Source organism: Uloborus diversus, chromosome 1 (genome assembly GCF_026930045.1).
Source record: "Uloborus diversus isolate 005 chromosome 1, Udiv.v.3.1, whole genome shotgun sequence".
Classification (NCBI taxonomy): Eukaryota; Metazoa; Arthropoda; class Arachnida; order Araneae; family Uloboridae; genus Uloborus; species Uloborus diversus.
In genome coordinates, this window is record NC_072731.1 from 152,917,922 (window position 1) to 152,990,010 (window position 72,089).

At 33.2% G+C, this 72,089-nt stretch overlaps 2 protein-coding genes across 2 annotated transcripts; both read left to right on the forward strand.

The window, feature by feature from the left end:
- Nucleotides 1-11,502: 11,502 nt before the first annotated feature.
- Nucleotides 11,503-44,668, forward strand: LOC129222180 (uncharacterized). Its single transcript, XM_054856649.1, has 4 exons — nt 11,503-11,587; nt 21,937-22,058; nt 31,383-32,570; nt 44,388-44,668. Exons 1-4 carry the CDS (start codon nt 11,553-11,555, stop codon nt 44,558-44,560), a joined length of 1,518 nt encoding a protein of 505 aa, XP_054712624.1. The 5' UTR covers nt 11,503-11,552; the 3' UTR covers nt 44,561-44,668.
- A 21,438-nt stretch (nt 44,669-66,106) lies between these two features.
- On the forward strand, nt 66,107-71,490 carry LOC129216383 (major facilitator superfamily domain-containing protein 6-A-like). The gene is made up of 2 exons (XM_054850601.1): nt 66,107-67,147; nt 71,315-71,490. Exons 1-2 carry the CDS (start codon nt 66,202-66,204, stop codon nt 71,488-71,490), a joined length of 1,122 nt encoding a protein of 373 aa, XP_054706576.1. The 5' UTR covers nt 66,107-66,201.
- Nucleotides 71,491-72,089: the final 599 nt, after the last annotated feature.

Here is a 72,089-nt window from a genome sequence, read left to right on the forward strand (position 1 = left end):
GGTGGGAGTATGTTGAAACTCGTTTGATATTTTGGCAACACTGTTTTTACTATAGTTATGCTTAGTGAACCTGGCAACGGAAAATGTTTAGAATTCCTTTTTCTTCTAAATTGTCTTTATTATACGTCCTACGGTTCTAAGCTGATTATATACGATTATTATACGTTTAAGTTGCTCAATATGTTTAAGAATTATATCCTGTGTATGTCAAGTCATCTACAATAAATTGTATACCCGGGATTTACGAAGTTTCATTTGAGTAACAACACGTAGACCTGTGTGTATGCACGTAGGCGTGTGTGTATGTGTGTAATGGTGTGTGTTTGTGTGAGTGTGTATGTGTGTAAAGACGTGTTTGTGTAAGTGTGTATGTGTGTGAGCATGCATGCGTGAAGGACATGGACGTCACCGCTCTGGAGAAGCAGATTCCGGGGGACAGCGCGCATGCAGAGGCCGATGGGCTGTGGTGCTGCTGAGGCCCCTTGTCCAAGTTGAAAAAGGAACCAAACATCAAAGCCGGTCAAATGAGAACAATAAGGAATCGTGATTGCTCAAAAAAAAAAAAAAGTAATTCATTCATTGAAAAAATATTAAAGAGATGATATAAAAATGCAGTACTCACAGGCTTGAAGAAAAATCATGGACACAGAAGCAACAGGCACAGAGGAGTCACGAATGAAGCTCTTTTTGTCTTTCTTCTTTCGAGTGTTACCGGCGCGTTCCGGAGTCGGAGCCGTGGAGTCGGGGTAGGACTGATTTTTTATTTAGAGACATAACAGTCGAAGTCGGGGTTCAAATGCAACAAATTTAAGAGTCGGAGCCGGTTATTTTGTCCGACATGGAATAAGAGTCGGAGTCGTAGAGTCGGATTAATTCTGGAGTAAGATCAGTTGAGTCAAAGTCGAAATGAAGGGTCGATTTCGGAAATCAAAGGTTTCAAATTCAAGAGTCAGAGTCGGTCATTTGCTGCAGGGGTATCCATTCCCCTAAGTTCAAGTCCCAAATCTCAACCCTCTTTCCCTTTTTTGATTTTTTAGCTTTAAAAAATATATATTTTTCATGTTTATTCATAATTGTTATTATTATTTTATTAGAAAAGTTCTTTACTATGCCAATGCATACACACTAGTGATGTTCCGGATATCCGTATCCGTATCCGTGGATATCCGAGGGAAAACAAAGATCTGTTTCCTTATCCGTATCCGTTACTTTTTTGACGGATCTTAAACGGATCATTTCTATTCTAAAAATTTTTAAATGTTTGAATTAAAGATTCTTAAATTCCGTTTAAATTAGGTTTTATTCCCTATTTAAATTATAAGGTATCATTTCAGAAGCCAATTTGTATCCCCTTCCCTCCCTGTTGCAAAAAAAGGAAGGGGAAATAAGTTTTAAAAGTGTGTATCAGTCTTTTTGTGGCATCGTAGCTCCAAAACAGATGATTACCGGAGATATTAATTAAAAACCGACTTAAGGTTTTTCACAAATATGGTAGTAAAAATGTACCCGTACGTTAAAAATGTTGGCCCTTATTGAAAGAACGAAGTTTTCTGCGTTTGATATTTATTTGAAACTTTCAACTTATATACAGTAGGAGCTATAATCTTGTTAAGTAAATTTTAAATGCAATATCCTAAGCCTTTATATGCGTGATTAGTAGCGATTTCATAGTCGGAAGATAAGGAGACAAAGCTCAATGATATTTAGAATTTTTACCTGGTGTCAGTTCATATTTGTTAACAACTGTGTGTTCTGACCCGCGAAATTCATCTAAATATGAGGTCGGCTGTCTGGGACATTTTTTGTTTTTTTAATTTTTAATTTAATATTAGTTTTTGTTATTGAATTGGGGTTTCTGTTATTCATTTTTGTTTCTCTCGGCATCCTTCAAAAAAAAGTGAAACTAAATTCTCTATTTACTGTTTAGAAAGGTGTTCCCGGCTCTATATTTTGTCGGGCGGTGTAAGTTTGATGGAATGGATCAGCGCTGCATTTACGCTGAAATAAAATGGGAAAAATTATTTCTAGCCTGTTCAGTAGCAGCTTTACACTCTTGCTCCTGTATCCTACATCTACCGAGTAAGCTAGAAATAATTTTTCACATTCCATCTAAGTATTAATGCAGCACTGGCTCATTCCTTTCAAGTCTCCCTCAGTTTTAACGGAGTTTTCTTTAAAAAGTAAATCATAGCCTTGATTTTCCTTGATTTTTTTGAAGAAATTGCCATTATTTTGACGGGAATACCTTCCGTAACAAATTTTACACTTGGATAGTTGAATTGGGTAAAAAAAAGTTTGAGATCCGTATCCGTATCCGCGGATCTTGACACTAATGATCCGGATCCATATCCGTATCCGCGGATCTACTTTTTTAACGATCCGGCACATCACTAATACACACCCACAAACAAAAAAAATAAATGAAATAGAATATATACAGAATAAAATAAAATAAAAAATCAATAGTTGAAAAAAAAAATTTAATCCCCCCCCCAAAAAAAAAAATTAGATGGCTCAACTTGCCTCCCCGCCTGTGGTCACCCCTTATTCACTTCGCAAGAGTTGAAGCGACCGCTATTATCAGATTCGGCGACGAATGAAATATATCTCAGTTTCATAGTTTTCCGATATCGACTCGTTTTATAATTTCGATGACTTTTCGATTGGCAAATTTTCATCAGCAGATCGTAACGATATAGTTTCCCGATGAAAAGTAGCCCGGCAAATTTTCATCGGGGGATTTGATCGTAACGATATCACTGCCCGATGAAAAGTAGCTCATCAAAAATCTGTTCTCGGATACTGATCGATGCGATATGAGCGTGCGTTACGGGATCAGTTTACGAGGAGTTCGATGAAAGGCCAGGCAAAATGTGATGAGTCGATGCTGCTTGGGTGTTGTGAAGCAAAAACTCGATGATTGTTCGTTCATCAGTGCAGATCTCTCTTTGAGGGAGAATCCAAAACTGTTTTGTAGTGGACTCCTTCCCAATGCGGGATTTCTGGAAATGAAAAAGCAGGTGAGCTCGTGAAAAGGGGATGCTTGTCAACCAGACCCCATTGAATTTGTGAACTCTAAATGTGTCACATCTATAATGACTCCCAAAAATGTTCTTACACCAACGACTTTCAATGAAATAGGACCCTATATATCGGTTAAAATTAATATTTCGGAATAGGTATTTAATTATAAAATCTGTGATCAATTTTCAACAGAACTACATGAATGTTTTTTAAAGAATGTTGAAACTTAATTTGTTTTTAAATCAAGAATTAAAAAGTATCGGAAATTTGATCTCACAAAAGTCTTCGTACACTTTAAAACGTGTCTATATATCATTGAATAATCTAACATTTTATTAAGTTATGAAATTAAAGCCAAATGACTTTTAAGGGTCGACACAATGAAAAAAAAATAATAAAACGACATATGATAATTTTAATCATGAATTTATTCGAAAATATTTGAGTGTATGATGACTTTTGTGGCATACTATTTCTATGTCTCTTTGTTTTGTGATCCATTTCAAAAAGAAAATTCGTCAATATTTTGAAAAAACTGCAGGGTTTTATTTTGAATGACATAGGAATGATGTGAAAAAATATTGGACTTCATATTCGAATTCATTTCCGCGTTATTTTGGTTTTACTAAAAACATTTCAAAGTGTACGAACACTTTTCGGAAGCACTGTATGTAAATAAAACATAGAATATATTATGTGTGTGTATGTTCCCGAAACAAACCCACAGTTTTCGTCGGATCTCAACTTCTCAACCAAATTAGGCAGCTAGGTACTTGGGCACCCGAGAAGGAACGTGTGGGGGGGGGGGGATGAACGCAAAAAAAGTACCGAACCGTTGAAATTTTGATTTTAGGTTCCGAAGTTTCATTAAATGTCTCTTTCTACCCAAAATAATTATCCGATCAGTTTGAATTTAGCGCCATTCGAAAGCCCGCGAAAAATACCCCTAAAATTGACTGTATTCTTTCAAATTTCAAAAAATACCAAGGCTGTAAAATCACTGGGGAAAAATTTAAAGGCATTTTTAAGCCTAATGGAAAAGAATTTCATATCGGGTCTTTATCGTTTGCGAGAAGATAATTAGGAAGATTGCGTTTTTTATTCGGGAAGTTTTAATTTTCCATTTTCTTTTCTTAAGAATGATTATTATGGGGGAAAATTTTACAGTCCTTTTTTTTCTCTAATTAATGCCCGATTGTTGAACATGCATCACTTAACAAAACTTTTATTTTCGAGGTAGGCCGTGCAAAGTCGGAGGACGCAGCTATTTAAAAATAAAGCAAGCTAGAAGGGACACACATGAGCAGGGGCGTATAACAGACCACCTTTTTAGGGAGGGGAATCATGTTCTGGAGAGTCGAACGAGGTACCGATCGATTCGAACTTTTTTACAGAAAACAGTAAGAACAATCTCGTTATTTGAACGACTTTAATTGCTGGAGATTTCAATTAAAACATCAATTAACATCTAGATCTTAGGAACTTTTATTCCTTTCCTGTTGCCATTTAGCATACGAATTATTTCTAATAATTGTTTTAAAAGCGGAGTTTTTTGGCTGCTGTCCAAATCTTAAAACTACTTTTTCGTCTAGAATTTTATTTTAAATTCGCAACTCCAGAGCTCGAATACGCTACCTTGCGGTGATTAACAATACTAAAGAAAAAGGTAAAACATTCCATTCCACATGTTTTCTTTGGGGTAAATTACAGGCTTCAGACAGTTTATGTTGTAATGTAATTTCAGAAGAATAGAAGAGAAAGCTTCGCACAAACACGATGAAAGATTACTGTCATTCACTAAGCGTCAAAGCAAGTTATAAGTTACGGCATTTGTTTTACCTTTTTCATCCGCCATTAGACAGTGGCTGCAGCAGTCCCTATAGTTCATTGGAGTTGCGAATTAGCATAATTTCTCTTTTATTATGATAATATAAATCCTAAAAATACTTTTTAAATTCAATTTTTTCGTTTAGAATTCCAGTTTCAAAATTAGCTTCGTTTTGCTTTTATTCTAAGCAATAATTTTTATTTCTTTCTGTTACCATTTTACATAATTATGTGTTAACAAATAACATTTTACTAATTCGCAACTCCAGAGCTTGAATACGCTACCTTGCGGTGATAAACAATACTAAAAAAAAGGTAAAACATTCCATTCCACGTGTTTTCTTTGGGGTAAAGTACAGGCTTCTGACAGTTTGCGGTGTAATGTAATTTCAGAAAAATAGAAAATAAAAAGCTTCCCACAAACACGATGATAAATTACTGCCATTCACTAAGCGTCAAAGCAAGTTATAAGTAACGGCATTTGTTTGTTCACCTTTTTCATCTGCCATTAGACAGTGACTGCAGCGCCGCCTATAGTTTATTGGAGTTGCGAATTGTTTCAGTAGGACTGTCGTCATCAAAACAACGAATCAGGTTAACCGGTTGCTTTATTCAAGTGTAACCTTATTTATTTATCGTCCGCCTTTTTTTTTAAATTTTTTTATTCGCAACTCCAACGAACTATAGGGGGCACTGTAGCCACTTTCTAATGGCAGACGAGAAAGGTAAAACAAACGCACGTGGTAACGAAGAAAATGCTAATAAGCCCAGTAAATTTTGTTCGTATGCATGATTTTTTCACTTTATTCCTTTTAAATTAATTTTCAAAGTCTTGTTTATATTCATTCCCACGTAGAAAGAAATGAGAATTCAAGAAGCATTACTAAACGTCAAATATTAATGCAAACTACGTAGTTCGTAGTTCTAAGCAGCCATTTCTACGATGTTGAATTCGATATTTTTCAATTCTTGATAAAATTAAATAATAATTGTGGCCTGACAAGAACAACAATTAATGCTAGAAAATATAATTATATGACATTACGAATTATTATCAAAAGAAGATGATGCTTCTTTGCCTTGCTTGGCTAGCGCTAATTCTTTTGCATTTGCAGCTGAGTTATTTTTTCAAATTCCCAAATCTGTTAAGTCAAAATTTTTCTGTTTCGAATGTTTCTAATTTGAGTTATGATTTAATTATGTCATGCTATGCAAATCATCAACAAAATTCTCACGGATATAGGGTGGTAGTTTTCTTTTCAATTGATCTACCATTATTTCTTTTTACTTATCGAATTCTGTAATCTTTCTACTATTTTATTCCACTCATGATAAAAAATAAAAATGGTTTAACTAACATGGGCGGAATCTCGCGAAGATTACTTAGCTCGCACAATACTAAAACTACAACCCTAAACAAATTTGGCGAAAATTTTTCAGCTGACGACCAAACGGCACGACCTTGAGGGTCACGGATTTGGACAAAATTCTAGCTATAGGTCCATTCGCACTATACATGAGGGTAGGTAAAGCGGTTTGACTGCATAGGCCCTAGTTTCTCTGCAACGAGGGTCCAAATTTGCTAGTTTGGCCCCAGAAATGCTATGGCGTTTCCATTGGAATTTCAGAATTCGACACTATGTTCGATCTCCCAACACCTTTGGCATTTTTTGTTAGTAAATTGAGTATGAGGGAGAATACGGATTTATTTATGGGCATAATCTAAGTTATTTGAAAAGTCAAAACGATCTTGAATTTTTGTACTTAAGTGTGCCATGTGCAATAAATCAGAGCTTTTTCTCTTCTCCCATTTTTTGCTTATCAATGTGGGATACCTTTGATAGCAGACGATAAATATCCAGTTCAAGTAATTGTTTTTATTAGCAAACGATAAATACTTTTTACTAGCAGACGATTAATATAAAACGAAATTAATTAGTTCCATTTGCAAACGATAAATATCCTGTAACTATGTTATTTTGGTATTCAAGTTAGTGAAATTAAAAGTAGTTGCCAATTTGAATTTGAGAATCGTTTATTAAAAATTAGTATTCAAAGTAATTAATTTAAAGTTAAGCATGCAAATAGCTCATACTGAAGTACAATAGTAGAAAAATCGATAAAAATGGTAATTTTAATGGTAACTCCTTTGCATTTCTGAGTCAAAATTATCAACTTTGGACCCCCGTTGCAGCCGAACTAGGGCCTATGCAGTCAAACCGCTTTACCTGGGCTCATACCTAGTGGGAATTGACCTATATCTAGGATTTTGTCCAAATCCGTGACCCTCAAGGTCGTGCCGTTTGGTCGTGAGAATAAAAGCAATAAAATAAATTCTTTCTCGGTCAAACATTTTTCATTTCGTTCTGCGATAATATAGGGTAGACCGACCAGTGAGTGAACACCACCCAGTGAATGAACAGCGCGTCATTTTTTTTTTAAATAAGCATCCAAAAAAAATTTTCTGAATAAATTCACTACAAAAGCGTTCTTTATTGATATTCTAAGCTATCTGACACCTGATTGGTTACTTTGAATACGTATTTTTTTTCTGGGAAAAATTTGAAATTTTTACTGCCGTGAATCGTTCTTTCTCTCTTTCAAAATGATAAGGCTGGTTTCATGCTAGCAATTATTTTGATACATATTATTTTGATCGATAAATTTTATTTTTTAACTCCGCGAAAGAAAAATTAAGACTATGGATAGACATATTTAGACTATGGATTTAATTTGTTTCAGTCAATGCAGAATGCGTAGATTTTCAGGTAGAGGGGTGTTCAGTCACTGGGTACGAAAAATTGCGAAAACCCAGTGAATGAACAATGGCAAAATTTATTTTGATTTTAAAAAAAATTTGAAGTTTCTTTGAGATATTTTCATTTTCGTACTTTTTTGTAGTGCAGCTAGTTTTATATGCTTATTTATTTATGTATTTCATTATATATTTTATAATTTCTTCATTGTTGTCTTTGTAAACAATGCACGTTTTATTGAGTTTTATCTTTTATCTATCTATATCTCCTATCTGTATATTAACCTACCTACCTAAATCTATCTTTCTACATCTTTATCTTTCTTGATAGATAGACAGGTAGATAGAGAGATAGAGAAATAGAAATATACACTGGTGTCCAAAAGTTAAGCATAATTGTTATTTATGTGAGTAATGTGAGAAATATACATCGAAATAGGAGGAAACGTGGTATGCGAGTGCAACACGGTTACAAAATAAGGAAACTACTCAAAAAACGGTAATATTTACTTTTATCATCCCCAAAAATAGTTTAAATGAAAATTAAGCATATGAGGAGTTTACTCTTTGTGCAAAAATTTTTCTTTAAAAGATGATGCTGAAGTTCAATAGTGTGTATGGCCATCTCTGACTGCCAGGCACGCTGCACAACGATTACTCATACTTTCTATGAGATGGTGGATGAGTTGCGGGCTTAAACAGTTCCAAGCATGCTGGAGAGCTCTTTTTAGCTCCGAAGCGGAGCTTGGCGGGGGGCGAACGGGCTGCAAGTTGTCTCCCGAGCATATCCCAGACATGCTCGATAGGGTTCAGATCAGGGGAGTTCGCAGGCCACGTCATTCGCTGGATATTTTCTGATTCGAGGAAGTCATCGACCACAGCTGTTCGGTGACATGGCGCGTTATCGTCCATGAATATGAACTCAAGACAAACAGCACCTCGAAACAAGCGAACATAAGGCTCAAGAATATCGTCTCTGTATCTTTGACCAGTGACTGAGCCTGTCTCAAAAATATGGAGGTCGATGCGGCCATCCAACATAATGCCCGCCCACAACATTACTCCTGCTGACGCAAAGTGATGTCTTTCTCTTATGTTTTGCGGTTGGAAACGAGTCCCCTTTTCTCTCCAGATTGTTACCTGACGAGAACCACACTGTAGAGTAAAGCGGGACTCATCACTGAGCATCACTTTAGCCCACTGTCCCAGACTCCAATGCCGATGTTTCAAGCTCCAGTTTAAACGAGCGCGTTTATGCGCTGATGTGAGAGGAATGCAAACTGCTGGTCTTCTGCCATACATACCGAAATGATTGAGTCTCCTGTAAACAGTTTGCCTCGAAATTGTTATGCCTGTGACAGCACTGAGCGCCGAACCCAGTTCTCTGGTACAGCTGTCCCTATGACGTTGTGCAGAAATTGCCAGAAAACGATCTTGACTTGCGGTTGTGACTCTTGGTCGACCTGGTACTGGTCGGCGGGTAACATCTCCCGTATTTGAAAACCTCTGCCACAGTCTCGAGATTACACACTGAGGCACATTAAGAATACGAGACACTTCAGTTTGTGATCGTCCAGATTCTAGCATTTCAACGATTTTTCCTTTCGCAAACATGTCCAATTGGCGTCTTTGTGCCATTATTAGTTCTGTTTCACCAGATCCAATGTTTCTTGGTACAGCAATTGCATGAAACGCTCCTGAACTCTCTAAAGCGTGCGAGCTGTTTTATCCACATTCCGAAACGCGCACCTAATTCGCGCATGACACCATCGACAATACTATTTTGCATAAACATATTGCTTCTTTTTCAACCAATGAATCTCCATAAGTAACTTTATATAACTTTACGAAAATTTACAGATTTTTCTCGCATTTTATGAATTATGCTTAACTTTTGGACACCAGTGTATATACAAAGAGAGAGAATAGATAGGTAGATATACATGTATGTTTGTATATAGATAGATAGATAAATAGATAGAGGAAGATATATAGATAGATATATAAAAAATAAGAGGTAAATAAAGGGTGTCCCAAAATTAACGCAAGATTTTAATTTGCCACCATTTTTGCAATAAATGGTTGGCAACCCTGAAAAAAGAACAATTTGACAGCTGAAAGTTTAGGGTAATCAAAAATGGAGTGTTATACGATACAATAACGCGCTTTCATTATTGAACAATTGTTTCAAAAATAATGAAAGTTGAGGCTGGTCAAGCAGTTACTGTTATTGGCGCTCTGTATCGCAACACGGAAATGCACGGGTGGTTGTGGGCTTGTTGACATAGACCTTTGAATTCAAATAACCCCATAAGAAGAAATTTAAAAATGTTAAATCACACGATCTAGGGTGCCAATTCTAATCACCGAAATGAGAGAGTACGCGACTAGGAAATGCCTTATGCAGTAATTGAAATGTTTCGCTCTCTCTAGCTGTATGGTACAATAACACCCCATTTTTACTAACCCTAAACTCTCAACCGTCAAATTGTTCTTTTTTCATGGCTGCCAACAATTTATGGAAAAAATGGTGGCAAATTCAAATCTTGCGTTAATTTTGGGACACCCTTTAGATATATAGGTAGATAAATATAGAGATAGAATAGGTAGGTAGATATATAGACAGGTAGATAGACCGATAGATATAGATAGACAGGTAGATAGATAAGTAGATAAGTATATAGATTTGTAGATAGATAGATAGATAAGTAGATAAATTTGACAGATAAGTAGATATATGTATAGATAAGTATTTAGATAGATAGAAAAATAGATAAGTTGTACATTGATAAATATGTAAATAGACATAGAGATAGATACGATATATAAATAGATAGATAGATAAATATATAGATAGCTAGATACAGATAAGTAGATAGATAGACAGAAAAAAAGATAGAAAGGTATATTGATAGATGAATAGAGATATAAAAAGATCGATATAGATATATAGATAGATATTGATAGTTATATAAATAGATAGATAGATAAATAGATATAGATAGTTATATAGATAGATAGTGTATAGATATAGATAGTTATGTAGATAGATAGATAGGTCTCAAAGAAACTTAGTTTCTTTTTGAATCAAAATTTATCATGTTCATTCACTGGATCAATTTGTGTTCATTTACTGGTTCGAGGTGTTCATTCACTGGGTCGTTGTGCCATTTTTTCTTTAAACACATAAAAAAAGTCGGAAGAGGTACCATTTAAGTTCCCGTGATTTTTTAGAGATATTTGCATAAATCAATTAAAATGTTTTAGCTATCACGATCTGTATAGTACAGAATTTAAAATTACTAGGATTTTTAAAAAATTAAATTGTGCTTAACTGTTCATTTACTGGTCGGTCTACCCTATTCAAGAAAATATTTTGCATACTGTCTATTCCAACTTAATGCTGCTGTAAAATGTGGTTAGTTAAATTAATTTTAAGATTAAAAAAAAACATCTTCTTACAAATTAACACAAAACAATAAATTTTTTTACCTGGTATAACGTTATCCAAGTCTGTTAATCCAGAGTTTTCTTCTGTTTACTTTCGCAATTAACAACAATCAACTCACTTTTTAGATGGTAATAAGGAAAACTAACATTATTTTGAGAAGCTCGACAATACCAAGCCCGACAAGGGACGAAACAATATCTGTAGCTGCAAGCAACCTAAGACACATCGATTGCGTTAATAAATACTCAGAACAAACTGCCTGTCTGCCTGTATTTACGTCAACATACACACATGGAAAGCAATGTGGCAATGTTTTAGTTTTTTCAGCAGTTTTGTAAATCACCTCAAGGTAGCGTATTCGAGCGCTGGAGTTGCGAATAGCCAACGTTCTTAATTCTTTTCAGTTATAAAAGTTCTTTTGTTATGTTTATTTATTGTAGTGTAAGTTGACTATGGCCAGCCTCATGTTTATTAATTTAGAATGTGCGACTAATTATGTTTATTTTGTTATACTTTTCCCCTTCACACGGGTGAGTTTTTTAATTATAATAACTCTCTTTTTCCCTCCTGTTTTTACCCTGTTGTATAGTTAAAAGAACACGTTAAATTAAGACTTTTTAGATTTCTTAAAATGAAACAGAAGTTCCAGAACAAAAATGCTTGTTTTTAGAGATTTTAGCTAAAGTTTAGTAGGAAGCTGCTGAGTTGGTTTTATAAGGGAATGTAATTATTGGTACTTAATAAGTCCTGATGCTTTAATGTCACTTCTTTACTGTGAGAACTTCTTCCCCAAAAAGGGTCATTTTATGCGTAAACATTTCGAAGAGCAATGTTGTTTTCCCAGCAATACTGCTGGTTCCGGGACCTCCCGTGTTGCTACTCTCTTTGATTTACAAAGGAGCTTCTGCTTGATTAATCAAGCCATTATGGTAAACCAGTTCTCGATAGTTTACTAAAGAGTGGGATGGGAAGCTTTCCCTGAAGGGTAGGTTGACGATGGCATTTGCAATGTATTCACTTGGCTTTCTCTCCTCTTATTAGGGTTGTACTGGGAACCTTTTTTCAAATAGGGAAGTTTTTCGATTTTTTAATTTTATTTTTATATGATAGAGTAACATGTATGAACATCATAGGTGAAAAATTTTTTGCGATACGATAAGTAGTTTTTTTTTTAATTAATTTTTAAAGTTCAAGCGCTTGTGACGTCAAATGGCATAGGAAGTGACGCCATGCGCTCTTCCGATACGGGAGAAGCCGAAGGACATGCAGTTGGCTTCGAAGTCGAGACGTAAAAGGCTTATCTCCTCGCATTTAACTCCTCGCGTTTCTGGAATATTAAATCTCTCATCCTCTCGGAAATATTCGAATATCATCATTGATGTTACTTGAGGAAGATCATTTAGATTGTGCTTTAACGAATCCGACCTCCATAGTGTGTTCAAAAGGATTATTTAATTTCTAAAAAATAAAAATATCAGCGCGCTCAAAATGTCCGTACGAAAACAAGGGATCTTCGGCGGAAGGCTGCTCATTAGTGCACTGTGACGTAAGCTCGTGACGTTTCAGAAGAGCGCACTTTTGCGCGTGGATTTTTAAAAATTCATTAAAAATCAATCACGGTGTTTTAAAATTCGGCGGTGGTGAATTTTTTAGTTTTGAGGGTCAATTAACAATATCTAATAGCCAAAATATAAACATTTAATAGGTTGCAACTTCCCTAGCATTTTACTACGAAATCTTGAGTATGATTTTTACATTTGTTCAGACATCGTACATTTTGTAAGTGCTAGTTGCCTAGTTTAGTTATTGAAATTCACTATTCAACTTTTGAAATTGCAGCAATCCAATTAATTAAATTAAAAAAAAATTTAAAGAAATAAAAATTGATTGAAGTTGAAATTACTTTACTTTACCACAAAAGTGCAACATTAAATTATTTATATCATACGCATTATTGAATTGCTTATTAAAACTGCGAAGTTAGTATTTGCGAAATGATTTTACAATGATAAAGCAAAGTTATTTTTTTTTTACAAACGCATGCGTAAAAATAAAACTATTACAATAACGCTGTCTTAATTATTAAATGGTTTATAGTTTTGTTGCATAAATTTTTTTATGGTACCCAAACGCTGGGATTAACTTGGATCACATGTGGCTTGGGGCAAACCGATCAAATAGTTGGGTGTGCTATTGTTTCCTATGTTACAACCAATTTAAAACCTAGATTTTCAAACAATGAAATTCAGACTGGAACATTTATAACTTATCCTGTCTTATATTAATAATTTGAAGCCGGAAAAAAATGCATTAGCAATTGTATTGAAAAAAAAAAACCTTGAATGTATCGTATATGTTGTATGTATTATCATTCGAAACCGACGTCTACGAACTCATAATTGAAGAATCTGTTTGCAAAATGTAACTACAGATGGGGCAAACCTAACCTGGCAGCATTTTGAAGGCTAGCAGGTCCTAATGACAACATCATGAAGCTGTCAGGTTAGGTTTACATCAACTATATCTTAAATCAAAATCGTATGCAGGATCCGACTAAAATATGGGGATGGGGAGGCATAAGCAGACTTTGTTGCCCCTCCCAAGAATTTTTTAAAATTTCCGCATAGTGCCATATTTTTCAGAGCGTGCGCCCTCATAACTTTTGCGCACCCCAAGAATTTCAAAGGCAGTAGCGTAGGCTACGTGCCAGTTCTCAGAAAGTACATAATTCTGACTACGTCAGCTACTGCTATATACATAAGCAGCAAATTGATTTTTCTCCTACACCAGCATTTCTCAACCATTCTTAACCCGCAAACCTTCAAAACCGGTCAGGTGTTTTATTAGTATTTTTTTATTATAAAAAAATCGACTCGCAGAGCCTAAAAAATTTGTTAAAAAAACAAACCGGTGAAAGTCCCCCTCCCCCCCGACCCTTTCTTCTTTTTGTTTCTTTCTCAAAAAAAAAAGTTAGCAGGAACATCAGAATAAATATTGTAATCAAAGTTGTCGTTGCTCCTTGCACGAATAATCTGTGCCTGACATTATGAAGCATATAAATATTCTTTAAGACAAAAATGGGTCATTCCATACGAAATGATTAAAATTCGGAAAAAAGTGGTGTCCGCATGGTAACAGATTTTTATGAAACTTGGTATACAGGTTCCTTTTATGCCTATATAAAAATATCTAAAATATTTTTGCTTAAATTTTTTTATTTGAATAGTTACAAGCGATTGAAAATTGATCAAATTGAACAACATTACAACATTCTCACAAATGCTAAATGTTGCATTTTTGAAGGCTTGTATCTCATTAACTATTTAATGAAAACATAAAAGTTATATGTTTTTGCAATCTATGGAGAATGGAATTTAATCTGATGTCAGTAAAATTTTCAAAGTTATTATAGTTAACTTATAGCCAAGTTTCAAAAACTGAAAATATTTCAATTTTCTCATAATTAAGCATTTTATATTTTAATCTCAGTCTTTGAGGAATGCATTAGCTTTGATGAAATTAATACCCAATAATGTGCTAAGTATAATAGAAATACCTTACTTTTGAAGTTGTATTTTTACTCCTTTGTCTTAAAAATTAGTTATAAACTTCGTGACATTTTGAAAAATGATGATTTTCCCCTTCAAATAGACACAAAAATTCAAATGAGGGAAAATTCAGAACTCTTTAAAAATTTACAAGAATATAGAGCTGTTTTTCTACTATTTGCTTGAAGAAACTCGAAATTGGTTTTTGATTTCCAAACGTAAAATAAAATTCAGAAAAATAGCATTTTCTTTGTGTTTTATGGGTCAATCCATACAGGTTCGACGGATGGGTGCGCTCAAACATTTTTAATTTTTTTGAAATTCATATCCCTAAAAGCTAGATATGAAAGATGTTTAAAACCACTTTTATTTTTTCTCTCAACTGGATCTTTGATTTTTTAGAGGTCATCAAAAGTGATTTTCATAGTCAAAAATGGGACTTTTAGTTCTTCGCATTTTGGTCAAAATCTCTTTGAATTACTTTTATGGCAATTAATTTAACGTTTTGATTTTAAAGTGCATAAATCGATAGTCTTACATGCGGAGTTACGTAGCTGTAATTTAATAATTAAAATAACGGCAACAGGTTAAAGTTCAGAATCAAATGTAAAAATTTTACTCATTTCAAAGGGGGATAACTCGCGTAGGGGACGGAAACACAAAAAGAAATGCAGCAAAAACTAATCACTGGAACCATACTAAAAAGAATATGTAACTGTTGCTGTGTGTTTGTGCACCCTTTATACTTTACAGCCCCTCAAAAATCGGAAAAATATCAAAAATGACATTTTTAGACTCCTGTAAACCAAAAGGGGATGAAATTAAAAATGAAATTTCTTAGCCAATTGAATATTCCATTCCAGTACTATAGATGTTATGCATATTGTTTTTTATATTTGGTTTGTAAAAAAGATACAGGTCTTTGAAATTGAACTATTTTGCTAGTCAATTAACACACTAACAGAAATAAAAAGTGTGAAAAATTCATTGCACCTTCTTAAATTACGTATATTGATCCCTATATAATACATAATACTGAAAAAACATTCTATAATTTTGAAAATAATTATTTTAATTTTATAACTTAGAAATATTTGAACATGAATGAGTAGTTTATACTGTATGGAACCTGTATGGATTGATCCTTATGTGAAATTACGAGAATTTAAAAAACTAGATAAAAGACTCAATGATGCTAAAGCAAGTATATCTAAACATTTATTTCGATTTTTAAAAAATGTACATTTTATCAAGTACTTCATAAACATGCTTTTGAGAAAATGAAACACGAAAGAAATGGTTAGTTTTGCTAAACTTACAATAAAAAGAACTAACTAATGAAATTTTGCCTTAGTTCAAGTTACTCTAGAAACAAAAATACGCTGATTCTAATGATTAAAATTTAGTAGCATCTGAAATACACTTCAATATGTTACGTAAAAAAACTTTAGTAAATTTAAGGCATTGCCTCATCTTCAAAAAAACACCTGAAATAGAGGAAAAAATGAAATTTTCGGAAGTTTTCGATTCTTTAAAGTACGATTTCGTGAAATTAAAAATTGGAAAGTAGGGTATTGAGATGGGGGAAAATGTCTGTCGGTCTGTCTGTCTGGCCCCCCTAATAACTTTTGAATGAATAGTTCGATTCGAACAAACTTCGAAAGATTTCGTCGTGGTTACCTCATTCCTATATTTCATTTTTTGATTTGAACTATTTTTGTTCAATTTTGAACAGTTCAAAAAAACTTAACATTAGCGCCTACGGTGAAATGCAAGGCAATTCCGAACTGTGAGGCGAATTTGCTTCAAACAAACTTTGTAGAAAAAAGCTTTTGATAAAAAACTGGTACATAAAATATCTTTTTGATTTGAACAATTTTCCGTTCAATTTTGAACAGTTCAAATCCCTTAACATTAGCGCTTACGGGAAAACTGAAAGTCAATGTAGATTCCGTACTTGAAGGACGATTTATATCAAACAGATTTTGTTGTAAATAGCTCTCGACGCCAAACTCCGAGAATTTAGGGGCACCTGACTCCGACTCCGACTCCTGTGCCTGATAATTAATCGGACTCTGACTCCCCGACTTCGACTCTGACTTCGTAGCTTTGTCAAAAATTTATACACGGACGACAAATGACTGACTCCGATTCTTGGATATTCGTCTCCGGCTCCTTTATCCCAAAATGAGATTGACTCCGACTCCGACTCCGCAGCTATGGTTTTAACTGTGAAATAATTATTGCTGATATGATGTGTTTTTATTTTCACGCTAAAGTTTTAATTTAGGTATTCAGTTTTCGGTGAATAAACTCGAAGTCATTTATGTTTCTACATAAAGATATGCGCAGACGATTTTTTTTTACAATAAAAAGTATTTTTTTAAGTTGACATTTTATTGTTTTTATTTATTTAGGTAAGTGCATTAATTCATTTAAAAAATTATTTTTGGCAACTGGGGAAAAAGAAACGATTTTTTTTTTTTTTTTGATATGATGTATTTATTTTAACTAGTGTTTGCTCAGTGATCGAAATTCGACCATATTCATAAATGAATATTTGAGAAAACTTGTATGAATTTAACTATTTCCAACATTTTTATTTCTACTCTTACTCATGTTTAGTGCGTATCTGAAAACATACAATTTTTATACGGACACACAATACCACAGTCATAATTTATTCCAATTTTGCTTTTATCTGTTAATCTCAAAATAAATGAATGAAAGGGGATATTTCGGTAATGAGGTCGTTTCCGAAATTTTCACAGTATTTTTCTACTGAAAGAGGATGTTTAAAAACAAAGGTTTTAACCATTTTTTAAATAATTTGAAAAAAAAAAATAAATAATTTTTTTAACAATTTTTTTAATTGGTGCTCAGATTGAAATTAATTTTTTTGGCATCAAATGCGATAAAATGCCACTCATTGATGCCATTAGCGCACATCGCAATTGATCATAACCCTAAAACGCGGTTGAGAGCAAACAGTAAATATTTAGCGCGGCAATAGAGTCGCGCGCTAAAGTATATCGCTTATAACGTCATAAAGATCACGCCTTATTTTCAAAATCGGACATTCAAAAAAGTTTTAAAAAAACAACTGTTGGGAAAATAAAAGTTTTTTCTGGGTAAACATTTTTTTTTTCTTATTCTATCTATTTCAGTGACTACAAGTAGTACTTTTGATTGAAGGTAACAACCCCATTGAGAAATTGGTGTGGTCGACGAATTGTTGGCTTGAATAGATTTATTTTGGATATCATGTTGTTTTGTGCTAATCCTATGCAAATAAATGTTTCCCTACTCTTTGTTTACGTATGCAAAGGAAAAACATTTTTCGCGCTGGCATTGGAAACGAAAAAATCGACGCCAATGGATAAAATCACCAATTATCCAATTTTCGAAATCTTAACGCTTCCCGTATGAAATGAAGCATCAAAACTCTATTTTATACGTAAAACTTATATGTGAACAATGTTACTCATAAAACGTCTACTATTATTGAGTAAGTTGCTTCTTCGTCATTAAAAATATAAATTTCTTAGTATCAAATGAACGAACTCTACTCGTGTCAACATATAACTGTCCATTCAAAAACAATGGGCGTCGTAATAATAGTGCAATTTTTCAAAAAGGTCAAATTTGTGATTTGTTTATGGTTAAAGGCGGTGCATAACTGATGTCACGCTTTTCAGCATTTTCTACCCTCTCCCCTCCCCCTTTGTCACAATGTTTTGCTCGTCACTATGCCCCCTCTTCCCTTTGACAGATGTCACGCTGTTTTTAATAAACGTTCCTATTTAAAAAAGGCTTGTTGTCACGTTCTCCCCATTGTATGCTCCTCTTGTCATGTCTTTCCTCTCCCTTGTCACAAACTGTTACTATTTCGTGAACCCCAACTTAAAGCGGGACTTCATTCATGGACAGCCTCTTTGTTTTCGTATGCAAAGTAAAAACATTTCTCGAGCTGCAATTGCTGCCAAAAATTTGACGCCAATAGATGAAGAGCGCCCGCCAATTTAACAATTATCGAAATCTTCCCGAATGAAATGATCCTGCAAAACTGAGATTATACGTAAAACTTCTGCATGAACAATGCTTCTTTTAATAAATTTAATATTATTGATTAAGTTGCCTTGACCTCTGCTGTTAGAATTATTAAATTCCAAAGAGTCTTACTTGATACACGAATCTTACTTGTAACATCAAAAATTTGTACAATAATAGTGTTTTTTTTTTTAAATCGTGTTTGTGCTTTGTTTACGGTTTAGGGGGAAACTGAAAAATGCACTTTTCAAAAATTTTGATCTTTCCCCTTTGTTGCAAAGTTTCTCACTTCACCGTAACCCCTCTTCCCTTTGCCACATATCAGACGGGTTTTTCATAAACGTTCTTATCAAAAAAAAAAAAAAAGCTTGGTGTACCATTCTCCCCATTGTATGTTCCTCTTGTCATTTATTTCCTCCGCCTTGTCATGAACGGTTACAATTTAATGAACACCACCTTAAAGAGGAACTTCATTCGTAGTCAGTTGCTTGCACATAGACATTCATGTACTCGTTTTTTACGAATGCAAAAGAAAAATATTCCTCGTCCTGAGATTAGTGCCAGAATGGATAAAGTTTGCCAATTTTACAATTATGGAAATCGTTCAGAATGAAATGATGCTGCAAAACTCCCGTAATACGTAAAACTTACGTACAAACAATATTTTTGGTAAAAGTAGGCATGATCTTGCCGGTAAATATAACATTTCCAACAGTCAAATGAACGAACTCTACTCGCGGCAACGTATAATTGTCCATGCGAAAGCACTGGAAGTTGTAAAAATAAGCCAATTTTATCAAAAGTTTCACCTTGAGATTTGTTTGTGGTGATAGCAAATGCAGGTATTATTGGTAGCTGGAATTGAAAGTCCTTCTTTACTCCGGAAAATGATTTATTTAAATATTAAAATCGCGAAAACATAATCAGAATGAAAATATTTTAAATTCCCGTAATTACCCAAAAAGCCTCGATAATAAAAACAAATGCAAGTAGAAACCTGTGTAAGTTGACCACTTGCGGTGCAGTACTTTGGTGGTCAACTTAGACAGGTGGTCAACTTATAAAGGGGGTAATGTTTTTTTTTTTTTTTTTTTGTCATTTCTTGCACCATGTATTCATTTTTTGACTAATTGACACTTACTCTTTCCGTTCAACTCACTTTCATTGTTTAACATTGCTTTGAAACAATAATTTAAAATATTATTCAAATATTTTTTGAGGGGTTTTTCTCAGAATGACGAGTAATGTGTCATGTAAATTTAAAATTTCAGTAAATTGATCAAAAAAAAGAAAAAATCATTATTTATAAAAATTTATTTGATATTAATAGTTCCTAAAAATTCATAGCTAATCAAAAATAACAAATTTTCCGCTTATTTTTTTTTCTCATATACATTTAATACATTTATAACCATGATGATTTACTTTGCAACAAAATAACTCCTTATTGAAGTTTGGCACACTTATTAGGCACTAGTTTTGGAAATTCCGTATGTGTCAGCTAATTTTCTCTGGATTTCTCCCTTTTCAATTAATTTTAGTAAAACTATAACACAAAGAGCAACAAACTGGACTCTCATAGTTCTAAAAGGCAGTTGAAAATGAAAATGTCCTATTTCTTAATCCCTTGCACCAGAAATACTGCATTGCAAGTAATTTTTACTATAGCACAATTCCAGTGTTGCCACAAAATATTGCAACTGAAAAAAATACTTTGTACTTTTCTACTGACACATATTTTCATTGAACAGAGGGTGCAAAATGTAATATCAAATAGAACAACAAAAGAAAAACAAGTTTGGAGAATAAAAGAGTTCTTAGTAGTTTTCCAATGTGGTTAAACTGAGGGCCCGACCAACTCAAAGGGAGGCCCAAGGCCCACAATAATTTGGAGGCCCCTTGAAGGCTAGAAAGCGGAATACAGTGGTTGACTTACAGGTTTACGACCAGTTGGAATGCATTTTTAAGGTCATTTGTGTCTCTTTTTCGAATAGTTATAATGCTATGCATCAAGTAATTTGGGGCCCCTTTGGAAAATAGGGGCCCAGGCCTAGGCGACCTGTGTGATAATCAGGCCCTGGTTAAACTTACAAGGAGGTTTAGTTATGCTGCTGTTTTATTTAGTTGGTAAAATGCTGGTCTGGCATGAAAAATATTCTTGGAAAGCTATTAAAAAAAAACAATAATAATATAAAATAATTTGATGAATTAAGTTTTAAAAAATAAACCAAATGGACAACTTACAAAGGGTTTTTACAATACTTCAAACCAAATTTGGGGTACTTTAGTGGTCAAGATAGACAGGTGGTCAAGATAGAAAGGTGGTCAAGTTACAGAGGTTTTCCTTCATTATACAAGATAGGACTAATTCCGTTCCTGACAAAAGCGGTCAACATAGAGAGGTGGTCAACTTACAAAGGTGGTCAACTTTACAGGTTTTACTGTATTTCATTTCTTTACTCTCAAGCGAGAAATGGCAACACCACAACATTATCCAGCAATTTCTTCACGCTAACTATGTCGCGTGAAAAAGCAAATAAAAATGATTTTTCACTAACTTTTAATTTCTTAGTACTGTTTCTAGCTAACATAGCGGGTTTCGATTTTCGCGCGGAAAAGCGGGAAAAACGTCTTTTAAAGCAATTTTTCGCGAGCTTTCCAACCATACCAAGTTCGAAGCATTAAAATGCATTTTTCGTGTAGAAAAAGCGGTTTAAAAAATGAATTAAAACTTAATGTTTCACGCTTCAAAAAATGAAATGAATTTCAACAATGGAAAAGAGATAAAATTAAAAATTTTGAGTTTGGCTAACTAAAAAACGCTTATAACTTTTTTTTTAGTGAATTTTGGTTATTGGACTTTGGGCGCCCTGACAATTTTTTCGTTAGGAGAGTTTTTTAAAGACCCTTCGAACCATATCAAAATCGAAAAATTTTACCATCCGTTCGTATAGAAAGAGCCATTTAGAATGAAAATGTGTTTTTTATAAATATCTCTGTTAAATAGCGTTCGATTTCTATATATCGATATATATACATATATATATATATATATATATATATATATATATATATATATATATATATATATATATATATATATATATATATATATATATATATATATATATATATATATATATATATATATATATATATATATATATATATATATATATATATGCTGTCGTTGCCGCCAAAGTTACTTAGAAAATAATCATCAAATGTTTATCTGTTTATTTTGCAAACAGTATTTTTTTTTTTTTTTTTTTTTGCTTTAGGATGGACGTTGAAAGAAAAACAAAGAAGAGTGAGGCATTTAAAAATGAAAATACTACCCCATTTTGGATTATTGACAAACAAATGCTACCGTTCAAGATTCATTACGTATTGTTCTTTGGTGGTAAGTATGCATTGTTTTAGGGCCATTTTTCAAAAAGTGTAACTTTTCTGTCACACGCCTTTTACAGTAAAAACTTTGAAGAACAATTCATTTAAAAATGCTTTTCAATTTCTTAAAAAATATATTAATTTAAACCTGCCAGCATTTTTTTAATAATAATTTTTATTTTAGTATATTTTTGGTTCACAACATGTGAATTCTCACCTCCTTGGCATGTCACACACATGGTGTGACTGTTTATGTTGCTAAATAACTTGTTTAATTAAAAGTATATACTTATTTATTTATTATTCCTTTCACAAGTGACTCAAATACTAATTGTTTAAGTATATATTTTTTTTAATTTTGTGTTTTAGTTCGTTTTAGTAGGATAAGGAGCCATGTCACACGGTAAATTCTCACCTCCGTTACCAAACACAAAATGCCACTCCTCATTAACACATGGCAATAATGACATCAAATTTTATTTTCCATGATACAAGGCTTTACGGCTGAAAATATACCCTTGTTTATTTTCAACAGTAAAAAAGTTGTAAGATTTTTGTCCAAAAACAAGAAGTTAGATATTGTTTTAAAAATTAAGTGTGGTTATTGTGACTTCTCACCTCCGTGAAATTGAATTTCAAGGATACAAATTCATGTAAAAAAAGAAGTGAACATGTTTTCATATGTTTAACGTGTGCAGATTTTAGCAACAAAGAAAAAAATATTTCCCTGAAAAATGTATCCATTATGCCTATATTAACGGCGAATTTCTCACCTCCATGACAGACCTTTTCAATGTCCTTATTTCTGGGGGAAAATAAATAATAGGGGAAATATACATCAATCTTAGGCATTCTACCAAAATTATAAATTGCCAGGATATTCACAAATTAATTAATTACTATTTTTTATCACACATTTGAACTGTAAGGATAACTACTAATTAAGCCGTACTTTACTTAAGAGAGCTTAATTTTGGTTTCCCACTAATCATTAAAATAGCTCAATTTGTTGATTGTTTGCACAATCAACAAAATTACTACTTTGATATTAAATTGGCCTCAATTTAAAACACTAAGAGTTTTTTTATTTATATATTATTTTTTAATTTCGATGAAGAAGGCATTTTTTATTTTATTTTTTATTTATGAGTAAATTAATTGGAACTTAGCTGGGCCATTGTTTATGGTTACTTCTGGTAGATAACACTTTCATGCAAGAATTTAAAAAAAAAAAAAACGAAACAAAACAAAGGATTCGAAATTGAAAAATATTTGCGTTCAACAAATACATTTTCTGAAGAATGACCATTTAGCTATATTTACTTTCAAAAATATAAGTGTTGTTTATTGTTCATGGAAAGTTCAGGGGAAAATATTTAGAGCACATTTCCTCAAAGCTCCAATATTTTGGTGAACTAACTACTACGCATCACAATAGCTCTACTTGAGGGACCAATTCTAATTTCATTCTGTCTGTTTTCAGTTGCAAACTACAAAGTTAATTTCAAGTTACTTTGACATTAGACGGCAGTAAAAAATATTCAAAATACAATAAATTATAAAGTAGTTACATAAAGAAACTTCTCAACTGTATGACCTTTCACATTTCCTACACATCAAGTTTCCGTAAAAAAATTCAAGTTAAAAAAAAAAAAAAAAAACTCATCACAACATCTGGAAATGTTTCTTTTTAGACTAATGCTCTACATAAATAGCTTTTTCAGACGGAAGATGTGGTTATCGGTATATCTATCGTCCAGAACGATAGGAATAGCGAAAAAGTTGTTGATTGTTTTTGTTATAAAAGTTTTTACGCATACCTTTTTCCACAACGCGAAATTTCGACTTACGCTAGGGGTCTTGGAACGCATCCGTCGTTAAGTAGTAGGGGTGCGACATCGGTGTCGATGTTTTGGAAATATCGATGTTTTTGTTAAAACATCGATGCTTTTAACATCGATGTTTTACTTTCGATGTCTTTGGACCATCGATGTTTTGGTTTCGATGTTTTTTCGATGCTGAAGTTTTTGCATTTTAATTGAAAATCAGTGGCGGCTCGTGCCTTGAAAAAGTGAGGGGGCCAGATCATTAGTGCACTCACTCACCCCCCTCCCGTTTTTTTTAAAAATATGCTTTTAATATTTTAACTTTCTAAAAGTGATTATTTGTGTTAAATAAATAAAATTAAATTCATTTTAAACACAGAACAAACTACAAAATACTTAAACTACTAAGAAAAATCAGGAAAAATATTAATCTCTTGTTTATATGTGTCCATTAATTGCCGGCAGAGTGGTGCACTTTCACCCTCTGATTTTCAAAAATAAAATTTGATTAATTAAGTCACAAAATGCATCACGAAAATTATTAATCTTGCGTTTATGTCCAGTACGCTTTCGTGTGCTTTTGCAGTACGCCTCCCTTGCAGCACCGGTAAGGGGCCTGCAAGGGAAGCACTTTCTTCACCCCCCTGACTTTTCAAAATAAATTTTAAAAAGCAATATGAATCTAATATTTTTAATAGTAATATTATTTTTAATCTTCCAACAATTTATTCGGAGATTCAATGGAAATTTTGTAAAATTGAAGATTTGGAAATGAAGGTTGAGATGTTCCGTAATGTTTCTGGGGATGGGGATTGGAGGAGAGACTTATTTTCAGACGAACTAGAAAAAAGAAGGAAGAAATTGTACGGCACGGGGTACCAATTAGCTGTAACTATTGAAAACTTTTAAGTCAAAGATTTCTCCTTAAAAGAATTAAGATTTGCCCTAACATCATTATTTTTTTCTTATTAAAATCTCTTTTGCCCTCTTGCGTTCCTCAGTTTTAGAAGTTTCAAAGAGCAAATGCTGTTTTGCTAGAAGCAGATGTTGCAGAATGCATAAAAAGACCTCGGAAAGTTCGGAAAGAAGAGTAAAACCTGCCGAATGTTCTTGTTGAAAAAAGACAAGAAGACCTTCAAAATTAGAAGTAAATTCGACCGTTATCGAATTTCAAAGGTACTTTCTGATTTTTCTTCTTTTGAGTTTTAAAACTGAGCAGTTTTTAAAAATATTCAACTTACCTTTTAAAAGTCTTTGCACGCAAATGGAAACTGATTTTTCATCCGAGTTGAATGGTTGAAACTTGTTTAAATTTAGAGCTTCGAATGGTAACGAACGCGACTTTTTGCGATAACTTTATAACTGGGATGGAAAGAAAAGGGAAAGCCCCCGCACTGACCTACAATCCATTTTTTTTTTAATTTCAAGCACGTCCGCCCAAAGAAAAAAAAAAGTAAAATAAATAAAAAAATTATAAATTATTGTCTGAAGAAAGTGAGGGAGCCCGGGCCCCCTCTGGCCCCTCCCGGGAGCTGCCACTGTTGAAAATTATCATAAAATTTGTTCCGATTTTCTCGCTAGGTAATTAAGTTTACTTATAGAGTTGCCAAAAAAATTTTTTTTTTTTTTTTGCACCTGTTTTATAAGCACAATGTTTCTGTGTAAAGGATGATTTTCGGGATAATTACTACAAGATAGTAGAAGATTAACTAGAGAGTGAAGCTATTGAAAGAACCTGACACTAGTAGTCTGGTGCCAGAACTTGCAATCTATTTCAAAGCTCCAGTTCTTAAAGTAAAGGAAAATCCTATACCGTATTTGATAGTGATGGCAACTTCTGTTCCATCGGAAAGAGATGTTTCTCTGATTCGTGGAATAGTCTGCGAAAAGAGAAATGCCCTTCTGGGGGACAAAGTAAAGAAACTTCTTTTTCTCCAAACTGTTAACAACGGGATTACTTATCTATTCCCCCCCCCCAAGTCGTCCCTCTATTACTTGCAATTTGTGTTTAATTATTAACTAACAGTACAACACACATTTCTTACTCTTAAAAATAATTGTTAGAGTTAATTTTGTATTCTTAAAATAATTAGCACAACTTTTTCTCATCATTCAACTGACGGTAAGTGCTGTGATACAGTTTTTTTTAGATTCTTTTTTGATGTAAATTTACTTTTAGTTTAATTCAGTTTGAAAATATTTCCTTGTTACTATAACTAGTTTGTATTAAACGGTGCTTTTCTTATAATATCAATTTTTTCCTACTATAATATCAAGATGTTGCAAAATTATTCTTATTAAATTATACTTATGATTTGAGGTTCAGTATTTTCGATATATTCGTCGGTACGTATTCTTTTGTATTGCTTAAATTAGTGTAGTATATTCAAAAATGTATGTTATACATTGATAAAAAGATCGATGTTTGGAAACATCGATGTTTTTTGGTCGACGTATCAATACCATCGATGTTTTAATTTCTAACATCGATGTTTTGCTATCGATGTCGTACCTCTAGTAAGTAGGGACTCGACTGTAATTGAAAACATTTGTCGCCCACTAGAACCTTTTTCCAAAATCTCGATTTGGGGGATAAGTCCTCTTAAAAAATGAAGGACACCTGTTTTAGAAATTACAGATTTCATTGTTTTCAACAGATGTGACGGTGAATCTTGATTTAATTTCAGAATTTCACTTATAAGAGATTGGATTTTACATGGTGATAATCTGTCACATTTGTTTAGCATTCGTTTTACTGTCCTAAAACCCCGGTCGCTAAGGACAAACGAACGATCTCTCAGAAAAAAGTTATCATCAATCTTGTTAAATTTCTCCGTTGTTATTTCTAGAAAAAGTCTCTGTGGTGTCGTTATACCCCATTGTATATTCGATAAACTATTGCATCTGTCTATAGAAAGGAAATTGCGATTTGTTTCACCGTTGTATGTAAACAAACCAACCTTGTGTTGACATTACTTTACGTTACGACATTGTGATTCCTTCATGTCATTCACCTTTCACCGCACTGCTCTTCCTTTTATTGGGAAAATGTTTTTGCTTGAATAGTACAACCAGTCATTTTTTTAATTCGCTGTTTGATACATTTTTTTTTATTGGCAACATCTTGACATGGGGATATTAAAAAAAAAGAGAGAGAGAGAGTTTGAGCGCTGGGGCCGTGGTAACCCGATCGGTAGAGTGTCGGATTCGGGGCCGGAGGGTCCTGGGTTCGAACCTCGATGGTCGAAGACCCACCGTCGTCATTAAAGGGGACTGGGCGACGTTAAATATGCTCGTGGTCTCAATGTCCTCCAAGTGAAACGATACCTCTGGGGGTGCTAGTACTAGGTAGCTATTAGGTCCTGGACTAGTTCTAAATTCTCATGAACTGTTCGATCCGGTGATGGTGCTGCCATCTATCGGTATATGAAATAATGGAGGCAATGCACTTAGTATGCAGTCCTCGACATAAATACAGTTGTAGTCGGTTGTGACTCTGAATAGGAATAAGAATAGGATAGAGTTTGAGCGTTGCGATAAGCTGATGACTGGGTGTGTGTGGGCTTTTCGGTTTTTGGAGGGTGTGAACTTGGATATCTTTTAATCTGTGGAGAATTTTTGGTGATGTATTTAATTTTGGTTCTTTTGTTGCTTTTTTCTGCACTGCATAATTCAAAAGAGTTAATTTCTTTAAGCTAAATTTGATCTTGTGTAATGTAAAAGATCACAGGACGCGGGAGCGTCCCGCTCGCCAAGAAACCAAACGTCAGCAGCCAACAGAAGCAAATCCAAAGCCAAAGACGAAAGAAAATAAAGCGACCAAGCACAAGATTACACGACAGAACGAATTGGGGTGTTTTGGGTTTTTCACCCCTCTGTATCTCAGTCACATGAAGATCACCGGAGTTGATTTTTGGTACACTCAATTTCTAGTGGCCCCTGACGCCGTAAACCAAAATACAATCCCCTAGACCATCAGGGGGAGGAGGTATTAAAGTTATAAAATCGCTGTTCAAAAAAGTTTTCGCTTTCTTTGACAGGACTACAGCTCATACGAAAAAAGGAATCAAGCTGAAATTTCGCACACACTTTTTTTGTGCCCTACTGATGTGCCTTTTGTGCCACTTGATCCCCCTCCCCTTCCCCCCCTCGTTTTTACCCCCCAAATTGTACCTTCCCGGGGTTCTATCACAGCCCCCCGGGGGGCTACGGTAATGATTTTTTGTATACATATTCTTAGGGGACCATTGAGTACATATACAAAAATTCAACCCCCAGGGACATCATGGGCCGGAGTAATTGAAGTTTGAAAATCACTGATTTTCCTTAAATTCTTATCTACTTACTCTCAACTCATAGGGTTTGTTTATCTCGGACTGCAATTGCAAGGTTAGAACAGATCTAACAGTTATTTCAAAGTTGTCTTAGGAAATGAAATTCAATCAAGACTAAAACATATCCAACAGTTGCAACTAGACGTTAAATCGCGGATATCACAAATTTGCCACAGCGACTGCGCATGCGCGCAGACTTAGCTCATTGGGCTTTCTGTTTTCAGATTCTATGTTGTTTGTTTATACTTAAGCAGAGAAACAAATTAATGAATAAGATTAGAATGCTGTCCCCCCTCCCCCAGTTTCGCTAATACAAAATTTCTTTTCTTCCTGTTTTTCAGTTTTGATATATTTATGGAGGGAAGAAATTTTAAATGTCGGCACGAAACTGGGGTTGAACCATTACAATATTTTGCGTGACAAATTATATGAAACTGTACGCATATGAATACGGCACATATAAGTTTTTAATTGAAAGCGAAAAATAGCACTTTTTTTATTGGTTTGCTTATTTTCTAAATTAATGGATTTTTCTCAAACAACACGTAATGAATTGAAAATATATGAAATACGTGTGTGGATATCCGTGCTTTGCAGTAATTTGTTAGCTGAAAAAAATGTTTGCAATTAACTTAAGCAAGACTTTTAATGAGCTTAGTCCGCGCGCAACATGCGCATTCGCTATGGCAAATTTGGGATATCCGCGATTTGACATCGAGTAAAGTTGTATAGATCTTCTGACACATTCAAATTTAAAATATTTAATGGCTTAGTTTTTTTTTTTTTTTTTTTTGCTTGTTGATAACATGCGTTATTTCGTTTTTTAAATGAACTTTTAAACAAAACTAGGTATGAAACAAGACAAAGACTTCTATCAAGAAAAAGATAAATCACCAAACAATTAAAATTATCCCATAAAACGTAAAATAATCCACGATTTAAGAAAAAATGTAACTAAACAAAAAGTGAAAAGCTAGATTAAAATAGCCCTCAAGCTGTAAAACATTTAAAGAAACCTTCATGAAAATGTTGAATAATCTGTCAAATAAAGAAACTGTAATAGAATTTATTGCGAAGTTGTAAAATACTCGAAAGGAATATAATTCAAAATATAGTATTTTATTATCCAAAAAGTTTTCTTTGCAACAGAGAGGATACAAGGATTAATAAATTTAAACCGCCCAATTCTCGTAAAATGAACATAGAATCTTAATAATCAGAAAATAACTTGACGTAAAATTAGGCTAGCCATTATTGTTCCATAAAAACACAAAACAGCGTTGTTTCAATTGAAAATTTTCTGACTTGAAGTTCTCAATTCTAAAAATACAGACAAAGTAATACTATCAATGCAAAAAGGTGTGATATCTCATCAAAAACAACCCTGTTGTAAAAATGTCCCAGCCAAGAAAACCTTTAACTTTTCCGCACAAAAAAAAAAAAAAAAAAAAAACCTGCATCCTAAACTCAAAAATCCTCAGCCATAAAAAGTTATGATATCTAGTTTGCCCGCCAAGTATCTGCCAAACTATCATCCTCCCTCTTCTCCTTTTTCATCACAGCTACTTCCATTAGAACCTCCTCCTACTTACAACTCCTCAGAAATATGGATAGATCTTTTAAATTGTGTATCTTGTTTGGCGGGAAACTTTTCAAAGTGAAGTGGTTGCTTGGTGAGCAAAAAGCTTCCCGCCAAACAAGATACACAATTTAAAAGATCTGTCCATATTTCTGAGGAGTTGTAGGTGGGAGGAGGTTCTAATGGAAGTAGCTGTGATGAAAAAGGAGAAGAGGGAGGATGATAGTTTGGCAGATACTTGGCGGGCAAACTAGATATCATAACTTTTTATGGCTGAGGATTTTTGAGTTTAGGATGCAGTTTTTTTTTTTTTTTTTTTTTTTTTGTGCGGAAAAGTTAAAGGTTTTCTTGGCGGGGAATTTTGATGAGATATAACTATTAGCCGATAATGAAGAACATTAAAAAATCGTAATTAAGAAACTGTGTTACTATTTTTTTTTGTGCTTGTGTTATTGTGTTACACATGTTGTTTTTTTGTTCTGTTGGGAGTAGATTAGATGATAGGGGGGCTATTGTGGCGCATATGTACTTGTTTCTTTTTTCGATCACGTGCGAGAACTTTCGCTTTTGGTGGCACTATGTTAGTGCTACCGGTTTTCCACACCACAGTCTCCTGTAGTGTTGTTTTTATTTTGACCAGCGTATATCTCACTGAAAGCATGCAGCTTTTTCGCAGTTCCTAGAGTGATGTTAATAAAATACCTGAGAAATTAGCGAATTTTCTTCCGATTCTGTGATTTCGAATCCCCCCCCCCCCGAACTGACGAACTTTCCATTACCGAAATTATACTAGATCAAAGGAGTTTTTTGTTTTTATTTCACTACGCCAAAAATTCTATTTCTTCTATGATCTTGCCATTGCGTCTTACTATTCCTTCATTCGCGTTTAGTGCAGAAGGGGCACAAGTCCGGAACTTATCCCCATTCTGCACTATACGAAAAATGTAACCCCTAAATAAAGTGATTTGTTGTACAAGTATTGACTTCCCTGCTACACTAGTAGCTGTATCTACATACAAATATGGGAAAACCACAGCTAACTCAATTTTGAAAAAGATGTGACTTTCTGCAATAATCGATTCAAATATGAACGGATATTTGAAACAAATAATAACAGTAATATTACATTGAAAAATTACTTTATTGCTATTCAATGACTGTACAGTTGTGAAGAAAAGCTCGAAATCTTAAAAGAACACATAAGTTCCTAAAAAAAGGGCATATTATTAGATTTTTGTCAAAAACTTTGTCATTCTGACTTTACCGGAGCGAAGTTTTTGTAAACGATCCGAAGACTAAATTTATCAGAACATTTTTTGTGCTCTGGAACAGCAACGCAAGTTGTAATGCTTTTAATATCCAAGAACAATAATTTTTGAAACTGGTAAAAAAAAAATACTTTGCATCCTAACTTTTTAATATGTGTATTACTGACAAAATAAATGTTTAAAGAATACAATCATGGAAGTTGTAAATGTCAAAAGATAGCATTCGAAATCAGAGAGTTCATGTAAATTACCCATTTAATAAAATATGCTCATATTTTTTAATATAAATTATTTTAGGAACATTTATCAATTCCTCTTCATCATTTTCAGGAATAGGGGCCATTTCACCGTACATTGCTGTAGTCGCAAAAAACAGACTGGGGCTAACTGCAACGGCATTGGGAGCAGTTTTCACAAGTTATCAGTTGCTTTTGATTTTTAGCAAGCCAATTATTGGATTTATAACAGATTACTTTAATAAGCTGAAATGGATTATAATCATCTTAACCTTAATTCAAGGAGTTTTTTATTTTCTTCTACTTCCTATCCCAAGGATTACGTCGTCAGATACTGAACCGATCTGCAACATATCTGAAATTGCAAATAGATGTTTAATTAGGACTGTTAACAGTACTACTTCTCCCGTTCAAGACGGAAAAAATTTCTCCCACAGCTACGATCCTGGAATAAATTCTTTCGACGACTGTTGCAGCAAGCATTCTCAGCATAAGAATAAAAGTGAAAATTATTCTTCTACTGAAAATGAAAATGTGTTTCAAACCTATCAGTTCTGGCTATTCACACTCTTTTTGATAATATCCCAAACGTGTACTGATGCACTTTTCACATTATCTGATACTGCATGCTATGAAATACTTCAAAATACCAAATCCGATTTTGGACGGCAACGGCTTTGGGGTGCCATGAGCTGGGGCATAATAGCTCCAATTGCAGGTTTCCTAAACGACTTTACGAATAGCTACTATCCATCTTGGAGCATTATGGCAATACTCACAGCTTTGCAATTGTGGAATTTAGCACGAGTTGACTTAGTGAAACCACAACCATCTCAAAATATACTGAAAGACATTAGAAATGTTCTTGGCTCACTTGAATTCATAGCTTTCCTAGGTGGAGTGTTGATGAATGGCATGGCAACAAGCCTTATTTGGTTTCACTTATCTTGGTTTTTTGTTAGTTTGGGTGGCAACCGTCTCTTAGTGGGCTTATCGCAAACAATTCAGTGCTTTGTTGAAATTCCATTCATGTTTTTCTCGAATAATGTTATTGAAAGATTGAAGCACTTTAATGTGGTTACTCTGGCTTTGTTTTGTCACGGAATTAGATTCTTTTGGTACAGCTACTTCCAGAATCCTTGGTTCATGTTGCCCATCGAAAGTTTACATGGATTAACCTATGGCGTGTATTTTCCCGCGATGACTGCGTATGGAAAATCGAATTCCAAACCAGGGATGGAAGCTACTATACAATCCGTTCTTGCTGCATCCTATGAAGGAGGTATGTACAGTGATTTTTTATTATTTTTTCCTGTTTGATATACAGATTTAAGTATGAATCGCTAATTTACGAAAAGTTTATAACAAACAAAAATTTAAAAATACATACATATTTTGCCTGGGATAAATGCTCCAAGTATCGATGTATATTTTTTATGAGTTGTTGTCTACATTTTTTAAATGATGACTTCATATACTTTTTCGTACGTTGATATTTTCGTGTTAACTATTTATTTCACATCTGCCGCCATTTTGACTCTGCTTCACCGAAAATTTAAGAGTTATTCTTATTTTCTTTTCATATCACCAAACTTTTGATGGTTAGTTCAAGTGAACTAAAGGGACGATTTATGTAATTTCCAATACAGCTTGTGTAAATTTATAACGATGATTTCAAACATAAAAATTTTTACGAGCCTGCTAAATGTTTTTGCATAGTTCCTGCTGTACCACATAAAGGTTTTATTTTTTATTTTTTCTAAAATTTCGCAAGTACAACGTAACATTACATCTTAAACATAATACAGCAAAGTTAAACGAATCGACAACCGCGGGATGAATGTAAACACAGTACACAGCAAGAGATTTCGAAAGCCAAAAAAATTACTGTGGTGAGTACGGTTGCTATTACCGAGAAAGATATTGCTGGACAGAAGTTGGGGAAATGTGCTGCTGATTGTAAAAGGGCTCCATGAGACGTGTAGAAAATGTCCATCAAACCCAGATTACATGCAGAAAATGTTCATTGCAAAAAAGTTAGAGTTGTACTACTATCGTTACCGTGTGCTTAGTGCGTGAAACTAATGCTTATTCCAACGTATTATTTCTTTGATCACTGCTTTAAATTCTTCCTGTTATTACCGTAGATAAATGGCGAGATCTCCCGCAGTTAAGAGAGAAGTGGTCATTTGGCTTATGTGTTTTTGATTGTATTTATATGATTTTAGATGTTATTAGGCAAAATCTAGTTTTCAGTCTGATGCTAGAATCAATGAAGAAATATTTAAAAGAAAAACAAGTTATTAAATCCACAAATAATTACTAGGTATGTGTCAGAGTGTCCCCAAATTACTATACAGTGAGATTATATTAGTGTGGATCCCAAAAGTGTTCGTATGTGTATACACATACGACTTTCAATGAAATAGAACCCTATCCATAGGTTAGAATTAATGTTTCGGAATAGGTATTTAATTATAAGATATATGATCGATTTTCAACAAAACTACATGAAAGTTTTTTTTTAAAATATTAAAACATTTTTTTTTAAATCAAAAACTAAAAGCTCCCGGAAATTTTAGGTCACAAAAGTCTTCGTACACTTTAAAAAATGTATATATATTATTGAATAATCTAACTTTTTATTAACTTATTATTTAGTAGAATATAATGCGGTATCAACAACACCTTTTAAACGTCTGGGTATAAATTTCATTCATTTTTCTTTCTCTTTTTGCTTAATTTTTGAGTAAGTGCTCAACCACACTTCGAGTCTTACTGTTTCTAGCTCTATTTTCGTCTCAAAGCAATATTTTCGTAATCTAGCCTCTAGATATCTCTAAATATGTTACATAAAGTTCAAATCTGGAGATTGAGGGGGTATTTTCTAAACTGTAGGGCAATTTTAGAGGCACTAAGCGCAAACGTTGAAAACCGTGTGCCTCTTATCATTATCGTGATAAAATACAAAGTTGTTTCTGATAACCAAATTTTTGGCTAAGAGTTTAAAATTGGTTTTTAAAATATTTAAGTGAACAGCATGACTCATTATTTCATCAAAAAATTCTAAACTACGAAGCTCTGATGCTGATATGCACCCTCACACAAGAACTCGTTCACCGTCCTGATTAACTGGTTCAACTAAGTTCTAAAGATAAGGTTCTTAATTTTTTCTTCTATTTACAATTATATAACATTCAAACAAAATGTTGAATTCATTTTTTTTCTGTAAGTAAGACGTAATTCCAAAACATTTTGAGCTTATTTATCATTGATTTTGCGACGAAAAGTGTAAGCTTTCTGTTTTTCGCACAGCCAAAAAAATTTCTGCAAGAAGAGGTCCCATTTAATACAGCTAATCAGAGAACTCAGCGAACAATTTTAGGTGAAAATTAAATGTAAACATTTTCATTTAACTCTGCAGAAACTTTTACAGCACTCAAATGTGTATTTTTCGTATTTCTTTTTTTCTGTAAATCTCCGATCACGTTTTGTCAACTTTGCCGGTTGAACTTTTTTTACCTTGTTTTTGGTCCAATGCTTTTCTTTAAAGCATTTTATCAAGCACTTTACTATAGAATGGATTAAATTAACTAATTTAGAGAAATTACAAACCAATTTACCGCTACTGTGAGGAAAAAATTCAAATTTCGAATGGTGTTTATTGTTTTTTACGAATACCAGCAGTTTTAAAGTAATAAGCACAATATTAATGAATAAATAAACAAAAAATTAAAGCTAAATGACTTTTAAGGGTCAACACAATGCAAAAATAATAAAAAAACGACATACGATAATTTTAATCATGAATTTTTTTGAAAATATTTGAGCGTACGATGACTTTTGTGGCGCATTATTTGTCTCTTCGTTTTTTGACCCATTTCAAAAAGAAGATCCGTCAATATTTTGAAAAAACTACAGGGTTTGATTTAGAATGGCACAGGAATCATGTGAAAAAATATTGGACTTCATATTCAAATTCAGTTTCGCGTTATTTTGGTTTTACTAAAAAATTTCAAAGTGTACGAACACTCTTGGGAGCCGCTGTGTATATATATATATATATATATATATATATATATATATATATATATATATATATATATATATATATATATATATATATATATATATATATATATATATATATATATATATATTAGGGTGGAACGAGAAAAACAAAGTTTTTACTTTCGAATCGTAATAGTGCGGAAAAGTTGCGATTGGTGAAGACTTGCAAAACAAAACAAAAATTTTTAAAATCGGATAATATCTTCTGATCCCGCAACGAGTTTGAATATTTGAAAAAATGGAAAATTTCGTGTTTTCTTAGTGATTTTTCAAAAATTTTGCTTTAATGTTTCTTTTTAAGGCTCTGAGACGGAAAAGTTACGATTGGTAAAGCCTTCAGAAATAAAAAAACAAATTGAAATCGAATAATACCTTCTGATCCAGAAACAAGCCTAAAAAATCGAAAAAGTTGAGAATTTCAGGGTTTTTTTCCGAATTTTTAACATTTTTGGTTCAATGTACTTTTTCAGGCTACAGAACGGAGAAGTTACGTTTAGTGAAGACTTCAAAGCAAAAAAAAAATCTTTTTGAAATAAAACAATATCTTTCAATCGCGCAACGAACCTACATATTTTAAAAAATGTAAACTTTAAGCCCTTTTTCAGCTTTTTTTTCTTTTAGTTTAACGATCCTCATAAGTTCGGTATGAAATACTAATGAAAGAACGTTTGTTTATAAAATAAATGTGATATTTTAGTACTAGCCTGCCTGTGAAATAGTTCTCATGGTCCTTTAATTCCGCGAGACTCATTTGTTTATGCCGCTCAGTACAGTGTATGCATCTAATACGCCCCATTAGCGCCTCACGATCTTGAATTTATGAGCTTTTTAGTTGGTTTGTGTCTATAGGTATCTTACTTAAATGAATAAAGCAGTCGTACTGGCATCAGTATTTCTCGATGTTTCTAATGTGCGTGTGATGTCTATTTGCTCTGTTTAACGTGTTTCAAACATGAATCCATCTTTGCAGAAAAGAATTACGAGAAAGTCCTTTGAGTGCCCTATGTTTGGCCACCCGAGAGATTTGCCAACAAATAAGCTCCCTACTTATGAAAATGTACTTCAAAGTTGCTTTCAAGAGAGATTTGAGTTGCCTAGAAAAATCAATAATACGGAAATGAGTTTTTCCATTGTTAAGGACAAAAAGTTAAATGTATCTCTGATAAGGCCTCGATTCCTACAGTTTCCCTGAGAAGAATTGCTCAGTTTATTGATATCTTCTACAAAAAATCTCAATTTCATGAGATCTTACAACCGAGACAAGGATAAACCAAAGTGTAAAGAAAGGATTGATAAATTTAAAAGTGAAGAAGGAAACCCTTTGACGTCTCTGCCTGTAAGTGCGTAAAGAATGTTATTTGCACTTGTAAAAAGACCCCAGACATTTGTGAATGTCCAATTTACATGAAATGTACGTGTGAAAAATCTGAAAAGATACTGATCTCTGAACAAAGATTTCTCTATCTTCAGAGGAATCATGGCATAGGAAAAATTGGAACTTTGGACCAAAAGGAAACAAAAAGGTTGAAAAAAAGATTTCAAAGAAAAGCCTATGCCTTAAAACGAAAAGTTTCTGAGTGCGTTTCAGTCATGAAAGATCAATCTGATCTTTCAAATGAAGAACAACCAAGCTGTTCAGTCAAGAGAGAAACTGATAATGATTACAAGTCAACCGACCCAGAGAGGAAAACCCGGTGGCAGATGAGGATTAAGCTGAAAACTACGGCACTACAGCGTATCTGATCGTGCAACTGCTGCCATAGCATCCAGTGTGCTTCAAGACGTTGACTTAGTGACTGAAACAGATACTTCCAAAGTTGTTGATGGACAAAAAAATAGAGAAAAAAGCCAAAATAGAAAACATCTGCAAAGTGGTATTAAACAAGACTCCGTTCGGGGTATTTATTTTGACGGAAGAAAAGATGACACTTTATTTTTAAATAAAACTGAATCCAAGCAATTTTGTCAAACAGTGAAAGAAGAACATTTTCTATTATCAAAGAACCTGATTCCGTTTATATTGGCCACGTGTCTCCAAACTCTGGATCAGCCAAAGACATAGTGAATAGCATTGTATTATATCGAAATGAACAAAGAATTTCACTGGATGGTTTAGCCATCGTAGGTTGCGATGGTACTAAAATCAATACTGGGTGGAAAAGTGGCGCGATTCGTCAATTTGAAATTTATATTGGACGACCATTGCAATGGGCTATTTGTTTATTACATTTCATTGAGTTTCCTTTTCGCCATCTTTTTCGGCATTTGTATGGTGTAACAACTGGCCCAAGTTCGTTTTCTGGATCAGTAGGAGAGCTCAGAGGTTGCAAAAAATTGCCGTTAATAGGTTTTCAAGCAATTGACTGTACATTTCCAGATGTAAACAGAAAGTGCTTGAGCAAGGATCAAAGATATCTTTTAGATATATCTCAAGCTATAAAGGGTGGCAATTGTCCAAATGATTTGTCAAATCGTGGCCCTGGCCCACTCTCACATTCCAGATGGCTCACTTGTGCAAATAGAGTTCTTAGACTGCACGTAAGTGTATCGATCCTATCAGGTGAGTTAAAACACATAGTGACTTTTATTTTGCGATGTTACATGCCGGTCTGGTTTGAAGTAAAGAACCGCAAAAATTTCACAGACGGTGCCATTCATGTTTACAGAACAATTCAAACCTGTCGATACTTACCTGACAATCTAAAACAAGTTGTTTACCCTGCCATTGAATGAAACTATTTGCGCATCTTCAAAACTTATTAATGGCAATGGTGTTTGATGAAAGGAGGCACACAAGAGAACTAGCGTTTAAAAGTGTGTTAAAAGCCAGAGAGTTGCTTTCTAAAGGCAAAAGCATTAGAAAGTTTCATTCCATCTCTAAATTTCGAAGCAGAAGATTACACAGAGATTATTAATTGGAACACGACAAAGCTATCTTCTCCACCTTTTCTTCGAAACGGTCATAACAAAGACATTGAAAATTTTATTGTAACAGGCACTATACCCGACTGGGATATAAAACTATTCCCCTGCCATACGCAAGCTGTCAAAAGATGTGTGAAGTTAGTGACTTTCTATTATTTGAAAATATTTAATAAATTATTGTAAAGAATGGTAGTTTTGCATGTTTAGAAGATACTTTAAAAGTCAAAAAATAAATTAATGGTTATGTGTAATATAGGGTTTTTTAAAAGGCTTTTCCCTGTAACACCGGGGGGAAAAACAGCAAGAAAAATTTTATTTTTAATCATTAAGAAAAGATGAAATTCTCACTTTTTTTTACTTTTCATTCTTGTTCCTGGATCAGAAGGTATTATTCGATTTCAATATGTTTTTTTAAATTTCTGAAGGCTTCACCAATCGTAACTTTTCCGTCTTAGAGTATTAAAAAGAAACGTTGGAGCAAAATTTTCAAAAAATCGCTAAAAAACATGAAATTTTCCAATTTTTTTTTCAAATTTTTAGGCTTGTTGCGGGATCGGAAGATATTATCCGATTTTAAAAATTTTTGTTTTGTTTTGTAAGTCTTCACCAAATCGCAACTTTTCTGCACTATTACAATTCGAAAATAAAAATTTTGTTTTTTTCGTTCCACCCTAATATATATATATGACAAGCGGGGTTACAAGTTTCGTTTTTCAATCAAAATCAAAATTCGTTATAAAAACTTGGTTTTCCGAATTAGTATTCCGAGCTAAAAATCGAGTAATATATGTCCCTTTATAAAACGATTGTTTTTTGAGTTGTATTTCGTAAGATTTTTTTTATAATTAATTTTATACTACATAAAGCCGAAAAGGAACAACTTACCCTGACTTGAGGAAAATTGCTTCGAGATAGACAAGACGGTGACTAAAGGTGACGATTTCGAGAATAACAATGTTTCCAGACAAGCAAATTGTTAAAGAAATAGTTTGGGGAAATAAAAATTATTGATATAAGCAGTATTGGTTTAAGGATCAATCAAAAATATCAATCAAATAATCAGTTATTTTTCTTAAACATTTACTTCAAACTAAACTTTTTAGCATTATTAATTTGTATTTAAAGGTTCAAACATTAAATTTCAGTACAAACTTTTAGTATAAATCCATACAGCAAGTAACATTTAAAAAATGTAGTAAACTTATAATTTTTAATTTTGTCAACGATGATGAGTGGCAATGTATGTATAATTTCGTAGTTATTAGGTATTTTTGAAGAAAATGAAGGGGATGAATCTTTGTCTGCAACAGAATAGTATCACAACTATGATACTAATAAGAAACTTCGTACTTTTAACAAAAAAATCCAGTTTTAGGCTGAATCTGTTGCGAAGAGGTAAGTGAAGTGTTTTCTTGTTTTGACTGTTTTTAGCCTACTTTCCCAGTAAAAGTCAAAAAAGAAGAAGAAAGCATGAAAGAAGGCTCAATGCATCTTAAAAATATCGCGAAAAACAAAAAAAAGGCAAAAATAAATAAAATAATTAAACAAATATCGAAAAATTAAAAATTGGAAAGTAGGGTATTGAGATGGGGAAAAATGTCTGTCTGTCTGTCTCCCCCCCCCCCAATAACTTTTGAATGAATAGTCCAATTCGAAAAAACTTTTTTTTTGGTTCGAAAGATCTTGGCAAGGACACCTCATTCCCATATTTCACTTTTTGATTTGAACTATTTTTTGTTCAATTTTGAACAGTTCAAAAAACTTAACATTAGCGCCTACGGGGAAATTCAAGGTAATTCCGAACTGTGAGGCGAATTTGCTTCAAACAAACTTTGGATGAAAAAGATTTTAAAGAAAAACTTGTATATAAAATATCTTTTTGATTTTAACAATTTTCCGTTTAATTTTGAACAGTTCAAATCCCTTAACAATAGCGCCTACGGGGAAACTGAAGATCAATGTAGATTCCTTTTACTTGAAGGCGGATTTACTTCAAACAAATTTTGTTGGAAATAACTATTGACGCCAAACTCCAGACTTCGACTCCGAGAATTAAGGGGCTTTTGACTCCGACTCCGAATCCTGTGCCCGACAATTAATCGGACTCCGACTCCCCGACTTTGATTCTGACTTCGTAGTTTTGGCAAAAATTTATACACGGAGGGCAAATGACTAACTCCGATTCTTAAATACTTGACTCCGACTCCTTTATCCCAAAATGAGATTGACTCCGACTCCGCAGCTATGGTTTTAACTGTGAAATAATTATTTTTGATATGACTTGTTTTTATTTTACGCTAAAGTTTCAATTTAGGTACTCAATTTTTTGCGAATAAACTCGAAGTCATTTATGTTTCTACATAAAGATATGCGCAAACAATTTTTTTTTTTTTGACAAAGAAAATTATTTCTTTAAGTTGACATTTTATTGTTTTTTTTTTTAGTAAGTGCATTAATTCATTTAAAAAAATGTTTTTGGCAATAGGTGAAAAAGAAACTATTTTTTTTTCTTTTTTTGATATGATGTATATGAGCTTATTAATTTTAATGATTATTTTTTAGTTTTGAAAGCTGTTAAAGATTTATTTAATGGAAAAAAGTGTATTAGCTGTTTTGTTCAAAAAAAGTTGCTGCATTTGTTTTGTTTTTTTTTATATTTTTTTTAAAGATGAGTGAGGAATATTGTATTCCTAGAAATCAGCTGAAAATATTTAAAAAATACGTTTGAAACAATTTACGATTTTAGCTTTTTTTAAGAATATTGATCAGGTACTAGAAAGTAGTATGGATATACGGGAAAGTAGGCTCGTTTAGTTCTAGACGGAACTTCCTGTTGCTATTAGAAATGCAATGCACTTCCAATGTTCTTGCTGTTCTCAAGAAATATGATAATTTAAATAGTAGAATGAGGCTTATAAGGACAAAAAAAAAAGGAATTTTTTTCTTATTTTGAGGAGGGGGCGGCGTCTCCCGTTTCGCCGAGGGTGGCAAAACTGTTAGATTGCTAGACCTTTGGTGATAACGATCTATTAGTTGGTCTATATATTGCGATTCTAATCTCAGCTCTGTCAAAAGGAGATGTTTGGACGCTTTTCCCAACAAGTTTTGCCACGGTTTTATCAACAATGATTTTTGAAACTGGAAAAATGATAATAATAAAAGGTAATTGATGTTTTCAGAAGCGATTTTTTTTTTTTTTTTTTGAGCAATCACGATTGCTTATTGCTTTCATTTCACTGTTTTTGGCGTCCTATCATTTTATCTTCCCACCGCCACCCTCCGCGCCATCACCGTCGACCGGCTCCTCACGATGCTGCTCCTATAGCGAAAGCCGTCTCCAGGTAGCATCCATGTCCTACACACACGCGCATACATACACAACTACACACACACACACCCACACAAACACATACACACATATACACACACGCATACATACAGACGCCTACACATACACACACAAAAACATGCACACACATACACACAACTACCCACACATTCATGCCTGCACACAGACACAAACACATATGCCTACACACACATTCATACACACAACTACCCACACACTTATGCCAGCACACAGACACAAATACACATGCCTACATACACATACCCCTACACACAAACACACATGCGCCCCACACACAAACACACACGCCTACATACACACACTCGTGATTGTGAAAAACATAATTTGAATTCAAGATGTCAAAATTCAAATTAATTTTTATTTATTTATTTATTTATTTTTGCTTTATTCAAAATTAAGACTACATTCAATTAAGTGCATGTATTGCACCGCAATGAAACGTACATAACTCAAAATAAATTCCACTTACGTTTCATTTCTTTTCGCCAACAAAACTCATACTGATAAAGCTACAATGATGTCAACCCCTACGAAATTAAGATCATTCTAGACTGGGGGGGGGAGGAAATCTCATGCTTAGAAGCAACCTTTCTCTTATGCCAACCCTTTTTAGGGTTGTTTTGGTGCGTAGGGGGAAAAGAGCCGGATTAGATGAGTGAGGAAAATTTTATTCCTAGAAATCAGCTTAAAGTATTTTGAAAATATGTTTGAAAAAATTTGCGATTTTAGCTATTTTTAGCTTAGTTTCCCAGTAAAAGTCAGAAAAAGAAGAAAAAAGCATGAAAGAAGGCTTAATGCATCTTAAAAATATCGCGAAAAACAAAAAAAAAAGTCAAAAATAAATAAAATAATTAAATAAATATCGAAAAATTAAAAATTGGAAAGTAGAGTATTGAGATGGGGGAAAATGTCTGTCTGTCTGTCTCCCCCCCCCAATAACTTTTGAATGAATAGTCCGATTCGAACAAACATTTTTTTGTTCGAAAGATCTCGACGAGGACACCTCATTCCCATATTTCACTTTTTGATTTGAACTATTTTTTGTTCAATTTTGAACAGCTAAAAAAAACTTAACATTAGCGCCTACGGGGAAATTGAAGGCAATTCTGAACTATGAGGCGAATATGCTTCAAACAAACTTTGTAGGAAAAAGCTTTTGATAAAAAACTTATATATAAAATATATTTTTAATTTGAGCAATTTTCCGTTCAATTTTGAACAGTTCAAATCCCTCAACATTAGTGCCTACGGGGAAACTGAAAGTCAATGTAGATTCCGTACTTGAAGGCGGATTTACTTCATCAAATTTTGTTAGAAATAGCTCTTGACGCCAGACTCCGACTCCGAGAATTTAGGGGCACCTGACTCCGACTCCTACTCCTGTGCCCGACAATTAATCGGACTCCGACTCCCCGACTTCGACCCTGACTTCATGGCTTTGGCAAAAATTTATACACGGAGGACAAATGACTAAGTCCGATTCTCGGATACTCGACTCCGACTCCTTTATCTCAAAATGAGATTGACTCCGACTCCGCAGCTATGGTTTTAACTGCGAAATAATTATTGTTGATATGACTTTTTTTTATTTTCACGCTAAAGTTTTAATTTAGGTATTTAGTTTTCGGGGAATAAACTCGAAGTGATTTATGTTTCTACATAAAGATATGCGCAGACGATTATTATTATTATTATTTCTTTTTGACAATGAAAAGTATTTCTTTAAGTTGACATTTTATTGTTTTTATTTATTTTGGTAAGTGCATTAATTCATTTAAAAAATTATTTTTGGCAACAGGGGAAAAATAAACGATTTTTTTTTTTTGATATGATGTATTTATTTTAATGAGCTTATTAATTTTAATTATTATTTTTTCGTTTTGAAAGCTGTTAAAGATTTTTTTTTATGGAAAAAAGTGTATTAGCTGCTTTGTTTAAAAGGTGCTGCTATTTTATTTGTTCGTTTTTTTTATTTTTAATTTAATTTAATTTTTTATTTTATTTTTTACGCATTTATTTTTTTTTTTAGATGAGTGAGGAATATTTTATTCCTAGAAATTAGCTTAAAATATTAAAAAAACATGTTTGAAACAATTTGCGACTTTAGCTATTTTTGAGAACATTGATCATGTGCTAGAAAGTAGTATGAGTATACGGGAAAGTAGGCTCGTATAATTCTAGACAGAACTTCTTGTTGAGAATATTGATCAGGTACTAGAAAGTAGTATTGGTGTACGGGAAAGTAGGCTCGTCTAGTTCTAGACAGAACTTCTTGTTTCAAAGGAAAATAATGCCTAATCATGCATGGGTGGATGAATCGTTTTTTGCTACAAAGTTAGTTGTAATGTCAAAAACCAACATTTGACAGAAATAACTTCTATCTGTAAGATAAAATCTTCCTACCGGCATAATGATCTCCCCCTCCCCCCATCCCCCGATTGCGTGTAGAAAAAAGAAATACCAACCGTTCGTTATAAAAATTTTCCACTTTTTTTTTTTGAAGGTACAAGTTTATTGCCAAAAAATGCAAAACAATGTTTTAATGAAAGTTTTATTTCAAAATACATTGTTCTTTCTTTTTGTACTGTAATTTTTAAAACAAAATTCCAATTTCTTCATTTTGGAAAAGTTAAGTTTCTGAGCAATTACACTTTGCTCTACATTTTCTACAATTCATAAATAAAAAAGTGAATATTTTTCAATTCTAATTTTCTCTTTATTACTTCCACTTAGGAGCTGGACTTGGGTGCGTTCTGTCTGGAATTGCATTTGATCGCTTTGGAGGTCAGACAACGTTCTTTTACGCAGGGATCTTCTGTTCACTTGCGTCTTTAATCAACATCGCATCTACTATTGTGATAAACAGGAGAAACGTCTCCTTAGAAATTACTACTTCGACTGCTTAGAGTATTGAAACAATTTTTTAACACAACAATAAAATGTTCTACACAACAAGAAACAATGTGGCCAATTTTTATGTTTAAAAGAAAAACATATCTTTTGTTGCAAACTTAATTTTTACCGCCAAAATCGACATAAGAATTGCATTATTTTTCTATTGCGAAATTCTTTGTTACTTTATAGTGTTCAAAGCTGTTCAGTGGTAATAACACCACTTTGCGTTTCTGTTTTTATGGTGGACGGTAGATGTTTTGTCCAATAAATACCGCAGAACTATTTTTTTCCTGAGCAATCACGAATTGTTTATTATTTCCTCTTAACCGTTGACTGATGTCCGCTTCCTTTAATTTTGTTTATTCATGATTATAATGCAGGTGCTCATGTGAATCGGAATCGAATAATTTATAAACGACCTCCTCTCGACTTGACACTATCCTTTTTACTCGAAAACAGTATCCAGCATCCACTCATAACATCCAGCATCCAACCACAGGAATTCATTTGCATTTGGACGCCTTGAATACAAAGTATGGTTACAATAAAAGCCGTTAGTAGAAACAACAAACCTAACGAGCAGGGTCCTATCGCAATTCATGATTGCGAGAAACATAATTTGAATTCAATATCTCTAAATTAAAATTAATTTTTCTAAGAATCGTTCATTTTTCAAAGATATGAAAAAGGGAAAAAAATTAAAAGTACTGATGAAAAACTTTTCACAGCAATATTATTTCTTTTTTTTGAAAAAGATATAGGTTTACTACATAATGATTTGAGCCATAAACGAGATCAAATCCAATTCGAATATTGATCGCTCATTTTGATGGTCATGTTGAAAGCCAGTTTGTTTCTTTCATATAAAGATGCAAGCATTCTAGTTGTATCAAGCTCTGCGAACGAAATTACCAGTAAAAATCGGAAATGTTTCACCTCATTTTTTGGGGGGGAAAAAAGTTTTAAAAACAAGAAAAATGAAATAAACATGTTTCAATAGATATATTATATATTTCTCATACTCGTGTGCAAAAAGGTTTACTTCTTTCGATAGCGGTTTTTTTACGGTTGTGACTTTTCTTAAAATTCTTAAGTCTGAAAAATCCATTTTTTGTGGGAAGTTTCGTTGTTTTACTGTTTAAATTCAAGTTCGGGAGCATTTACCTACAGAGGTGTGAAAATTGTTACAATAATTGTGGAATTTATAGTAAAATCTTGTTATATCAAAAAAAAACTTTATTTTAAAAATATTGATATATTTAATATTGAGGGGGAATCTTCTTATTTTTTATCGAATACGCGATCCGTCTTATCATTCTTTTTGTAAGTTTTTGGCAATTAACTTATTTTTCCTCGCCATGGTGCCAAATTTGAATAAGTCCTTATGTCAGACAATTTTTGTTTGTGAAGTTCAATTTCTTTAATTTTTCTTTACAATGGTTCAAATATTCTTTATTGGGCTCATATCTGTATTGTTTCCATGCCATGAAAATGTTTTTATATTTTATTTCATTCAAACTTTTGGTCATAGATCAAGTTTCAGGACACAGAACTCCATCATGCATGAATATGAAATCGCCATTTGGAAATCAAACTTTTAACTATAAAATCTTTGTTCAAGCCATTTTCTTGCTGATATTGGGTCCTCATGGCTTCTACATTGTTCAAACATCCAGTACCATGAGCAAAAATTACGCTCCAATCTATAACTTAGGTGGGGTATTTAACCGTTTTCGTAATGCGACTTGGAAAAATATTTTAATGGTACTTCTCCTGACATACTGAGTGCTTTCTTTTGGTATTCTAAACATTGATATGTCAGGAAACTAAACCTGAAAAGTAAAAACTACTTTACTAAATGCAATTGGTTGGGAAATATTCTCATAAAGAATGTTTTATCTACATTTATAAACAGTTCTGGATCTTTAGTCACTATGCAATAAATTTAATTTTAGGAAGAAGACTAAACAACTTGAATTTTTAACTGAATAATTAAAGGAAAATTAATATTTCTCGCCTCCGACTATTTAGTTTATGCACAATTTTTGCTCACGCAACTCTCTTTGCCGTAGCAAGTGTGATTTTAGCCCTTTTTACGAGGACAATGAGCACCGAGTTTAGCTGAGATGAGCTTTTTACGAATAGAAGAATCACATACATTTACTCCATACGCTTATAGAGGGATTTTTTGTTCATGATCAGTTGCTTTTCTGTTAGTTCTTGGAATATGAATCAATTTCCTTTTTTTTTTTTTTTTTTTTTTTTTTTTTTTTTTTTTTTTTTTGAGCAATCACGATTGCTTATTGTTCTCACTTGACCGTCCTTGATGTTGTGGTTCCTGTTTCAACATGGACCACGGGCCTTTGCAGCATCATCGCCCACCGTCCTCTGCAAGCGTGGCTGCTCCGGTCCTGAGTTATCCGCTTCTCCTGGTCACACTCTCACACATATACACACACGACTTCATATACATACACTCACACACGCCTACGTGCATACACACAGGTCTACGCACGCACACAAACCTGCAGACTTACACACACAACTATGCACACGTAACCGCCCAGGAGGAAAGGCAGGCTTGGGGGGACAGGAGCCGTTTCTAGAAACAATAACTCCAATGATTAGATTCTGTTGCAGTTCGTGATTGTGAAAAACATAATTTAAATTCAAAATTTCAGAATTCAAACTAATTTTGAAAATTCAAAAGGTTTTTTTTTTTTTTTTTTTGCATTTATTTTCTTACTGCGTTTTCCTACCCTGCAATTTTTATATTTACATTTGAAGTTCTAAGATCTTTTTATTCCATACACATATGCTTGCAAAATGTTTTAGTTTTTTAGCAATTTGTTGTTGTGTATAGTGATTTTCTTGGATGAGACACTTTACAGCAGCAAGTTTTATAGGAAAAAGATCACTTGCTTCACTCATGATCACGCAATAGTTCTTTAACAAAATAAAAAAAAAAATCTGCAGATTATAAACTAATTAAAGCTGCTAAAAGAATTGTTTTAAGAATAAAATAATACTGACGCCAACCCAAGGAAAAAACATAAAATACTAGCACAGCAAGCAAAAAAAAAACCTTTTAAATTTTATTTTAAATTCAATTCTTCTTTACAAATTCCAACATTTGCACAAATTAATGTCCCCAAAACTACTCTAAAGGAGTAAAAAAATGATTGGAATGACAAAAAAAAATTTCCTTCATGAATTATTGCAAGTATATTCAAATATATAGTCAAGAAAAACTGAAAAAATCAAACCGTCAATCATTAAAGGAGCGAGAAGCAAAGGGATGCAAGTGAACATTTTCAAGTTCTGAGTAAAACGCGTTTAAAGATTAACTCCTAGGTAGGCTTTCATTGAAAGTTTTTTTCTAAATCATGCGGTATAGCAGCAACTACCAGGGCTACTAGTACCATCTCTTGCCCCAAGACAGAGGAGAGGTTCACCTAACATGTGTACTGGTTAACTCCAAATTTTTAATTTTGCCATTTACATCACTTTGCTTCTCACTGCCTCAATTATTCTAATAATTTTCATACCTCTGTAATTGCGGAATTAGAGACACAGCATAAAAATTTAGCTATGTAAAACCACATTCGTCCAGCCGATCTTGGGCATACGATAAAACTCGTTTTTGCAGTTACTGGACCTGATGAGAAATGAAGTTGCCTCTCCCCCGACTACTTATCAGCGTGTAACAATAGGGACTCCTCGGAATCCTAGTAATGTATTACACAATTCCGCATAAAAAATGGTAACGAACAAACAAGATTTACTAAGCCCCCTCCCCCCTCCCCTTTAACACAAAATAACTCATAATAACGTGCATTGAATAGTATGCTCCTATAATACCTGTATCTAGAGATGTATCTATCTATAAGTTTATTTAAAAAGTTGAAGGTTGTATCGGACCTCTTAAAAATCAGTCTTCTGAACTAGGGTACCAATGTCAACTATTTGGGGAGGGCGGAATTCTTCCTTTTTATGTTCTGAAGCCTCGTTTTAATTTGTCTAGTTCCGTTTGAATTGAATAATAATTTTATGTGATTTTTTTTTTAAATTTTATTCATTATCATGAGCTGCTGGTGGTGGGGGAGGGGGAGTAATAGCATGATGGCTTACTTGCCTTTGGCGAGTGATTTTTCGAATGTGGCGGTAGCAGTTTTTTTTTTTTTTTTAACGTATACATATGGGGCAGTGAGAAGCAAAGGGATGTAAGTGCCAAAATTTTAAAAATGGATGTAACTAGTGAAAGTAGTGGGAGAACCTCTTATTTATTTTGGGGTAAGAGATGGTACTAGTAGCCTTGGTAGATCGCGATATACAGTATGATTTCAAAAAAAAAAAAAAAAATCAATGAAAATCTACCTAGAATCTAAACTTTAAACGCGTTTTCCTTAAGACTTCATACAGTACTCTTACATATATTTGCTTCTCACTGGTAAGATTTCTAAAAATTTCTCCAACCCTAATTCTCTATTTCTTCTTTTTTTAAACAAATGACTTAAAAGAAAAAAGCTTTGTTCCAAATCAATTTGAATGTTGACTTAGAACAATATCATGAAAAAGCTTTCGGTATATTGCTTTTAAAGTTTCTAACAGCATGAAAATTATCAAAAGGATTCCATAAAAGGGTGGGGGATACTTCTATCTTTAATTTCATTTCTAAAAAGCGCTTTCTTAACATGATAATTTGCTTTCTACTTTGGTTTCTGTCCAATATTTCTGTCGCGCTTCCGGTGCTTCCGGAATACTGACAGTGACTTTCACCAACTGAAAGAATCTATTTAGTTACATTACAAAATGCACTGCTATTTCGGAAATAAACTTCCGAGGTCTATGCTCTTGGTTCTTCCTTCAACAGCGCATTGTAATTCTCAGTAACTTCCTATATTTATCCGATGCACATCATTTTGCGAACTTCTAAATGGCGGAAACTAACACATTGCGTAACTTCTTACTTCAATCACGAACGTGCTCCTTCCAGTTATTTGAGTTTAAAAATAAAAGGCAATCACTTCATTGGGTTTAGTTGTAGGTAAGTATTTATCAAATTAAAATTACATCGCACACCAAATACAACAACGCCACAAGTCAAAAAATGTCGGTTATGAGTTTATACACATGTTTCTGGTGCATTTTTTATTAGTTCTATTAAAATGCAAGACAGCCACAAACGGAGAAAAAAATTATCCTTATTTTTGAGATGTGTCAGTGTTCTAAGAATTTAAGTTAAGGCGCATTACATTTAAATTGATTTTTCTCGAAAAGTAGTTTTTGCAGATGTGGCAGTGTTTTACTAGATGTGCAATATAACAAATTTAATTGATTTTTCTCGAAAAGTAGTTTTTGCAGATGTGGCAGTGTTTTACTAGATGTGCAATATAACAAATTTAATTGCTTTATTTTGTGTTATGTGTAACATAAAGTTATTGAGAACTTTTCAACAAAAATTGCTGAATTATGATGTTATAAAGAAATTGCGAAAAACTCAAAAATTGCACTTAAACACACTTAATAATAGCACATTAAAAGAAAATAATGTTATTGACAGTAAGTGTTCATTCGCTGGTCCAACTTTCTTTTTATTATTTAATATAAAATAAAATATTTTTACCTATCGATTACCAATCAATTTTTAACTTCTGCATGAGGTATTTTGCGTTCAGCTCGGCTGTGGCCATTCCAGACTAACTAGCTCCAAATAAGGAAGAAATCTTGCGAGAATTGCAGGCAATAAACTGTTTGGTATTTGCTTGCAATTATGTCTTACTTTCGGCCATGCTTGTAAAAATGCTTTAGGAGCCTTTCTGATAAATCAGTAAAGTGCCAAGCTATAAATTTATACGTATCTGAATCTCTTAGAATGATTCCTAATTTATTCAAGAAATGTGAATGGCTCTTATGGTTTCCGAACTCTTCATAAAGATTCCAAAATAATTTAAGAAAAGTGAGATTTTTAGCGGAAATTCTTCTTGTGTTTTTCCAGATGTGTTCCCGTTGAAATTAGGCACATTAGTTGCGTATTATTTTCCCAAGAACCTTCCCGATTCTTTTTATTTATTTTTTTTACAGACATAAAAACAACTATGCAAGTTTTTTTTACAAAACGTGAAGAATAATTGCAAGTAGAGAAATTTTTTTCAAGAGGGTGAGAGATTTTTTCCCGGTGTACATTGAGAGATTTTTAAAAGTATGCTTTATGAAGAAGCATCGCAGCAAAATAAATGAAAGTTTGATTGCTAAAAAAAGTTGCTCTTTGAAATGTTTCTGTTTTCGTTTGAAATGTTGAAAACAATTCCGAACATATTTCTGAAAAAAATATATATATATTTTAAACTCTCCAATGAAAAACTTATAAATAGCTACTTGAAATTTGATGCGGAAATTTTAACACTGGAAGCAATATTGATTTTGCACAATGAAATTAGTGGAGTTATGGACAATTAAATGTTCTTTTATTTGCTTTGTCCAGTGGTTTCCAAAGTGGTCCACATGGATCCCCAAATATCCACGCCGGTCTCCAAGGGATTCTGCCAACGAAAGATTAAATTGCGGGTGCATGGGATGCAAGTGAGGTTTCACAAGACTGGATAATATTTGCGAAAGTTACCACTAAAATGTAGGCAATTTTTTAAATGATTAGTAGCCTATGTACCCCCCCCCCCCGTCCCCCGTTTAGCAATGGCTCGTTGTCATTATCATAAGGTTTTCATGGTAGGCCAACAGCAGAAATAACTTCTCATACGTGATTTTCCACATTGATTTTATTTAGGACATGGCATAAGGTAGAGAGCCCAAATATCACACGTTTCAAGTAATTGCTTCTCAAAGACATAGGGTAACGGCACCAGTAACAGACAGTCACAAGTTTGGATTTAATTAATAAGAATTTTAAGCAGGTAAAGCAGATGTTGCTGTGGCCCGTGAATATGGTGCGACCATCTAGTGTTATCAGAGTGAATTTTATGAGCCAGTTAGTATTTACAAGATAGTGGTGGAAGGTTATAAACAGATACCACGAGATCAGCTGCTGTTTCATGTTCATTGGAGTTCAATAAGACTTTAGTTCTAAAAATAAAGAACTTTTGCGCATTTTGAAGAGAAAAAGGGAAATTTCGTCCATTGCTCATCCTTTCCTTATCCTATCTGTTATGGGGTATCATTAGATTTTTCAGTGTTTGTTACTGGAGGGGTCGGAATTCTTTTTCGAAATTCAGTAAATAAAATGTAATTAACTAATTCAGAGGATCCAGCAGCAGCCAAACGTTAGATGTAAAGTGTTTGCATGAGAAAAAAATAGTTTAAAACGCTCAGAAAATTTAATTAACCTGAGAACAATGTCTTAAGCATGTCTGTTACTGGTGCCGTCACCCTAAATATTTCACAAAAAAGCATCAAATTGGTCTTAAATTGTCGTATTAAGTAGCTAGATATTTACGGAATGAAATGTTAATATCATCAGCATGTTGGACATGTCGACAAAAAAAATCCTGAACTAACATTTTTTAGTTTCTAAAACTACGTTTCTAATACCACCCTCTGGGTGATCCTAAAGTGTTGGAAAATCAGAGAATACTTTAAGAACAAATATTATTTAATTTTTACATACAATTGTGTAAAAAGTGGAGTGGGTTAACCAGCAACCATTTTAGAAAAACAAAACTATTGTCTCTCTTTTTCTTCTTTCGTTATTTTTTCATGAAACCAATGAAAATACTTATTACAAAGTTCACCACATTTGTCACATAAATAAAATCTTTCCGAAATACCATATTGTGCACCATCGTCGTCATTACTACTGTTGCTCTGTTCACGCGCAGGATGGTTCACTTATCGGCCGTCCGTCCCGTCCATCACGAGTTTTTCCACCCGAAGCAGTTTTTCTTTGATGGTTGCCATGACAACAAGCCATCTTGGACGGGACCGGTTTCGATCAGAAGAACCTCGATATCTGACGGCCGTCAAAAGATGGACAGCATTGGGTGATTTCGGCCACGTGATTGATGTTCGGCGACCGTATGTGAATGCTACCTGTTTTCGTCGGCAGTCCGTCACATCAAAAATAATGTATTGTTTTTACAGTAAACGGGGTTAAATATACGAGTATATGCATACGCATATACTCGTGTAGGCCCGTATATAGACGTATTCACATAAATGCACCAATAAATACGTATATGGGTATCTGCAAGTATTTTTAATCTATACAGATATGCATTCGACTATACACGTATATACTCACTTATACTCGTATATATATATATATATATATATATATATATATATATATATATATATATATATATATATATATATATATATATATATATATATATATATATATATATATATATATATATATATATATATATATATATATATATATATATATATATATATATATAAACACTTATATACTCAGGTAGACACGAATATACGCATACGTACTCGAGTAGACACTTGCATACAAGCATATGATATACAAGTAAACAGGGTGAGTTTAAACTTTTGGGCAAATTATTAAAACGTGTTAGAGGAGAGGATAAGAAGCAAGAATCATAATGAACATATGGTCACAAACACAATGCTGATGCACTACATGCACCCAAAGCCAGAAACTGATGGATGCAAAACAGGTCACAAATTTATATCACACACAGAAAATTTTACACAACATTTTAGGTTTAAAGAAATTTTTAATGCGATTGATGAAATTTGTGACCTGCAACTATAATACATGTGCGTCGCAATCACAAAGCACTCTCTGTTGTAATAACGAGACTTTTGAAAAAGTTCCATCTGTCGCTGCGCCTTTGTTGCGACTACAGGCCGTAACTTTTAACAATTACTCTAAATATTTCTTAAAAACTAAAATGTTGGGTAAAATCATCTTTGTGTAACAAAATTGCGATTTGTTTGCATTCATCAGTTTCTGGCTTTGTGTGCATGTAGCGCGTCAGCTAACTTAAGTTCCTTATAATTCTTTGCTTCTTATTCTCCCCTCTCACGCTCCTTAGATTTTTAACCAAGAGCTTGGATTCATTCAGTAGGTATACATGTATATAAGCTTAAAAACTAGTGTATACATACATGTACTGATGTATGCACATAAATGTACGTATATACGTCTATACAGGTATATAATCGTGTTTGCACAATTACATACGTATAAACTCGTGCTTCATATATATATATATATATATATATATATATATATATATATATATATATATATATATATATATATATATATATATGTATATATATATATATATGTGTGTGTGTGTGTGTGAGTAGACACGTACAAACACGCACTGCATGTATCCACGATTTAACTCGTGTATACTCGTATATGTGTGTATGTACACTTATATATGCGTGTATGCATCTATTGTACAGGTATATACTCAGGTATGCACGTATGTACTCGAGATACAAGTGCATACACGAATATGATGTTCGTTTACACGCGTATATACCCGTACATACACGTGACACGTATATACTCGTGTAGACACGTATATACACTCCTGTAGGTAATCACGTATACATGCTTATATACTAGTGTATACACGTATATAAATACTTGAGTAGGCACGTGCACGCATGTATTTGATGCATACATGTATCTACTCATATATGAACGTGTTTACTAATGTTTACACACGACACGTATATACTCGTGTATACACACAGGTGCTTGTGCATATACTTGTAATTATAAAAATAACAGAAATATACAAATAGTAGGGTTGTTCATAATGGTTTTGCATCTATTTTTAACTATGACCACTTTACCCCATGCTATGACCACTTTCCCCCACCCCATGGGGTAAAGTGGTCATAAATACTTAGGGAAAAGAAAGTGTTATAAAACTACTTAAATCAATATTTATTTTCCTAAAACTCAGTGTACTGTGTTCTCTAATAATGCAATGTAAAATAAAAACAAAAAAAGTTCAAATGTTTAAAGAATTTATTGTATGTATTATTCACATAAGTTGAAAACCTACGATTTTATGACCACTTTACCCCACCAGACCCTATAAAAGCAAAATTTAAAACAGTAGACTGCGTTTACAGTGGTAAAATTAAGTGATAATGACAAAATGAATGCATAGATATCGTATAGCATCTAAATAAGCCGAGTATATAAGGATATTGAGATAAAAATAAGTATAAACAGTATGGATGCTTCACTACCGAAACACAAAAAAATAAGATTTAAAAATAAAGAAAGGGATTTTTCCAGAAAAAAATTGCACATTCATATAGATCAAACATCCATATATTGATAACAAATAGCAAAAGAGTTGTTCAGTGCTGTATTTCATCGGATTCTGCGTATTTTTGATAGCTTCTCGGACGCTCCATGTTAAGTCTACGGGAGGAAAATCTTTATCGCCTGCGGGGGGTAAACTGGAGTCTTCGACCAATGAGCGGAGGGTCGCGTATTGCGTGACTCTGAAGCGTAGCTTCTATATAGGGACTCTAATTTTACCCGTCTCAAAACCCGACAGTTCAATTTTGAATTTTTCGATAGTTTGGAAACTAGTTTATTTATTTTTGACTTCTTTTTTTGCTTTTAACGATATTTTAAGATGCATAAGGCTTCTTTCCTGCTGTTTCTTTTTTCTTTCCTTTTTATAGGAAAGTAGGCTAAACAACGCGTTTTTTTTTCTCGTGACTTGCACAAGTGTTCTTTGTATTTAAAACGTTATAATGGATAATGACATGACTGCTTTTAAAATAAAAGGCAAATAAAGAAAAAACAAGTAAGGCAATTTTTAGCTAAAAATGCACTGTAATGAAGTGGAACAATGCAGTGTAATTTATCATTTTAACATAAATTAATCTACTTTTGTAGAAACTCAAAAGAAGTGTGTGACACTCTCCCAACGGAAACCCATAATTTTTCTTCAAGAGAGATAACTCATCCTTTGAACATTTATGGCTAAAGTGATAATGAGTTTTACGAAAAGATTCATCGTCCGGGAGAAGGGTTAATTTATTTCCTCTCTTATCCTCCATGCGTTTGTTCTGTTGTATTTCGTTACATCAGAGAGAAGCCAAAAAACGCGTATTTCAGAATTACAGTTGTGAAGCACCGTGATGAAGTCAGCAACTAATTAATAGCAAGAAATTTTATAGTAAGTGTGAGATCATTCTTTTTTATTTTGCCTTTAATGTGAAAGTAATTTAAACCGAGAGAATCCTTTAGACAAATTTTAATTTTAAGCACTCTAAAAAATCGGTTTGGATACAGCAATAAGTTTGTGTACTGTTCTTTTACTGCCCTTCACATTTCCTCTATTTTTTTATTTATCTCTCTCTCACTCTGTGTGTGTTTTTTTTTTTAATTTTGGATTGTTGTTGAACTGTGTTGCTGCATTTCTAGTTCATGGTAAAAAATATCTTGTGTTTACACTTTTACTGCAGTGAAGTTCTCATTAATTTTCAACTATAATTTATGTATTTTTTGACAAATGTAAATGCACTGGATTGACAAGCTATGATCACACTCGCTTAGTTATGGGCATGCTAAAATTCAGTAATGGCTATGCTAGTCAAATTCAATATTTTCAAGAAATACGCAAAACAGTATTCAACAAGATTAAAACACTTATTTTTCTCGCGATATAATCAAACTCGAAGTACTCCTTGACTTAGCAATTCAAACGGCATAAAAGTTAAAAAATGGGTAACTGATAAATCGATTTCAAAAGTTTCATCTTAACAACAACATAACTAAATAAATGAAACTAAAAAAGTGATTTTCGAAACGATTGAGAGTTTGGTGTCCTGACTTTTTCCGTTGAATATAGTGTTGATAAAATTATTTTTTGACACTGCATAAGCATGTAGTGAATCATTGTTTTACATTAAATTCATTGCATTCAGTGCCTTATTTCATGGTTGTAAATTAATAAGCATTTTCTGTTACTTCAGTCAACTAGTAATGGGCATTTCCTTGTCCTGACTAGAGTGTTTGCATAAACTTTACCTTTTTTTGTACGCTTTCTAATTTTTTGAGCATTAAAGAAGAAAGTAATATTTGTTAGTTAAACACAGCTGAAATTGATTTTACTGAACTACTCATCTAACATTTAAAAATTTCAAAGCAGCTTGTGTCCTTAAGTGCAATTTATGAGTGTTACCCCAGGGAATAAAATATTTTTATGCGCAAAATATTTCTTTTTCGCAGTTAGCAACAGTCTTAGGGAAGCCATATTTGTTTCTTCTTAGAATGAGTTAAGTCTAAAAATGGATATATTTATTCTCTATGTGTTGTATATTGAAATGTTCAATTATATGTAAAGAGTATTTTAATCATCTCTCATGAGTGGTACCCATTCATTTTGGATTTTTTTTTTAAGTATACAAATAGAGAATTAGGCAATAATGCCTAAAAAAAAAAAAAAAAAAAAAAAAAAAAAAAAAAAAAAAAAAAACAAGAAACCTAGTTATATTTTGAAAAAACAGGTAACATTTAGGAGAAAGGAGTAAAACTCATCATAAAAGAGACCCACACAATGAGTAGATCCATAGTTATAAATATTGTATTATTTTTAACTCATACCCTTATCAAAGAGATATATTTTTCACCCCCCCATATATATATATATATATATATATATATATATATATATATATATATATATATATATATAATAGGGTGGTCCTTATTTTTGAAGTTGCAGATATTTTACGCGACGCCCCCTCAATTTGTTCCATTGTACAAATAAATGATCCTTGCAAAATTTTAAGTCAATCCATGAATATTAACACGTGCCCCTAGGGCCCCCTTGTTTAAGTTTCGAGGAAAAAATTGCAGAATTTCTCATTTTTGAATTCGTAAAAATATTCTAACGTTTTATATTTAAAGTAATTTTGAACCTCTTAATCGGGGCTGTTTCTTCCAGGCCGACCATTCTCTCACTTTCATTCTGTAAAATTTAACATGTTACAGAGAATAAAATGTACACCAATGGCCTTGGGTCAAGCGTACCGCTCTTCTGCGCTTGTTCCAACCAAGCGGCAGGGGAACGTTTCTTCCCATCAAGATGGACACAAGGGATTCTATAGGCCAGTAATGAACGATCTTTGACCACAACAAATTGCCTCCTCCAGGCTTTGGGTGTGTTGATTTACAAAATTCCCTGCGTATGTAATAGGTGTGGCAAGGTTTCAATGCTATAAATATAAGTAATTGCAAGTATATTTTTATTCGCTGTTCATACCTAAATGCTTATGCAATTTTTAATTTTTAAAATATAAGTTTCGAAAAATCTTTGATTTCTCCTAACATAAAAATATACTGTATTTTCCATGGCTAAAATATAAATTAAAAAAATATCCAGATCGGAACCTTGTAGAAATCTATACTTTAAATTAATTTTATTTTATTTCAGTATATAGTCTTTCATTATATCATCAAATTCTTGCGATTCAAAAGATTTAGAAACCGAAATGGGTATTTATCCTAGCCTGTTGAACTTTTGTTTTCTACAGCTGGTCTACCACAATGCAAAAAAGCTTGACAACTATTGATATCTGTTCGCCTTTCATCACTGTTAGACAAATGCCATATTAGGGATAAAGATGTTGTTCATTTATTTACAGCCTATGTAGATGCAGTAAATTTAAATCCAAATGATCTAGTGATCAATCGTACATTCCTTAAGAGAGCAAAAGAAAATCTTCGAGCGGTAAAATTAAATTTCATGAATTTAAATTTAGATTTTGTAGTTATTCACTGGGATACAAAGCTACATCCAGATGTAACTGGAAAAAACGCCGACAGAATTACAGTGATAGCTTCAGTTCCTAATATTGAACAGATACTCGGAATTCCTTAGATATTTCTTCAGTTGTATACGATATCTTAGATGATAGCTCTTTATTGCTAACTGTTCTAGCCGTAGTCTTTGATACAACGACTTGCAATACCAACCGTATAAATTGTGCATGCAATTTTTTAGAGCAAAAACAGAGCGGGGATATTTTACATTTGGATTGACATCATCATGCACTTGAAATCTTACTGCAGTGTGTTCTTAAACACCTGCAGCGCCATGCGTTCTACCTTAGGGGCCATTCATTAATTACGTATGGATGATTTTGGCAATTTTAACACCCCTACCCCCATGTAAGGGTACGTAAGATTTTTCAAACCCCTCCCCCATATTTTTACGCACGATTCCATTTCGTTTTTTAAAATACATAAAATGCACTTCGAAAAGCATAAGTTGCACTAAAACTTCCAGTTTGACGAAAATCAAAAATTTTTATTTTTCAAATATGTGATGCGATATTAATTAAAAATAAAACATGCTATGCATAGTACGATTCCTTTAATATATTTTACACTATTCATTCTTTGTAAAACAAGTAAAAAACAGCTCATATTTAAAACATTTTTTACCTTCCAGACGCAAATGAAATAGGATCCCTGCCAAACCACTTGACCGCACGATTTCTAATATAAAATATCGATTTGGAAAATATTTCGTAAGAATCGGTTTGACCATCCTCCCCCCTCCAAAATAAGAGTATGTAAAGATTTTTCTAGCCCCCCTGCCCAAGGACCCTTACGTAATTAATGAATGGCCCCTTACAGGAGAAAAATGCGGCAAATTACCTTTCAGAGACAGATTCTAAAGATCAGGCAGAATTTAACATTTTGAACAGAAAATACTAGGAAAAGCAACCTAGAAAATAATAAATCCCATTGAAAAGCTATTGCAGTAACAATGCCATAAGAATCAGAAATTTAAAAAATAAGAATAAAAACTTCCAGTTCCCGACATTCAATTGAATTTTGACGTGTTGAATTCATATTATAGCTTTCATTATCGTCAATAGCGTAATTATGAATATTTTTTTAGCACAGCGTAGGGTAAAAGCTCCAGTAATCGGCCATTTAAGAGATCGGTAGTTGATTTTTGTTAAACTATAAATTTCAGCAATCAATACACCAACAAAATCATGGAAAAACTTTAGGCTGTACCTTTCTGTTAATGATTCAATAACTTGTTTATGGAATAAAAATTTTTATTTTAAAAACCAAGCTTTTGTTAATACTAGAAAATGCTGCAGTAGTCGGCCATAGAAATCCAGTGCTCGGCCATGCATCAACCCAGTAATCAGCCGTTTCATTTTCATTACTCTCATGAGGTGTGAGTGAATAAATTAAAAAAATTAATTTGAATTTTGACATCTTGAATTCAAATTATGTTTTTCGCAATCACGAGTGTGTATATTTAGATGTGGGTATGTGTATGTGTGTGTAGGCATGTGTGTTTGTGTCTGTGTGCTGGTATAAGAGTGTGTGTAGTTGTGTTTATGTTTATGTATGTTTTTGTGTGTGTATGTGTAGGTGTCTGTATGTATGCATGTGTGTATGTGTTTGTGTGTAGGTGTATGTGTGTGTTTGTGTGTATGTGTGCGTGTGTGCGTGTAGTTGTGTAGGACATGGATGCAACCTGGAGACGGCTTTCGCTATAGGAGCAGCATCGTGAGGAGCCCGTCGACGGTGTTGGTGCGGAGGGTGCTGGTGGGAAAATAAAATGATAGCACGCCAAAAACAGTCAAGTGAGAACAATAAGCAATCATGATTGCTCAATAAAAATGAATGCGAAACTCTTACAGCCTAACTGCAGTGTACTTACAGAATGGATTCTGCATTCTGGTTGTCTTCGTAACGTTTAGCTTTATATTATCTTCCAAACTGCAATCAGTTTGAATATGCATCACATGCAATATTTTCTTATTATTTATGTTCTACATCAGCGGTTCTCAACCAACGCGGGAAGGTAGGGACGGACCCTAGGGGTCGCAGAAGAATATCAAGGGGTGCGTTAGGGTATATCAGATAAAATAAAATTTAAAACAAGCAATGACATTTGATTTTATGGTCACATGTGAATATAAATAACAGTGTCATCTCGCTCATTAATGTTGTGAAAGTAACTAATGAGCACACTATTTTGATTTCCTAGAGAAGAAAACCCGAGGAATTAAATATTTGGTTATAAAAAAGCAGTAGCAAGAAGTGTTTCCAACGTTTGAAACAATTAGCCTTAGTAAAATCAAACCAACAACGTAAGATGATTTGATAAGAAAGACGATAAATCACCATTTGGTAATGACATGTTAAGTAATAGAATTTTTATTCTAAACGCAACGATGGACTGAATGTACAACATCTGTTTTCAAAAATTCTGAACTTAAATCACGTTAAAAGCAATAAAATGATGAAACGACTTTTTTTGTCGAAAAAAGTTAAGGCACAAAATTTAAGCATTTTTTTTAAAGAAGAAATGACGTTAGGAAGAGAATTTTTACTCAAAACAGCTAAATTGTCGTTGAGTCTCTACTTTATTTTAATTACTATTTGATGAACATTAGAAAATCCATATTAAGTACTGGGTAAATCACCAAACAGTATAGAACCAGTGATCAATCTGCCATGGCCGACTATTGGGAAAAGCATAAGAATTTAGTACCCAGTGATTGGCCACCTCTCAAAAAATTATTGAATTAGAAGCTAATTTAGTCCATTATTTCCACTTTTAAATTTCCTATATTTTTAATATTCCTTTGCACATTTGGTGCTAAAGACATTCTCTTACGTTTAAATTTTTGGTACCAAGCCGACACTGCATGTTTGCCGCCACATTTTCACCCGCGACATTTCGGAGGCGACATTTTGAACCCAAACCAAAAAATGCCATAGCTCTGCTTCAACCCTGTCTTAATCGTGGTTACTTACTGCTTCTTACTGCATTATGTGCAATAACTTTATGGTGGTTGCTTCCAATTTGAAACTGGCATATGTATCATGAACTTTTATCAACTATGCTATGTTCATTTCATAAAAATTTAAACTGGTATTATTTTATTTATAGCTAGTCCAAAGCCATGTTGGAAAAAGAAAAAAGTGAGCTAAAAAGTAAGACAATTGTGACTGAGAAACAACCAGAAAATGGCAAAAAATCAATTTTCAATATCAATAAAGAAATGTTGCCTTACAAGCTTCATTTCTTTTTATTCATTGGAGGTAAAGTAAGAAAATATTCTCTTATAATGCACTTTTTAAAAGTAATAAATATTTTTTCTTTAAGAGGATTTTTCAACTTATTAGATATTTTCTATTATTTTAAATACAACTTACGTACCTTTACAATTTTACGTTTTTAATACAGCATACACTTGTGCCCAAGGACACACAACCATGTTTACCCACGGACAGCAATTTTTAGTCACCTTGGGTCACACTTGAGTCTTCTTACGATCCTCTAAATGGTGCCTTGTCATCAACGTTCAAAATTTGCTTTTAACAATAATGATGAATTTGAAGTAGGGCTTGAAGATATAGTGCTGAAGTAACCCCCACCTGTTGTAGGATCTTCAGACCGCCACTCCCCCTGTTTTCATTTAAAGTCGACTTTTCTAGATTTTTGTTGATTTAATCTAAACTGAGTTTTTTGTGATGGGTTAATTTCAGTTAAAGGTTTCAATTTGCATATAAATTGAAGTTATTATGTAGGTACATAAAGACATACTATCATGAATCCAGTTTTTTTAACATATTAATTGTTCATAACATCATTAACTCTCTTAAGACTAATAACTTTTTTAAAGAGTTCACTGATGTTAAAGATTAAGGAAAATTTAAAAAATGGGAAAAACATTCGATTAATTTTCAAAGTTTAATTTCTGTTGCATATTTTATTTAAGGTTATTTTCAATGGATGTTTGAAGTATTTCAACATAAAATGCCTTATGAAAATGTACTGAGTATAATTGAGTTCCTCAGACCTAGTTATGTATTATTTTTTTACATGTCCATGGGTACAAAGACACCTGCCCGCGGGGTGAACGGGTTGTTGTACCCACGGACAAAAAAGATGTTTATTAAGAAAAAAGTTTTGAGGTTGAAAGCTTTGAGATTTTCACCTAACAAAAATTGCCAAATTAGAAGATAAATTGTAGATTCTGCAGAAAATTTTTCCGATCGATTATCCATTCCCAGACCAGCGAAAATTGAAAAGTAAATTGTGTTTGTGAGTACAGCAACTTCCCCTATGTTTTTTCTCTCTCTCTCTTTTCTATCAATTTCAACATGATAAACGATACAATAAAATTTTTACATGATACTGTTTATTCTTCATAATACTGTTACAAATTATGTAAATAGTAATTATTTTTACGATCAATTTGTTGTAATCTAACTGAATTTGGCGTTTATTCTATTATCTTTCATCTAAAATTATCTTAGTAACGTAACCTGCAAATAGTTTCTTGTAATGTACATACAACCCCCTAACATTTGACTGAACTATGTGGTCCCCCCCCCATTTCTGAACGATAAGATTTGTGAATGGAATAAAAAGAATATATGAGAAATTTGTAGAACTTTGTAGGATTTTCTAGATATTTTTTCGCTTGGTATAAAACGCCGAGCGTCTTGTGAATGAGAGCAGAGTCAGTTGGGCTTTTTAACAGTTTGAGATTCGTCTGGGTCGTTGTTCTGTTTATTGTGAGGCATTTGCGCTGTGTTTTTGCGTGTTTGGATGTAAATACGTGTGCCATCGTTGAGTTTACGGTGTTTAATTGTTATTTGCTTAATTGCTGATCATTGATTTAGCAGTTGTAACTACATTTCCTGTATATAGCTGTAAACAAATCTCCTGTGCTTTTCTCAATAACTGTGTCGTCACTCAAAGAAAGTTTGAAGTTGCATCGAACATGTAACAATACTAATGTTCATCGTTTTGTTGCTTTGTTCTACTGTAATGCTGTAAAAATTCACTTTTACGCTTATTAGTGCAGCAACACAGTAGGGTTGTTTCCGAATTTTTAAAAGTATTTTTTCCTGAAGAGCTTAAAACCATACCTTTTAACTGTTTTTAAAATAATTTGAAAAAGTTTAGTTTTTTTTTAAAAATATTTTACTTGGTGCACAGATTCAGTTTCATTTTTAACGCATCTGCTCATGACATCACAAGTGATGAGATGTCATTAACAGATGCCATCAGGGCAGAGCTCATTATTTTGGCATTAGATAAAAATAAAGATATTATAGCGTAATGATACTAATGAAATTTATGTTTGCTTCAGAAAAGCCTAAAGTCAAAATTCTCATTTTCTTGCTATTAATATTACTGTTTTATGGCAACCTTTTTTTTTTTTTTCAATGTGTAAACATTCAGCTCGCCATTGGAGTAGTGCGCCAAAGTGCATCACTTCTGACGTCATCCAGACCACGGGTTATTTCCAAAATCGAACACTCAAAAAAATTAAATAAAAAACCAATGTTGGGAAAATAAAAGTTTGTTTTCTGGCTCCATTTTATTTTTTGGTCGTTATTCTTCCAATTTCAGAGACTAAAAGTAGTACTATTGACCGGAGGAAAAACCCCATTATGTTTGTGTTATGTTTCGGAAAATTTTCGAAAAACCGATACGAGATCACCAGGTAGTAACAAATACCGAATACCAAAATTGTATTTCTGGTCCGGCATTGCAATCACTACACCACAGACACCCCTTTCCTGTTGGCATGCCACTGTTTGATCACCATAAATATCGATTCTCAGGTAATTATTTACACTGTGAAACAAAATCAGTATCAGTCCGAATTAAGGATATGATTTTTTAAGGCACATTTTTTTTTATAAGATTTGTCGAAAATATAACGCTAAAAATATTGCAGAGGAATTTCTTCCTTTTTTTTTTTAGTTATTTTGTTTTAACAAAGAGTAAGTAAGTGCTGAACCAACAAGTTTGTGTGTCCGCCGTACGTAGCTTTCAAATGAATTTTGTTAAACTGAACAAGATTAAATAGTGACTACTATTCACATTTTTCTATTACATAAGTTAGTACATTCATGGAGTTATAATAAATTAATGGATTACTGAAATAGACCATTATTTTTCTTCCAAAACTCTAAAGCTCAATTTTTTTTTTCGTAAATAGATCTTGTATTTTGCTGTATTTCTATAAAATTCCTTAAATGAAGAATTATCGAAGAACTGAATGCCAGTTTTCTCTCACTACTTTCTTGTTGTGTGGTGAACTTTTTTGCACTGATAAAGAATCTCTATTTTAGACTTGTATCAGCTGTACCTTCTTGATAATTTGTGTTTTATTTGCACTGATTTTTCACTTCAATTATATAAAATTCCTTGTTTTAGTGTGTTTAAGTTCCGTAAATGTAATTTTAGTTAACCATGTAATTTTACATTAACAAAGCCCATACTAAATATAAACTTTGTTTGCCTCTGCTTATTAAGCTAAAAGTTGCGTTCACGTAAACAAATACAAATTGAAAAAAAAATACGTTGTTAAAACTAAAGCTTCTAAGCTACAAATATCATTTTTTACCATAAAATAGGAATTTTCTCAAACTTCTTTAGGTTTTTCGCCGCATAAAATAAGAATTAAAATAATATATACTTAATCACGAATTTAAACTCCTTTGAATTGTTATTCACTTTAAGAAATCTTAATATAAATGTAGAGTTGATAGTTTTCGCAGTTTTTCTTAGAATTGATCTCTGTAATAAAAGCAAATTCACCAGAAATCCAAAACTCAAAATTATATTTGTTTCTATATAAAATTATCTAAAATTTTACTTGACATTATGAAAAATGGATAAAAATACTTACACTGTTTTATTTGTGTCATCTGTTTCTCTCTCTTTCTCTCTAAGTAAAAAAAAGGTACTTTGAATATTTGTTGGAATGTACTTGAAGAGTAAACGGAACAATTTTCGAAGTTGGTTGTCATATTTTACTTCTGGCTATTTACATTTATTTTACTGTAAACCGTCTATTTAGTTTGATATCTTACTTTTTAATCTAAAACACCTTCCTCTAAAAGAGTTACATTTTTGAAAAATTGAATGTTTTTATTTAACACCATAAATAATTTTGAAAGCGTAACATAAATTAAAGTAATACGAATTTTTTTAAAAAGTGTCGACAAAATAAAACATTTTTGCAAAATACATATTTTATTATTACTTATAAATGTTAGATTAAAATTTTTCTTTCAGCCATGGGAGCGGTTCTTCCATACATTCCAGTACTTGGTATGAACAATCTAGGACTTTCTGCATCAGCATTGGCAGCAGTTTATACAACTCACCAGTTCATATTCATATTTAGCAAGCCAGCAATCGGCTATTTAGCAGACTATTTCAACAAGCTCAAAGCTATAATTATAGCTTTGACTGCCATTCAAGGCATTACGTTGTTCTTCTTGTTAGCCATACCTAAAATTGAACATACGGACAACACCAGTACGAATGAAATAAAAAATGACCTCAGAGAACATTTTTGCAAAGTGTGCAGCATTTATAGGACACAAAACTTTTTGATTGGTACACGATATGAACAAGAACTGTGTAGCAGTGTTTTCAATAATGAAACTTTTGGAATCAACACAGTTCTTTGTTTCCCGGAATATGACACACTTCTTGGTAATTCTAATGATTACCTAATTTCAAACGTTTTATGTGAAGTACCCTCACCACAAAACCTGAATCATATTATTCAGGAGCTCAATAGAAGTGATTCATCCTCTTTCAAAATCACAATTTTTTCTCGAGCGAAAAATCCAAATTTGACAATGTGTGCTGAAATAGGAGAATATGCTCCTGCGTTAAGTCAACCAACTATTTTAATGGAACCTGGTTGTTACAGAGTCAAAATAAAGAATATTTCAGATGTCATGGAATTTTTCTCGTCACAAACTTCAAACTTCTTTTGCAATACATCTGGTAACGGTGAAGCAGAGCATACAAAAATACCAATCCTCAACACGATGAACACATACCAGTTCTGGCTATTTGCAGTGATAGTCATAATGGCTGGTGTGTGCAACAATTCCTTATTTACAATGGCTGATACTGCCTGTTATGAGAGTCTCCAGAAAACTGGATCAGACTATGGAAAACAAAGACTTTGGGGTGCCATCAGTTGGGGTGTCATTGCACCATTTGCTGGTTTTGTGAATGATTATACAAATAGCTACGTGACAGGGTGGTGTCTCATGGGCATTTTATGCGTACTGGAAATATGGAACATATCAAGAGTGGATCTAGTCAAACCCCACTTTTCTCAAAATATTCTGAAAGATATTGGAATCGTCATGCAATCTAAAGAATTCATGTTGTTCACTTTTGGCGTATTTATGAATGGAATAGCTACAGGCATAATTTGGTTTTACCTCTCCTACTTCTTCAGCGACATTGGGGGGAATCGATTGATGATTGGATTAGCCCATACTATACAATGCTTTGCGGGAGAACTTCCGTTTATGTTCTACTCAGAATGGATGATAAAAAAATTGGGACATTTCAACATTGTTACGCTGGCAATATTTATGCATTTCCTGAGGTTCTTATGGTATAGCTATTTCCGTAATCCTTGGATGATGCTACCTATAGAGAGTGTGCATGGGTTCACTTACGGTTCATTCTATGCTGCAATGACGTCTTATGCAAAATTGAGCGCAAAGCCAGGAACAGAAGCGACCACCCAGTCTGTTCTCTGTACATGCTATGAAGGCTTTGGTAAGTAAAAAATATTTACCTTATCTTCTGTCAAAACCGCAACAAAAGTAGGGATTATCTGTGTACCTAGGGTCTATATGGACTTAATCTCACTTCATTCTATTAGAATATTTTTTCTCTTCAAACTTTACTGTTAGCTTGAATGAGTTGCAACTTCAGTCGTTATTTTGGAAGCGTTTTGAAATCGTAAAGCTGAAGCAAGTTATAAGTGAAAAGCTGTTTTATATGAGCGGTTAAGAGCAAAGGCGGTGAAGCAAGTTATAAGTGAAAAGCTGTTTTATATGAGTGGTTAAGAGCAAAGGTGGTGCAAGTCAATAAACCAAGATTTCGTTTAAGTTAATAGTTTAGTTTCCACTTTTGCAGAAAACACTACCGTTGTTTTTGTGTAGAATTACTTCCTATCTCCACCCGCAAATGGTTGAACCTAGACTACACTGCTTTCGCATGAGGTTAAAATTAGTTTTTGGTGGTGTAATAACAAATGGGATCGTTTCCAAAATTTTAAAAGTATTTTTTTCTGAAAGAGCATGCTTAAAAACATAAGATCTGACCATTTTTTAAATAATTTGTTTAAGTTGAATATTTTTAAAAATAACTTAAATCGGTATGCTTTCATTGCTTATACTTCTGCCGATGACATCACAAATGATGAAATGCCATTCAATGTTGCCATTCACAGAACAAAATATTTAATTCACATCTTTACTCACGTTTATTGGCAACGATATGGTTGATAGCAAGCGTAGAGCGCAATTTTAATTCGCTTCTTGATTATCATAACGTGGAAACGCGATAGAAAGATGCGCCAAAGAGCATCATTTGTGACGTCATCAAGACCAGGCCTTGTTTAAAATATCGGACATTTAAAAAAAAATAATTAAAAAATAACTGTTGGGAAAATGAAAGTCATTTCTGAGTTCATGTGGTTTTTTATTTTTTTGCTTATTCTATTAGTTTCAGTGACAAAAAGTACTACTTTTGACTGAAGGAAATAACCCCATTATTAAAAAAATACTTACATTGCTTTTGTTCTCAACGACTCGTTGTGGTCTAAATCAGTGGTTTCCAACCTGGGAGTAGTCCCAAAGAGTTTTGGCACCTCCAGGGGGCGATAATTTCATGAGGGGTGACGGGGAGCAATGAGTATTTAAGACAAAATAAAAATAATAAACAGCCAGTGGATATCGAAACTGAAAACGAATACGAAACCGATTGTTAAGAGTTCGTACAAGGAATCACGTTAAAAATTAAACAAATTCAAGTTCAGGAGCTTTATCCTCACACCCCGGCTGAACCTTGAAGAACTATTTAACCATTTATTGTCAAGTTTATAAATTTTAAACTATCAATTTTTTATTGCAAAAAGTCGATGCTTTTAATTCCTCCAAATTCCAAATAAAAACAATAATAATATTTTCTTAAAAAAATTCTTCCTAAAGATCATTTTTGAAAGGTACACCAATGATCATTGTTAAACATATTTTGATTCAGATAGCTATCAGCTCGAGTAGGAAGAGACAGAGAGGAAGAAAAAAACATAAAAAAAGAGTACTTTTATTTATTTTTCGGTTTAAGGGAGACTGAATAAATATGCTTTATTATAAACATTTTACTTCAAATTAAAATAAATCATTTACCTATATTTTCGTTCACTGACTCCAACTTATGATTTTTTCAATGAAAAAAAGGGAGGGGGGAGGAGATATAGGTGTCAATTAACCGTTACAGGGGGACAATGGGAACCACTGCTCTAAATCTCTCTCTCCCTCTCCTTTTTTTTTAAATGAAAAGTTATAAGTTTCATTAAACTCTAATAAATAATTCTGTTCATCATAACCGGACTAACGTAAGTCACATAATCGCTACTTTACAGGAAAGAGGAAATACGTTTCCCTGGTGCATACAAATGATGAGACCTGCGCTCTTTTAACATTGGTAAAACATTACAAAAGATTTTTTTTTTTTTTTAGAATTACGTTTATATGGCTCGATGCGAAATAGAATTCTACAAGCAATGCACTAAAATAATCTGAAAATCACAATTTTTGAACTAACGCTGTTTTAGCTCTGAGGTACAGAATTCTGTTTGGATCATTATTGTAACAAACGATGAAAAAAGTCCCTTGTCCACTCGAGTTTTTCAATAAAATTACCCAGTCTTGCACTTTAGTCCCATGTTGTACCTACCGTATGTTTTGTACAAGTTTCTAAGCTTTATGGAAGGGTTCTTTTGGAAGGTGATTTTCAACTATTGTTACAATATTAAATTATGTATGAAAATACTTACAGTTCACTCTTAACTTGACGCATTTATTTCCTGACCTGAAAGTGTTCCTTTCTCAAAATCATAAACATGTATTATTGTTTTCTTCTCATTACTCAAATGGAATGATAACACTGAAAAACAAATTTTAACGAATTTTCTGTTCCTCAGTGTACATTGGGTGTTTCTAATAGATTTCAAGGTGCTGAAAAAGAATATGTTGGAAAAATTTTCTATCACCCTCCAATTTTAAGAAATTTCATTCATAAGTTTTGGCTTATACAGTTGGCTCTCTGTTTAACGACGCTCTATTTAACGACTTTCTCTATTTAACGACGGCTTTTCACGGCCCCAGATGGTCCACTTTAGTCTTAAAAGCATTTAATTTAAGGACGATTTCTACTTAAGGTCGATTTTTTGTGGTCCCTTGAGAGTCATTAAACAGACAGTCAACTGTATATGCTGTTTTATAACAGTTAAAAATTTACTATAGTTTTCTTTTAAATGCATTTGATCCATAGACCCCTTTTTTTTACTCATTACAGCGATAGAACATGTAACAAGAGAGTTGAAACTGATTTCCTTTTGATAAGTTTTATATATGCGACCTTGAGCAGATGGCGCTAGGCGCTCCGTATCATTTCGGTTTCACGCAAGATCACGGTAGCTGAAGTTATCTTTTGGCACGTAGAACTGCTCTGCCGTCGGTTCCAAAAGCTTATTCTTGCATAATGAAAGAATCCTATGAAAATATGAAGATATTGATTCATGAAATTGATTATTCACATCATAATTGGAGCATACGGGCAGCTTTCTAGCGTTCTCATTGGTCTGCTGCTGAATTATACAATATACTGCTATTTTCTGTGTGAGTGGAACAGCAGGACAATACATGAATATTATATCAAAAAAGAAATGGCCAGAGCGCAAATTATGTATTGCAGGTGAAAAAAAAATGCAAAACGTTCCTCTAATCGATTAAAAAATATATTCCCCCACTTTTACACATAAAGTTGGGATTAATGAAGAATTTCGTTAAATCAATAGATAAAGAGGGTGTTGATTTCAATATTTGTAGAACAGTTCCCATCACTCATTTATTTAAAAATTAAGAAGGTATTTTCATTGAACCACAGAGAAGAAAGCTTATGAAGGACCAAAATTTGGAAGCTAGTTTAACTGGTTTAGGAAAAACTGCATGGATTGATTTTAAAAATGTTGTGACACAGTTCTTAGAGAATAATAAAAGTCCTAATTATAAAAATTAATTTAAGACATGTTAAAAAGTGACAAACATTTAGGACGTTCCAATGTCACTGAATTTTTTTTTCTCTGAAAGTATGGGAGCTGTGAGCGACGAGCATGGGAAGCGATTCCACCAGGATATTTTTGCAATTGAAGCGCGATATCACGGACGGGTTACTCCTAATATGCTCGAGATTACTATTGGAATCTTATTAAAATATTATATCTTATTTCAGTTTGTGTTAGTGCCAATAATAAAGCATCCGCAGTTAAGGCAACTACAGCTACATAAAGTATGAAATTTAGGGATTTTTTTTACAAGTATCATTATTTTTTTCATCAAAAATATCTTTCATTTCTGTTTTATACAATTTTTATGCTTTGTAATTGTTTTTAAAATGGTAAATGACAATTATATTGTACATGCATTAAATAAATGTCATTAAATTGAGATTTTAAAGATTTTTGATTTTTCGAAAATCTGTGGATGATGGAATATTTTTATTGCCATATTCTTCTTCCGCAACCCCAAAAATATAAAAGTCACCTCTTACTTAATGAGGAACAGAAACCTTGTTGACCAGTGTAATTAATGTAACTATGTGTGATTCACATTTTGTATTACATCGATTGGTAATTTTGAAATTGTTTTCTCATAGGTGCTGGTCTAGGGTGCGTATTAGCTGGAATTAGTTTTGATGCATATGGGGGCTTCAACACATTTTTTTATGCTAGTATGTGCTGCGCTTGCGCTGCCCTGATTAATTTTGCATCTACTGTATATCTACAAAGAAGAGGAAAGACTATCAGTTTTTCCTCCCATGTTGTAACTTAAAACTGAATAAAAATTCAATACTTTGTGCCAGTCTTTTGTAATTTCATGACTTCTTTACTAATAATAAAGCTGAAAGTCTGTGTCTGGATGTCTGGATTTCTGGATGTCCGTGTTTCTGGATGTCCGTGTTTCTGGATGTCCGTGTTTCTGGATGTTTGGATGGCCGTGTTTCTGGATGTCTAGATCTATATATGTCTGTTACGCGCATAGCGCGTAGACCGTTCGGTTCGGCCGATTTTCATGAAATTTGGCACAGAATTAGTTCGTAGCATAGGGGTGAGCACTTCGAAGCGATTTTTCGAAAATTCGATTTTGTTCTTTTTCGATTCCAATTTTGAGAACATTTTACCGAGCAAATTATCATACCGTGCACGAGTAAATTACCAAATTGTCATAACGTGAAACCGTAACATGGGCGAGCAAATGAACACAGCAAATTGGTGAGAAATACATCATCCATTACTGGTAAATATAGAGGCGAACCAAGTGACCTTTTAATTTTTCTACTACGGGCAAAGCCGTGCGGGTACCACTAGTAGGTAATAAAAAGTTCAATGCTTATAGCTGCGTTTATATGAGACGTTTGGGAATGCAAAGCT

Coding starts and splice junctions, on each gene's coding strand:
- LOC129222180 (XM_054856649.1), top strand. CDS start 11,553: ATGTTTATTTTGTTATACTTTTCCCCTTCACACGG. Junction 22,059..31,382: donor TTACGTATTGTTCTTTGGTG/GTAAGTATGCAT, acceptor CATCATTTTCAG/GAATAGGGGCCATTTCACCG. Junction 32,571..44,387: donor TGCTGCATCCTATGAAGGAG/GTATGTACAGTG, acceptor ACTTCCACTTAG/GAGCTGGACTTGGGTGCGTT.
- LOC129216383 (XM_054850601.1), top strand. CDS start 66,202: ATGTGTGCTGAAATAGGAGAATATGCTCCTGCGTTAAGTCAACCAACT. Junction 67,148..71,314: donor TACATGCTATGAAGGCTTTG/GTAAGTAAAAAA, acceptor GTTTTCTCATAG/GTGCTGGTCTAGGGTGCGTA.